The 55,129-nt window shown below is 36.9% G+C and overlaps 1 protein-coding gene across 10 annotated transcripts; it reads right to left on the bottom strand.

Moving 5' to 3' along the window:
- Positions 1–4,881: 4,881 nt before the first annotated feature.
- LARP4 (La ribonucleoprotein 4) lies at positions 4,882–49,995 on the bottom strand (the record flags this gene model as incomplete). 10 transcript variants are annotated; one of them, XM_079715673.1, is made up of 15 exons in its annotated part: positions 4,882–5,220; positions 6,369–6,537; positions 6,653–6,777; positions 9,839–10,000; positions 12,559–12,604; positions 13,256–13,468; positions 17,325–17,446; positions 17,951–18,163; positions 39,468–39,521; positions 40,295–40,405; positions 41,286–41,389; positions 42,839–42,975; positions 46,237–46,312; positions 49,081–49,226; positions 49,847–49,995. In XM_079715673.1, the coding sequence occupies 14 exons, from the start codon at positions 49,208–49,210 to the stop codon at positions 4,882–4,884; spliced, it is 2,001 nt and encodes a 666-aa protein (XP_079571799.1). The 10 variants fall into 10 exon arrangements, with proteins under 10 accessions (XP_079571799.1, XP_079571798.1, XP_079571800.1 ...); XM_079715672.1 differs by having other exon boundaries at positions 49,081–49,252; positions 49,854–49,995; XM_079715674.1 differs by having other exon boundaries at positions 49,081–49,233; positions 49,854–49,995.
- Positions 49,996–55,129: the final 5,134 nt, after the last annotated feature.

The following is a 55,129-nucleotide window of genomic DNA, read 5'->3' as shown; positions in this document are numbered from 1 at the left end:
GTTAAGAAAAGCCAGAGCTTGCTCAGCTTTTCCATTTTTGCTATTACCATAGTTTTAAAAAAGATTAAAAGACTCATTTAAATTTCCCAGTGAACCTTCCCTTAAAAAGCTCCCCCAAACCCTTTAGCTCTAGGGTTTGCAATCAAAGAGGTGGTTGAAAAGGTAAAGGTAACCAAAGGGCTTTCTCTTTCTCTTGGAAACAGAAGTTTAAAGACCCAGAATTTACACTCAAATCAGGCCATAATCTGACCCACGAAGGCAAACCCTTAAGCTGCACATTGCCCTGTGATTTTTCTCCCCTTCAATAACTGCTTCTGACACTAAAAAGAATTTAAGAAAACCCCAGAATCACAGAGCTGAATCTTCTAGCTCTCTACCCTCACTCTGCAGATGAAATATCACACAATCCATAACCCTCTCCCAAAAACAAAATAGCTGAAACCAGAATATAACTAGAGTGGGCAACATAAAAACTAATCAGAAAGTAAATACAAGTAGCCCTTAGACATAAGCCACCTGGAGAAAAGGAAACCAGTCCTGCTTTTTAATAATTTTATTTTTTCTAATTTTGTGTTAATTTCCCATAGCACCTTGGCAATGTTGAAAACAAAAATACAAATACAACGATGTACTCATTATAACATAATATGCATGAGCATGTGTCACACCATTTGCGGGGGTGTGGGGGGGAGGGGGGAGTGCAGTTTTGACAACAAGAACAAACCTAAGCAATGGACAAGAGAAGCCAGATAACTGGTTCTGACTCCCAACCCCGAACATTTAAGAGATATCACTCACACCTGAATCAGGCAAAAAAAACAAAAAACAAAACCCAATAATGATGTGGATTGTTTCTTACACTAATCAGTGTTTTGTGCTTCAAAACTGAAAATAAAACCATTTTATTGTATACACAGCCTGCTCATATCTCACTTGTACTTTCAGGAACCGTCTACTCAACAATTCACAGCTTTTAAAAATAAAATTGAAACTATTTAATAATTAGGTGGAATTTAAAAAAGAATACACTCTCAACTTGAAAACAAATTCTTTCAACTTCTTAAAATGTCCTCAATTAATGAGGACTGAAATGTCTATGTATCTTCTTGAAATCTCAGACTAAATTAGCATACACCAAAAAGCTCAAAGTTAAATTAATGGCCACCAAACTGTAAGGAAATATAAAAACTTAGGAAAGAACACCATACATTGTAGTTAAGAATTTACAAAAACTCCTTTCGCATTTTACCTTTTCTGTAAAAACAAAACAGTACTTTTAAAATATGGTTAATATACATGGCCAACATAAATAACAGACTTAACCCCAGTGCTGTTCAACTGTATCAAAGTAAAACCAATGGACATTTAAGCCAAAAGACTAAATATTTAAGGCCATAACTAATAAAACTATAGAAAGTGTTCAGTAACTTTTAAATACTCGTCTCTGCTCCAGCAAATGCTAATACTCCCCCATTATGCCTTCTCCAAAGCCAACCTGGTATTTAAAAAGAAAAAGGAATGTACAATATTCAAGCTACCTTAATTTTAGAAACCAAAAATAAATAAATCTGCATGTCATTTGATCACATGCAAATTGAGCACATAAGATGATAAGAACAATAAAACCATATCACTGAAAGATCTTATCTTCTTCCAAAATCCAGTTTAAAAAAATTTAGATGGGGCTTCCCTGGTGGCGCAGTGGTTGAGAGTCTGCCTGCCGATGCAGGGGACACGGGTTCGTGCCCCAGTCCGGGAGGATCCCACATGCCGTGGAGCGGCTGGGCCCGTGAGCCATGGCCGCTGAGCCTGCACGTCCGGAGCCTGTGCTCCGCGACGGGAGAGGCCACAGCGGTGAGAGGCCCGCGTACCGCAAAAAAAAAAAAAAAAAAAATTTAGATGGATCATTCCTTTGAATGCCAGTGTCTATATTTGCAAAAATGAAATTACTCAGATTAAAGACAGGCCTAGATATCATTAAAACCTTAATTATCTGGACAGAAAACGGAGGCAGGTTTTGCCATATCTCTATCTATATACCTTCTCTGTGAAGTGCAAGGTGATGAACTTGTGTGACTCTTGTTCTCATGCATTTAAGAAGTATGGCAGATGATCACTGAACCATACACTCAAGATCATTTGTATCTACTTTTACCCTCCAACAACCCAAGGACACGTTAAGTCATAAGGATGAAGAGAAAAACTTGACATTTAAATTCCTCCTTCTAAAGAACCAAATAAATAGTTAAACTACAATGAATGCCCAACCCTCATCAGTTACAGAGTAATGCTGGACAAAAAAGCCATCAGTTTCACACAACTCACAGGCATCATTTAGATACAAACCTTAAATCTGATATAATAAAATAAATGCTAAATACATATTGTGAATATATATATTATATATATATATATATACACACACACACACACACATACACCCACACATTATTCTTCCCTATACATCCCATCAAAATGGGAACTATTAGCTGTAATGAGGCAAATTAACTGAAAAACATTACATTTAATATGAAATTTTTAAATGGTCATGTCTTTAAATTTCTACTTTCAATAACACCTTCTGGGAAAAAGCAAGAACACATCTTAAAAAAGAACTCTTTTCTTGTGTATCAATTAGAACATTTAGTTTTTAGAAGTTGGGTAGACTAACAGCAAGTCATACAAGGATACAAGTAATAGAGGCCTATTTCTGAGACACATTGTAAAAAAAAAAAAGTATTGTTTCATCTAAGTGCAATAATTAAGTTTATAATCCTTACCAAGCGATTTTTGTAAAATGTTTATTCTCTTAAATCCAATACATTCACAGAGTGTTAACACTTTAAATGTTTATCATTTCCACCAGCTGCAGCATTATCTAAGTAAACCAAAATAAGCACTTTTATCATAAATGTAGTCAGTGATTATTAATACTTTTTTTTTTAAAGGACCTAAACTTCCCCCAAATTTCAGCACAGGTAGTTTTATGGTATGTTTCATTTAGTAGAAAATAGTGTGTAGAAATGAATAGTTTCAAACTGCTTAAATATATTATATCATGTTATCAATCCACCAAATCAAAAGCGATTGCCAAGCTGAATAATAAGTTACAAAGAAACGATAATTCTGGCTTGTACAGAAATGTGTGGTGTTTTCAAAGCTCTGAACAGTTACCTACTAATACAAATCTCCAAAGCTTAACTTAGAGTTGGAAGATGAGTTTCACAGTAATGTAATTTTAACCCTCATTTACATTCATTTTAATATATTACTAAGATGTTTACTCTATGTCACAATGGTGCTTTCCAGTGTTCACAATTTACAGTTTCAATTTGTACATATGTAATTCACTAACATAAGGGACAGTTATTACTATCACAAACTATCCCTAAAAAGAAAACAAAACCCCACCTTACATAGAACTCTGAAAATAGTATGACTTAAAACAGATTAATGCAACATGGTTTTTAATTTTTTAGCCATTTTCTAAACACCAGCATGTAAACTTGCCTATTTAATGTGAGAGCTACAACTTTATTCACTGAGAAATTGTATGTTAATTTTAACTATCTTTCTAACCTCAACTCAAAAATTTTGTGACTTGCTGGTTCTGTTTCTGTGAATTCCAAACTTTTTTTTTTTTTTTGAGAAAGGGAAAGAAGGAAGGTGATAAATACACTGTAAACAGAAAAAGTTGTCCCCAAATTAAACCTTTAAAAAGAAATTTCTTTTTACATCTATTCTATTTAACACTTTAAGAGTCAGCTACAACGTTTCACCTTTAACACTTACACAAATAAATTACTGTAGGGTCAGTCTGCCCTATCATTCTGGGATCTAAAGTTCTAAATACATGACCAGAAGAGTAAAATACTTTAATGTTCAAGTCAGAAATTTAGAACAGTTATATGATTTGACTAGACTGAGCGAGGCAGCTAGAAACATACAATTCTGTAGGTGATTGGTTATTTTGCTTTTGGGGGTGGGTAGTCAAAGAACAGAGTAACGAAGAAAGTAACAACAAAAAAAGAAATCGTTTCCTATTTTAGGGGGGTAAGAAATATCACAGGGCAGCTTAAACCTCTGAGCTCCATTTGACCCACCCACTCAGATATACACAAAATTTTAATTTTTCAAATAACCCCCATTCTTTCCTTGAGTATCAAACTGATTGGTAGTCACATCCCCAAGTACAATCAGAGTCTAACAGCTTGTTGAATGAAATATTAGTAAGGTCAAAAGGACAGACTAAATTTCAAACTGGAAAAAAAAAATCTACTCAAGTATTACATTCAGTTTTCAAATCATTTACTAACATGACAACAGATTTGGCTTCAATCATACTTGCACACACTCACACCACAAGTCACCCCAGCCACTGATCTGTTTTGCAACACAAGGCCATATAGGCAGAAATGGCATTCTCCAAGCCAAACTTTAAATAGATTAAAAAAAGTAATTTCTAATTTTACAGAAATGTTTCTTCAAAAAATATTTTCTCTCACTCCCTCATCTGCTATACTGAAGGATGTATAATGTGTTTTTCTCCCAAGCTAAATCTGAACCCTCAAAATTGATTCCAGGCAGAAGATCTCTGCAAATTAAAATCAAAAACAAAAATAGAAAAATTATATTTTTATATATGTATACATATATATATATATATTTATACTGATTGGAATCCTCCAGCATTTTAAAATCGCTTTAGAGATGAATTTTGGGATTCTATAGCTCACAGCTCCAAAATCCATAATGATTTAAGGATGTACTTTCTCTGTTTCCTTCCTGGCCATGCCCTCCCCTTCAAAACAGTTCAATATAGCCAGGCTCAAGTTTAATGGGAAGAAAGAGAAGTTTTTGAGCAGTTTTTTGTTTGTTTGTTTACTTTGGTGATCTGGGTGGCATGTATTGCTCTTTGCCATTACGTCGAGTCACTCCCTGAGGTATAGCCCTATGGCCAAACTGGCGTCTCTGTTCCCTGATTTTTCCAGCTGCTCCCCTGGGAATGGCATTGCCTCGGAAGCCAGAGTAATCCTTACTAGCCCTTGCTTCTGGCTTCTCATGTTGTTTCTCGAAGGACTTCTCAGGAGCTCCATTCTCTTCATTTTTGGTGGGAGATACTGCATTGGAGCGAAGTTCTCGCAGTGGTTGCACAAGAACTGGAGATGGCTCTTTAGGGGGCTTCTGGCACACTTCAGCATAACTTAGCTTCCGAGGTTCCTTTGAAGTAAAGATAAGAAACAAAAACATTTATGGTACATATTCTCTAAATAATAAAGTACAGAAAGAATCGTGTTAACCACAAGAAATCAGTAAGTTATCTTGTAGGAAAGGGCACTAGACAGTCTCTTATACACTGCTATTAAAGTGTACAGGTACAATCTTTAAAAATGAAATTTGTTGAATATAATTAAAAAGTCTTAGCAATTTATGTATGATACAATAATTTCAATTGAGATATTTATTTGAAGGATATACAAGTCAGCAATGTTTATAATGATGCAAAAAAACCCTGGAAACCTAAATGGCTAACAAGGAAGAACAGATTAAATTAATAATGGTACATCCACATGACAAAATAAAATGGTTCCATTCTCTCTTCCCTGACTACAAAGAACCCTAAGAGAGATACCACAAGAATCTCAGCAGAGCAGTTGGAAACCAATAATATAAACTCTTAATTACCTCATCTGAAAAGGAGAATAGGGATGCTGTGAGAATGGGCTAAAGCATAAAAAAAGTCTTTAGTACTGGTCCTAGCATATAGTAGGCATTTCATAGTGGTAGGTGCTATTCTATTATTATTATCGTTATTATTAAAAGACAAGATAAAATGTTCTTAACCTAGAAAAAAGAAAGAGCTGTACCAAAAATGCACTAGTTATATCAATGAATGAAAGAATTATAGGTAAATTCTGTGGCTTTTTTCCCCCCTGCTTTTCTATATTTTTCAAATTATAAAAATGATTCTGGAAATTGAATAAAAATGGCAGTGGCCCCTCATGGGTTTCATAGGTTTGTTAAGCATTATACAAAAAAGAATTTCAAGAGGCTCAAAGCCTCTATACCCTAGCCCAAAAAAAGGTACAGTCATCATAATGAGAAGGAAGCTTCACTTAACCACAATCTGATTGGAAATAAAGCAATCAAAAAAACAGAATAAAAAGTAATTTCTTCATTCCCTCAACAAGGCTAAAATTTCCAATTTCTTCAGAGTGACTTTAAATGCCTTTTTCGATGTGGGCAACCAGCCCCAATTTGGGCTATTTCCAAATGACTCTGCTCTAGCAAAGAGTTACGTGAAAAATAAAATTTCTCATTATTTAACCTATTGTTTTATTCTCACTAAACTAAATTCATCAAGTTACCTGTAGGGCCACAGCTACAGCTGCACTTATGTTACTATTACACGGTGAAGCAGTATTTGTTCTCGATGGCTTTGCAGTACTCGGGGAAGAAACTGGTATAGTTGTCTGGTTGGGAACATCTTTCTGAACAGTAGAATCCTCTATTAGATCCTTTTCGTGCTGAGTTGTGCTAAGGAAAAAAGAACTTGACATTAGGCTTAGTATAGAGCACAAAGAAACACCTGAGAAATGATCAGAAGAAAAAGTAATCTTAATGTGAAAGATCATCTACTTTGAAATTGTACCTTAATGCAGAAAGCTCAGCTGTACATGGAGGACTGGTGCTCATATTGAGTTGCTGGGCAGAGGTGCAGTCTGTCTCTTCATCCTCTGCAGTCACTGGGCAACTAACTCTCAGCTCTTCCTTATCCTTAAAGTGGAAACATATTTCAAAATTGAACTTATATAGATACTTCTCCAAAGAAGATAAACAAATGGCCAATAAGCACATGCATGAAAAGCTCAACATAACTGTCCATTAGGGAAATGCAAATCAAACCCACAATGAGAAACCATTTCACACTCACTAGGATAGCTATAATCAGTAAGACAGACAATAATGAATGTTAGTGATGGTATGTAGATATTGGGACTCTCATACATTGAGGGTGGAAATGTAAAATGATGCAGCCACTTTGTAAAAACAGTCTGGCAGCTCCTCAAAAAGTTAAATATAGAGTTACTATATGACCCAGCAATTCTGCTCAGTTATAAACCCAAGAGGAAACAAGTCTATACAAAAACTTATACACAAATGTTCACAGTAGCATTATTCATAATAGCCAAAAAGTGAGAACAAGCTAAATATTCAGCTGGTGAGTGGATAAACAAAATGTGGTATAACTATCCAATGGAATATTATTGCACAATGAAAGGAATGAAGTACTGATACACACTATGACGAAGAATGACCCTTGAGGACATTATGCTAAGTGAAATAAGCCAGTCACAAAAAGACAAATACTGTTTGATTCCACTTATATGAGATACCTAGAGTAGTCAAATTCAGAGACAAAGCAGAATGGTGGTTGCCAGGGGCTGAGAGAAGTGGGGGAATGTGAGCTGCTATTTAATGGGTAAACCATTTTAGTTTTGCAAGATAAAAACAGTTCTGGAGACTGGTTGCACAACAATGTGAATGCATTTAACACTACTGAACTGTACATGCTTAACATGGTTAAGATGATAAATTTTATGTTAAGTGCATTTTACCACAAGTAAAGAACAAATATCAAGAAAGAGCCCTAGGGCTTCCCTGGTGGCGCAGTGGTTGAGAGTCCGTTTGCCGATGTAGGGGACGCGGGTTCGTGCCCCGGTCCGGGAAGATCCCACATGCCGCGGAGCGGCTGGACCCGTGAGCCATGGCCGCTGAGCTTGCGCGCCCGGAGCCTGTGCTCCACAACGGGAGAGGCCACAACAGTGAGAGGCCCACGTACCGCAAAAAAAAAAGTATCTGTGGGGACTTCCCTGGTGGCGCAGTGGTTAAGAATCCACCTGCCAATGCAGGGCACACGGGTTCGAGCCCTGGTCCGGGAAGATCCCACATACTGTGGAGCAACTAAGCCCGTGCACCACAACTACTGAGCCTGTGCTCTAGAGCACGTGAGCCACAACTACTGAGCCTGCGTGCCTAGAGCCCGTGCTCCGCAACAAGAGAAGCCACTACGATAAGAAGGCTGCGCACCGCAATGAATAGCCCCTGCTCGCCACAACTAGTGGAAGCCTGTGCGCAGCAACAAAGACCCAATGCAGCCATAAACAAACAAACAAACAAGCAAATAAATAAATGTGTCTGTGTATCGTACCTCACCAAATCTGAGAAGCCATCAACTTTAAAACACACTATTATTTTATATACTAAGAAAAAACACTGCCACTAAAACTACAATAGTTTTTGTTTGTTTGTTTTTTTGCTGTATGCAGGCCTCTCACTGTTGTGGCCCCTCCCGTTGCGGAGCACAGGCTCCAGACACGCAGGCCCAGCGGCCATGGCTCACGGGCCCAGCCGCTCTGCGGCATGTGGGATCTTCCCGGACCGGGGCACAAACCCGTGTCCCCTGCATCGGCAGGCGGACTCTCAACCACTGTGCCAGCAAGGAAGCCCTACAATAGTTTTTAAATTATAAGACAGTCTGACTTTCATGGGGAAAATGTAATAATAATATCTTTTTTTTTAATAAAGGTCTATCTTAGAAGTGGTGAAACAATTACAACATTGCATAATTTTTTTTAACAAGGGAAGACAGTGAAATACCTTCAAAATTCTGAGGGAAAATGATTTCTAATAGAGAATTCTACAGAGATAAGCTACTGATCAAGTGTGAGAACAGAAGAACATTTCAGAATGCAAGATCTCAAGAAATTTATACTAAAAACCTTTTACAGGAAGCCTGGGAAGATGTGACCCACCATAATTTGGGAAAGTCAAACAAGAGTAAGAAAAAGAAGGGATACACCAAAAAGAGTAAAGAAAATTCCCAGGATGACCGTGAAGTTCCAGGAACACAGCTGTGCAGAGTATAAGAAAGGAGACATAATAACAATATACCATAAGCCTCAATTATGGAAAAAATGATGCAATATTGAGATGTGACATACAAATGATGGCATGACCTAGTCTAACTGGCAGTGTCTTTTACTTTCTTAGTGATACCAAAATAATGGGGCATCTTATAATTGATGGCAGCATAGATATGATGAAGTACAATATACTGAGAGGATGAGAAAAGTATATTGGTTTAAGAGAGCTAAACCCTTAGCTTCTAGAATGTAAAGTTAATAGACAACGTCTAAAACTGAAAAATCTAAGAAGGAGCAGTATAAACATGTTAATTAGATATACAGGGATAAATGTCAGGAGAAAAAGCTAGAGTTGAAAGTGGTAGCAGGGGACTACTATTTTTCATTATAAGCCTAGATATACTATGTACATGTACTCTTAAAAATGAAGCTGAATTAGAAACAAAAGGTAGAAAATGAGAAAAATTTGTGGGGCATAAGGATTTAGCATATAAAGAGGTCTACACTCAAAAAGACATTGTAGGATAGGTTATCCCCAACCTTTTGACATCAACTCTCCATTTATTTGGAAGACTGAGCTTACCAGAGTAGCTTAGAATTCATTCGCGTTATCACTTAATTATCGATATATGCACTTAAGTGGAAATGACACTTTCCATTCAGCTTTCATAAATTAGTTCTACCAAGCTGGGTTGACTGATACAAAGACAGGCAAAGGTGAAGAAACGTTTTATTGACCTTGTGTAGCTTTATCACAAATCTTTGCATAATACTCAGAGTATGCTAAAAACCCCATGAATAAACACTATGATAGAAATAAGCATTGAGTGCAAATAAAACTTTAAATAACCCTGAAAACAAAGGCAAAATATTGGTCCCATAAAATAAAGATTGGATGCTTCAGTGTTTACCTTTTCTTTGCAGACACCTTTAACAACATCAGACATCCTACTCTCCAAAACAAGTTCACCTGGTGTTCTTGATGAACTTCCAGGTAAAGGAGGAAAATTTGAGGCTAATAAGTCAAACTTTGGTGTTGGAGCCTTTGCTTCAGCTGTTGAAGGATGAGGTCTCTAAAAGACACAAATCAAAAAACAGGTTACATGCTCATCTCATTCTCTAATCCTGTACCACAGAAGCTGAAAGCTCTAAGAAACAAACAAACCAAACTCCACCTAATGAAGAGAGCTGTTCCCCTATAAATTCTTGGATTCTCATTTTAGTTGAGTTCTCATTAGTATTGATCAATCCGACCTATCTTTAGTCAGCTCCTTCTCTTGGCTCTTTTGCAAACTCTGCCACACTCTTTAAACCTTCTAATCAATCTCCACTATTCTTTGCTTTCTAAATTTGCTATACCCTCTTCCGTAACAAAAATAAACACAAAAACCCCTACACTATCTAAATTTGCCATCATCTTTTCTTCTTCTATAGTCTCAAGGGAAAACAATATCCTTCCTTGAAATTCTTTTCATCTTTCTCCTCCACCTACCACTCTCTGTACCCTCTGACAGGCCTCTCACTTGTATCTTCTTCTCTACTCCCTCACCGCACCACTAAAATTGCTTTGACAAGTCACCAATGCCTTCTTCCACAATGCAAAATCTGAGACTTTTTTTTTCTGACCTCACTCTAGCATTTGGCATGGTAAACATTCTTTCCTGTGGGAGCTCATTCTTCCATTAGCTTCTGATACCTCTTTTCCTTCATTCTCAGATCTGACAAGCATGTGCTCTTCTCCCCCTGACCACCTCTTTGGATGGTTTTGGTTTCTATATGATTGCCACTCTTTCTCCCTTTCCATACTCTCCCTGTGTGATATCCGTTATCCACAGCTTCAACTACTACCTACATGCAAACAACTCTTAAAACAATCTTTTTCACTTTTTGGTGAATTTTTGGCTGCACAGCTCTGAAAATTTACCAAAAATCACTAGGTTGTACGCTTTAAATATTTTCAGACCAGATCTTTGCCTGAAACCCAGATATCAATTTGCCTATTAGCTATCTCCACTTGGATTTCTCTTGGATACTTCAAACAACAAAATGAATAATCACATTTTTCAGCCCCACAGCTACTATGTTCCTCAAGTTCCATTCTCGGCCCTTTTTAAAATCACTTACTCTACTGAGAGTCCCCTGCATGATCTCATCTACTCTTGTAACTTTAATTACTACATGTAAGCTTACAAATCCTAAACTGTACCTCTAGCTAAGATCTCCTTACTGCACAAGGGTACCCCCACCCTGCCCTTTGTACTAAGAAGCATGCTGGTCTCCTGTTTCTTCAGTCCTAATCTTCAGTCCTCAATCCAGGTATTTTCAACATATTAAACAGACCTCTAACCTAATCTCTCCTCTCCTCAATTGTTCAGGGCCACTTGAGGATTCACATAGACTGCTACAATGGTATCCTAAAAAAGGTGTTGCCTAAAGTCTCAAGGCTGCCATGGTATAGAAAGCTATAAATGAAAAACTAACACTTTTAAAAGGTTCACAGTTTGCCCCAAGGACTATTCTTTGTGTTATAATGCAATATTTTTCTTCTTTGAAAATTTGTACCTTTTCACCGCTTAAACATGTGATATCTGTATACTTATATGTATATTATATGTACACTATATAGTATACTGTTATATATGTACATAATTCACTACTTACACATGTAAAGTAAGTATTATATTTCACATTTATGATATATGTAAATTACAGGCAGGGTTTTCTTCAGACCTCCATGTCTTCCTATACTATTTTTATTCCTCAACTCCTTTTGACCACAGTTAAGAAATGGCAAACATTCACCATGAACAAACCACACACACACAAAAAATATGAATAATTTGAAGCTAGGTAAGTGAGGATTCAAATAAGAACCTGCCTAGAACTATAAAAATTTTTTTTTAAATCTCAAAGTGGTTTTACAGGATTGGCAAATATAAGAATCAGCACTAGGTAGAAAACTGCCCCCAAGTAACAATTAATAAATAGTATAACAGTTTCCAACACCATCCAACAGAGCTGTAAAAGTGAATCACATATGCTACCAGACTGGCAAAAAATCATATACTTTGTAAGGCTTATGGATAAACAGAAACTCTTTTTCACAGGGTGAAAATCAGCACAACCCCTATAGAAAGCCATCAGGCAGCAACTTACTGAATTGTGACTCAGAAATCCCACTTCTAGGGATTCCCCTTCAGATACTACTGCACACATAGGAAGTGATGGTTATATGAGGTTATCATTGCACTGTTTGTGACAGCATTGTAAAATCAAAAGATTGAAACTCTTTAAATTTCCATTAATAAAGCAATAATTAAACTTTCCATGGAATATTTTCATATATTTTATTTTAAACCATGTGAACAGATTAGGTAATCAAGTAATTTTTTTTAAAAGTGAGCAACACAGGTCAAAGCTCTAACTATATGTGTGCTTTAAGGGTGAGGGGTAGTGGTGATGGTGGATATTTCAGGGTCAAGAATGGGCTCTAATTATAATCAATATTATAATCAATAAAACAAAAACCCGGAAAGATACACCAGAAGTCAATGCCATAGTAAATCACAGAAGAAGAAAAAAAAAATCGAACATATGTAATTAAAGGTTAAAAAAAAAAAACAAAACTTACTGGGATCCTTTCATCTTCCCGACGTCTTCGACCTCTGAAGAGAGTTCTCCTTTTAACAATGACAAAAGGGAGTGGGGGTGGGGAAGCAGGTGGGAGGGACAACTCATAAGTTTCTTCAAATGTATACATTCCATCAAAGATGGGTGAACTTCTATTTTAAGTATCTATACTTCATAAATCTCCTTTATTATTAAAAGATATATTTTCTTCTGAAGAGATCCTGAGCTAATCTACCCAAAACTTCACCTACTACCACCACCACCACTAAGTAAGCTGGGCCCATTTTTATTAGCAGTGCTCCCTCCAAATCAGAAGCATATTAGGGTTCATTTTTTTTTGTTTTGTTTAGGAAGGGTAGATAACATATAACCCCATTCCCACAGTTTAGATGTTGCTAGAAATTAAAACTATGATGCAGATGGAATCTTATCTTTCTAAGCTAATCTTTCCTTAGTGAACTGTAAAGAACTTCGGAATAACTTTTATAAACCTCTGACTCAGAGCTATATGGGCATTCTGAATTTCTTAATTATGAAAAACTAGTAACACATATTACATGAATAAAGTATTTATTTAGCATAACTATATACCAATAATTAAATTTAAAAATCACTAGATCATGGTCTTCAAACATTCATATTATGATTAAAGAATTTTCATATACCTTATTTCCATATTTATTACCATATTTCCTTACCTGCCGCCCCTACCATAGTCCCCATTCTGTTCCATCTGCAAAGTGGGAGTCTCTTTTGGAAGGTAGCTTTGCTCCTGGTGCCCTGTTACTGTAGGGTTATGTCGTTCAGTTGGAAAGTTCCTTGAACCAGATCTGTTCAATGGTCCATCGCCCAATGACACAGAGCCCTCTGTTGAGTGTTCTGAACCACTTGACCTAAAATGAGGCTTCACACTATAAGAAATATAAGACCATATACGTGAAAGGATAAATTAAAACAGAAAATATTTTCTCTTAATGGTAGAAACTCTTAACAGGCTAAGTTAAAAATTGTCTTCTGCTGTATTCTGATTTTCCATAAACTGGGTTGGACACAGAAGCATTGTGTTGTAAAAATGTAAACCCTTTAATGTCTCAGACGTATTATTTTTAAAAGGCAAAAATTTTTTACATTAAAAGAAAGCTGTTTGGAGAGATTTGGGAGGTGATATCCAAAGTTCTTCAAGATAAGCCTACTTCTACCCCCAAATTTAGGATATAACTAGGATTTTAGCTAATTTCTTTAACACGAACTGCAGTTCTGACACATCTAAATCAGCCAGGCTGGAAGCTTATTGAGACTATGCCATACATTCTCAATGGGGCAACAATACCCCCAAAGGGAGTAAGAATTGGCATACATTACATAAATAAATATACAATGATCTTTAGTATTAAATTTTCATATGGGGGAATTGGGGGAAAAGTCTAAAAAAACTTTTTAGGGGACGGATAATTTTTTTAAAAAGTAAGGAACAGTGGAATATATTAAAATCCCAGCTTCCTACTAAGCATCCCTCTCCAAATGAAATCAGTTGTTCAAAGATCCAACAAAGATGTGAGACCAAAAAACTAGGAAAATATAACACAACTAATAGCCTGGCATGACTTCATGAATTAAGGTATGGAATCTGGTAAAAAACAAAAAACCAAACCAAACCAAAGACAAACAAAGCAAAACAAAACAAAAACAAAAAACACCTACATCTAACAAAAGTAGCTTTTATCTTGGATGATGGGTATAAGTACCCAACTCTCTTAACAATTTGTAAGCAGATGAAGCTAGGGTAGGGTAAAGGAGAGAGGATGCAGTTTAATCAATAGTGAAAACATCTAAAGTAAGCCCAAGCAACTGAGGACCCTGCTCTACAGGAGATTTAAAAAGGAAGTATTAGATTTCTATTTAGCCCCTTGCTTGCAGTTTATATACTCCATTTTTTTTTTACAGTCTATTTTCATAGTCACAAATTTATAATATTAATAACACACTGTAAATTCCCGGTTCTTTGAATAGGGATTTAAAACCTCATAATTATGAACAATTAAACATTAATTCCAATAGCATCTCCAGCTATCCTACTAACTCTTTAGAGAGTATAACAAATTAGATTACTACTACTACTAAAACTTAAACATAAAAATTAAGCTATAATGTTGCGCTAAGTCTCATATACAATACTTTTCCAGATAATTACTTATACGTTACAAAAGTTTCTGAATAGCAGTGAAATTTACAGTATGTCAACTAACACAAACTAATTTACATTATCCATCATATCTGAAAATGACCTCATGAGGTAGATATTGCTGTTTATGTACCTGTTCAGAAACTATTACTCACTGAAATTTTCTCATTGCATTTCAATACACCCAGTAGACAAGTTATTAGGTTTAACAGCCCTCAGATCTCATAATCTTACCCTTCACAGAGAGGGACTTACAATCGCAGTCTTGGCAAAAGAAAAAAGGATGATGAAAGAAAGAAGTGATAAAAGATGTAAAGGAAGAAGGAAAGTGACAGAAAGATAAAGTATGAAAGGTAGAAAATTGCCCAGACTTCTGAAAGTTAGTCCTATTCTCTCTAAGTAGGTCTAGTGATCATCACTGGGCTGTTACAAGGTTAATGTAATAAACTGCTCCTTGACTGATAACTTAAATAAATAAAAATAAAGGCCTGGCAGTGGTCACTTCTTAGAAGTAAGAAGGAAGCAAGGATTTGGGTTGGTGGTCAAAAGGCTCTAGTTCATCTGCAATATCTGCATTTTTATAAGGAAGTATTCGTGTATTATTTCTGTGACTAAAAATTAGCAACAACCTGTATTGGTCAAACAAATGCAAAAAATTGTACACAAGTAGTTTTGAATAACAAGCAAAATTATACTAAACCTATCCTGTATCTTCAAAACCACAGATATATCTCCTTATAAGCAAGAATGACTTGGGACTTCCCTGGTGGCGCAGTGGTTAAGACCCCGTGCTCCCAATGCAGGGGGTTTAGGATCGATGCCTCCTCAGGGAACTGGATCCCACATGCACGCCGCAACTAAGGCGCCCACCTCCTGCAACCAAGGAGCCCACCTCCCAAAACTAAGACCGGGTCCGTCTGTCCATCCATCCATCCATCCATCCAACCAACCAAATAAATAAATCAATATATTTTTTAAAAAAAGCAAGAATGACTTGACTGTCATTCTTGGCTTTCTTATTGTATTTTCACCTCTTTTTTTACCTCTTGAAAGCACAGCAGTGCTTTCAAGTGACAATAAAGGAATACCATAAGCCCACTTAATGTATTTTTAAGTCAAGCATCTGCAAACCCCAATACTTTTTGTTATTAAAAATTCTTTTTAGTCTCTTATAACCAAGATGTCTACTTCACATAACTGTTTAAAGCAAAATTCACCTCTTCAAAGAAATGTGAAATAAACAGATACATATTTTTACAAAGCTACTATTTCTAATCATAAGAAATCTGTTATCTCCTCACAAGGGAAGTTATAAACTGTCATTTGTATTAACTCAATTATTATTATTATTTTTTTTTGGGTTCGCAGGCCTCTCACTGTTGTGGCCTCTCCCGTTGCGGAGCACAGACTCAGGCCGTGCAGGCTCAGCGGCCATGGCTCACGGGCCCAGCCGCTCCGCGTCAGGTAGGATCTTCCCAGACTGGGGCACGAACCCGTGTCCCCTGCATCAACAGGCGGACTCTCAACCACTGCGCCACCAGGGAAGCCCATTAACTCAATTATTTTTAAGAAAAAAACTTTACTATAGTAGAAGAAAAGAAAATGTGCTAATCTCAGGTCTGCTGATGATAAAAAGCCATGTAACCCTAGCAAGATATTCATCCTCTTCAACTTTCACTTTCTTCAATTCATCTGTAAAATAAATTAAAACTACATCACAACAAAGGTCTTTCCAGATTTAAATATCACTGTCTCTGTGTGCACATGGAAATTAAATAATCTTTTTGGAACAACAGGATGGAGGTTAGAGGACAGTGTGTGTTTTTAAAGCTCACTGTACTTCTACTCATATGTCCTAGCAATACTTGAATTTTGCTGTTATTACTGTATCACCAAACTAAGGGTCATCTACAAGAGCACAAGTAATCTTTTGTTTATAAAGAATCCTTCATTCTTACAATATGAAGAGTTCTCATTAGAAACTTCATAAAGCAATTAAGAATGTGTATATGTAGTAAAATTTTCTGAACACTTAAAAATGATCTTCAGGGAATCCCTTTGCAGTCGAGTGGTTAGGACTTGGTGCTTTCACTGCCGTGGGCCTGGGGTTTGATCTGGGGAACTTAGTCAGGGAACTAAGATCCTACAGGCCAGAAGGCAGGGACAAAAAAAAAAAAAAAAAAAAAAAGATATTCAAATGCTTTAACCAATTGTGTCAGTTAAAGTGAGTACATGGCTTCCCTGGTGGCGCAGTGGTTAAGAATCCACCTGCCAATGCAGGAGACACAGGTTCGTGCCCTGGTCCAGGAAGATCCCACATGCCGCGGAGCAGCTAAGCCTGTGCTCCACAAGTACTGAGCCCGAGTGCCACAACTACTGAAGCCCGCGCGCCTAGAGCCCGTGCTCTGCAACAAGAGAAGCCAACCAATGAGAAGCCTGTGCACCACAACAAAGAGTAGTCCCCATTCACCGCAACTAGAGAAAGCCTGCGCACAGCAACTGAAGACCCAACACAGCCAAAAATAAAATAAATAAATTTAAAAATAAATAAATAAATAAATTCCAGCTATCGTTTTTTATCTTACCGATTTTTTTGGAATGGTCGACCCATATTCACAGCAGCAGCAGCAGCAGCAGCAGCAGCATTTGTTTTATAAGATCCTGGTGAATTAAAGCCATTCACAAAACTACCATTGGGAAAAGGAGCCTAAAAGAAAATTTTAATGTTTAAAAGTTATTCATAGTAAAGACAAAAATCTGGTGTGAAGGTCATAAGAAACTTCTAATGAACTAACCTAGCATCAATTTCTTTGATAAGCCAAAAAGAATTTTAAACATTTGCAATACTCACTCCAAGTTATCACTTGAATTACAGAACAAGGAACAACTGGTTCAACACTTAATAAAGAATATTTCTCTCTGAAAGTTTCACAAAACTAAAATCATTTAAAATCATTCAGGATTTTTCCAGTCTATTAATTTACCCAGCAACATTTAAAGAATAAAATGATAGGAACCAATAGCTCAACTCTTATTAGTCATATGCATATATTTGATATGGGGGATTAAATATCCTTATCACCATTTCAAAGCCAGAAAGTAATCAATATCAACACAAAACAAAATAAAACATGAACTCTAATTCTAGCTGATTTCTTCAAATTTCAGCTTCAGTGAAAAAATTGTATTATTCTGTAAGAATCTCACTTACCAGTGGTGTTTCAAAGTAAGGTGTGGGATTTGGAGACCAAGACTGAGGCACAATACTATAAACAGAGTACTGTTGGTGAGGATTATATACAGGCTGCATAAAGACCGGTGAGGCATACTGTGCTTGAGTTTGAATGGGCGGACTATACATACTAGAATCCATTAATCGATAACCATTCTTAGCAAAAAACGTATTGATGGCTTTTATCCTTGCCTAGAAGCAAGAACACAAAGGATATAATCACAAGGGATAAAGTATATATTTTCACAAATATATTTAATTTGCATTTGGAACATATTTTCCATGACATTATTTCCATGTACTATAGAGTTAGTAGAGCAAAAGAAAAGGAAATGATTGATAGCTGTACTTTTAAAAACTTTTACACGGCAAATACAATTAATACAATAAACAAAGTAAAACTGCGAAAGTCAAAATATTAAAACTAACTGCAACTTATCACAAGCAAGGGGGAAAAAGAAAGGCAAATGGCTCTTATATGAAAAGATGCTAGATCTTGCTCATAAGAGAAATGCAATTAAAATGGAATTAACATTTCTCACCTATCAAATTGGAAAAAGTCTAAAAATTTGACAACATACTCTATTGATAAGGCTGTGGCAAAACAGGTACTCTGATACATTGATGATGGGCATTCAAAACAACACAACCCTTAAAAAGGAAAATTCAGCAATGTCTTCTAAAATATTACATATGCATATTATATTCTTATCAACCCCACTTCTAGGAAACTTTACCGCATATACACAGACCAAAAAGAGGTTTTTAAAAAAATGATGCATAGGGCTATTCACTGAGACTTACTATGATAGGAAGTGGGGGGGGGCGTGGGGGGTGAGGGGCTCAGACCCACATCTCTCCCCAAACACACGCTCACACACACGAAACAACCCAACAGTCCATCAATGATTGAAAACAACATGGTATATCCACACAATTATCAGATGTGAGAAAAGAAAAAAAAAGAAAGAAACCCAAGGAACTTCTCTAAATATTATAATGGAGTGATTTCCAGAAAATACTATTAAAAAAAAAAAAGAGGCAAGGCAAGGAGAAAGGTATGTACAGTAAGGTGTTGTTTAGATAAGTTAGATGTGGATATGAAGATATACTTGCATTCACACACACAGATACGTGAATATGAATTTAATATACTGTTTTAGATATTTTACTTTTAAGCCATGACATATTGAATAAAATTTTAAAAAATCAGTTTGTAAAAGTTCAATGTAAAATGAACCAATGTGTATCCAACTGGAGGAATAACACCAAGAAACTCTAAATGACTTTGAACCATAATAAAAATCAACTGTTATGAACGTTCCTTAGAAACAAACCACAAGGCAAAGTACAGCAAAAAAAAGTCTTAATTTGTTTTCAGAATTATATTACTATTGGTATTGTTATTCTGAGACTTCTGTCTGTGATTCTGGATATAGCAAATCATAAATTATATTGGGGTCACTGACATCTGAGATTTTCACATGGGAGAAAAGAGATGCAGACGGCAACTGAAGAAGTAAAAACCATGTAGCCTGAATTTAAATCAAAAGCATAGATATAAACTCATGATATATACTGTCATTTAAAAAAAAGTATTTAATAGCTCTGTTCAAAGAAAAGGCTTAGAAATAACAACCGAACAATCAGCCAGAAGCACTCCTTGTGCCTAACCAGTGGATTGCAAAACATTACTTTCCCATAAAAGTAACATGGCAACTCCAGAGCCTTTTGACACAAAATGTACAAGAGCCTGGAACATCTTGTCACACTAGAGAGCAAGGAACATTGAAAATTACCATTACAAAAGGACTCAAAGAGGCCATACTTCATCAGTAAGGACAATGAACACACCAAATATGTTTAAATATTCAAAACCAAAAAATATCTGAATGGTTGTTTTTGAAGGTTGCCAGGGAACCAACACATTATTTTGAAAACTGGTAGTAAAAGCTAGAACCAAGCATTTATCATACATTGCATATATGAGCTGTACCTCAGGGTAATGAAGATGAAGGAAAGCTTTTCTTTATGGAAGTGTTTCAAATAATAAATGGAAAAAAGATAGCACAGAAATAGTACCACTTTGTAACCCTTAACAAATCAATATATCTAGTCAATGATCAGCAGCAGCTAGTATAAGAGAGACACACAAAGACATATACTACATGTTTTTGTTCTCTTTGATGCTCCAAAATAAAATCTAATTCTGATTAAGCCTCTAGATCTAGCTACCAATTTGCATGAAATACAGAGGTCAGAGGATCGCGTTAAACTACACTCAAGAATATAGCTTGGGACTTCCCTGGTGGCACAGTGGTTAAGAATCTGCCTGCCAATGCAGGGGACACGGGTTCGTGCCCTAGTCCTGGAAGATCCCACACGCTGTGGAACAACTAAGCCCGTGCACCACAGCTACTGAGCCTGTGCTCTAGAGCCCGCGAGCCACAACTACTGAAGCCCATGCACCACAACAAGAGAAACCACGGTAATGAGAAGCCTGCACACTGCAACGAAGAGTAGCCCCCACTCACTGCAACTAGAGAAACTCCACACACAGCAATGAAGACCCAACACAGCCAAAAATAAATAAATTTATATTAAAAAAATCTTATTAAAAAAAGAGCTCGTTTTTAAAACAAAAGAATAATATAACTAGCCAATTCAAAAGTGGGCAGAGAACTTGAATAGGTATTTCTCTAAAGAAGATATATAAATGGCCAATAAGCAGGCGAAGAGATGCTCAACATCACTAATCATTGAAGAAACGCAATTAAAACCACAAAGAGATATCACATCACATTCATTAAAATAGCTACTATCAAGAAACAGAAAACAGCCAAATGTTGGAGAGGATGTGGAGAAACTGGAACCCTTGTGCACTGTTGATGGGAATATAAAATGGTATAGCCATTGTGGAAAACAGTACGGAGGTCCCTCGAAAAATTAAAAATAGAATTACCATATGACCCAGCAATTCCACTTCTGGGTATATATGCAAAAGAATTGAAAGCAGAATCTTGAAGAGAAATCTGTATACCGATGTTCATAGCAGCCTTATTCACAAAAGCTAAAATGTGGAAGCAAACCCAAGTGTCCATCAACAGATGAATGGATAAACAAATTGTATATACATACAATGGATTATTCAGCCTTAGAAAGGAGGGAAATTCTTCAATATGCTACATAGATGAACCTTGAAGACACCATATTAAAGTGAAACAAGCAAGTCACAAGGAGACAAATACTATATGATTCCATTTATATGAGGTAAATGGTCAAAAATCAAAGAAAGTATGGGCTGAAGGAGGGAAAAGTAGAGAGTTACTGTTTAATAGGCAGAGTTTCAATTTTACAAGAAGAAAAGTTATGAGAATGGATGGTGGTGATGGCTGCACAACAATGTGAATGTGTTTAATATTACGGCACTGATAAATGAAATTAAAATTTAAAATGGTTAAGATGGTAAATTTTATGTCTGTATATTTTAACACAATAAAAAAACACATAGCTAATGAAATGTATAATGTGAGAAACTTTGTAAGACAAATAACAGTGATTTCAAAAACATACTTCCAAAAGTAAAACTAAAGAGGTAGAGGACAAAATCATAAATTGTATTTTATATTTTTTATTATTATTATTTTGCTGCTGCCCGCAGCTTGTGGGATCTTAGTTCCCTGACCAGGGATCGAACCTGGGGCCCCAGCAGTGAGAATGCCGAGTCTGAACCACTGGACCACCAGGCAATTCCCCAAATCATAAATTTTAAAAAAGAAAAAAAGAGAAAGAAAAAATGTGAATCGGGAAAATGTGAACAGTGCCTGTTTAAGAAATTATTGTTTATTTTTCAAAAAGTGTGAGAGTAGTGTCGCTATTTTTTTAATCCCTTTCTTTTAGAGATACCAATATTAGTTTATTTACATACAGATGAATTGTTTCAAATTTGCTTCAAAATACCTGGGGACATTGGGAAGTAGGTAGGATTAAGATGAAACAAGAACAGCCATCCTCTACTAATTAATCTATTAAAACCAAATAAATATGCTATGGATAAAAGGGAAATAATGTTCTTAAAGACTGAATAAAAGGGGAAATCTCAGCAGAGAAGGAATATATTGTTTAAAATGGAAATGCTAGAACACAACTTGAAGATGAATTCAAGTCCACAGAAAGTATCCAATCTGAAGAAGAAAGAGATGGAAGAAAAACAGAATCGCAGTGAATCAAGCAGTCCTACATATGTGTAACTGAAGTCTCAAAAGGAGAGGAGAAAGTGAGGCAGAAAATTTTTTGAAAAACTAGAGGTTGAAATTCCCCCAATTTGGTGAAAAACATCAATTTACAAACAATAAGTTCAGAACACCTCAAGCAGTATAAATAGAAAACCATAGCTAGACACACTAGAGTCAACCTACTGAAAACCAAAGAGAAAACAAAACAAAAAATATCTTGGCGGCAAGCAGACAAAAACAACACATATTACAAGAATGACTCACTAGAAGGAAGAGAAGTCAGAAAACAATGCAATCTTAAAAGAAGGAAAAAAATTAAAACTATCAACCCACAATTCTGTATCCATGTACATGTATCAATGTACAGAATTCTGTACCCATTAAAAATGAGTGTGAAATACAAGACAGCTTTAGATGAGGAAAAACTAAGAAAATTCATCCCTGGTGGGCACTGTTAAATAACATCAAAGGAAGTTCTTTAGCCTGAAAGGAACTAATACCAGGTAGAATTGATCTACGGAGGAAGAGCAATAAAAAATGCGTTCTTGGGCTTCCCTGGTGGCGCAGTGGTTGAGAGTCCGCCTGCCGATGCAGGGGACACGGGTTCATGCCCCGGTCCGGGAGGACTCCACATGCCGTGGAGCGGCTGGGCCCATGAGCCATGGCCGCTGAGCCTGCGCATCCGTAGCCTGTGCTCCACAACAGGAAAGGCCACAGCAGTGAGAAGCCTGCGTACCGCCAAAAAAAAAAAAGCGTTCTTGCTTATTTACAAGAGAAACAAGATAAAATGTGAAGCGACTTATTGGCACACACAATAAATGTTCCATTGGACTCCTTCACAAGCATATCTCTAGGCCAAAGTCTGCAAGGACCCTTGACCTTGGATGTCCACTGCACAAGAGTGAGAGTTCTCCCAAATTATCATGGGTGATTTTTATTAATTTTTGAATCATGAACACTATAATTTTCCAATTAATTGGGCACAAAGATATTACAATAAAATATAGCACTGTGGTATCATAATAGCTTTTATAACTATTTTAAATTTTTGTGAAAAACGTAAATAACTATGATTCAGAGGAAAACACTAATGCAAAAGCATCCTTACATAAAATAGATAAAATCTAAGAAAAATGATAGGTCTAAATTGGAGTTTAAGCATTTAAAGCCATTTTATTAAAAAAATTGTCAGAATCTAATTTCACATCAGATTTTAAACTATTTTAAAATAAATAACTCTCCATTAAAAAAAATCTTTCGTAGGTTAAGAACAGAATTACTAATATTTATATTTTGTATTTGTATATGCTGTACTATAAAGCAGAAATCAATATGTATTAAACTAATTTACTTCATCAAAGAGCAAGTAGTAAAGAAATCATGTTAATATGCTGCAAGGAGTGTTTACATTCAATACAATATGCTTTATGGGTTCAGGAAAGAGATTCTGTATTAGGTAGGGTAGATACATTACTGTAATGAATATACAAATGATTTAAAAGGACCAAACACAAAAAAATTACATTTCCCTTGTTAATACATTTAACAAAATACGTTTAAGACACGTACGCTGAAAACTACAAAGCAATGAGGAGAGAAACGAAAAGCCTAGATAAATGGAAATACCATGTTAGAGGACTCGGTATTAATAAGGTGGCAATCCTCTCAAATTAATCTATAGAGTCAATGCAATCCCAATCAAAACACCAGCAAGTATTTTTGTAAAACAGACACACTGACTTGAAAATTTATATGAAAATGTTAATGACTTGGAATACCGAAAATAATTTTGGAAAATCAAAACAACTTTGAGAACTTACATATTATCTGATTTTGTAACTTATTATAAAGCTACAGTAATCAAAACAGCAGGGAACTGATTTAAGGATAAACACAGATCAACAGAAAAGAACAGAGTCTAGAAATAGACCCAAGCATATATATGCTTTAATAGTCAACAAAGGAATAGTCTTCAACAAATGGTGCTGGAACAAGTATTATACTTCTTTTATTATTATTATTATTATTTTTTTTGCAGTACACGGGCCTCTCACTGTTGTGGCCTCTCCCGTTGTGGAGCACAGGCTCTGGACACGCAGGCTCAGCGGCCATGGCTCACGGGCCCTCAGCGGCATGTGGGATCTTCCCGGACCGGAGCACGAACCCGTGTCCCCTGCATTGGCAGGCGGACTCTCAACCACTGTGCCACCAGGGAAGCCCTATACTTCTTTTAAAAAAAGAATCTTGACTCTTCCTTCCAAAAAAACACAAAGTAATTTGATATAGATCATAAGACGTAAATATAAGTACTAAAACTATAATACTTCTAGAAGAAATCATGAAAGAAAATACTCATGACATTAGGAGGGGTTGATTTTAGAGAAGACAAAAATAATGAACCCTAAAAGAAAAAGGAAATGAAATAGACTTCATCAAAATTAAAAGTCTACTCTTTAATATACACTGTTAAGAAAGCAAAAGACAATTCAGAAACTAGGGCAAATATATTTGTAATACAAATCTGACAAAAAACTTGTAACCAGAATACATAAAGAACGCTTACAAATCAATAATCAGACTAACAACCAAATTTTTAAATATAGAAAAAAGATTTAAAAAGACAGTTAACTAAAACAGATGTATGGAAAGAACGAAGATGTCTAAGAACAAGCGACTAGATAATCAGATCGCACTACAGGCGTACTGTATTTTATTGCATTTCCCAAATACTGCAGTTTTTAAAAAAAAAATTTATGTGTTTATTTATTATTATTATTACTTTTTTTTGGCTGCGTCAAGTCTTTGTTCCTGCATGCAGGCTTTCTCTAGTTGCAGCGAGCGGGAGCTACTCTTCATTGCAGTGCGTGGGCTTGTCATTGTGGTGGCTTCTCTTGTTGCAGGGCACAGGCTCTAGGCACGCGGACGTCATTAGTTGCAGCACGCAGGCTCAGAAGTTATGCCTCGCGGGCTCTAGAGCACAGGCTCAGCAGTTGTGGCACATGGGCTTAGTTGCTCCACGGCATGTGGGATCTTCCCAGACCAGGGCTCGAACCCATGTCCCCTGCACTGGCAGGCGGATTCTTAACCACTGTGCCACCAGGGAAGTCCCCACACTGTATTTTATTAGTTTCAAGTGTACAAAATACTGTCCAATATTTTTATATCAACAGCGTTTAATAACTTTGTGTCTCTGTATGACATTTTGGTAATTCTCACAATATTTCTCACTTTGTCAAAATTATTTTCTTTGTTATGGTCATCTGTGATCTTTGATGTTACTAATGTAATTGTTTTGGGACACCACAAACCATGCCCATATAAGGCAATGAACTTAATCAACAGATGTGTGTTTCTGACTCCTCCACCAATGGGCAGTTCTCCTGTTCTCTATCTCTCCTCAGGCCACCCTATTCCCTGAGACACAACAATACTGAAACTGGGCCAATTTGGCCCTAAAATGGCCTCTAAGTATTCAAGTGAAAGAAAGAGTCGCTTTAAATTAAAAACTAGAAATGATTAAGCTTAGTGAGGAAGGCATGTCAAAAGTCAAGACAGGCTGAAAGCTAGGCCTCTTGTGCCAAACAGTTAAGCCAAGTTGTGCATGCAAAGAAAAAGTTCTTGAAAGAAATGAGAAGGACTACTGCAGTGAACACACGAATGATAAGAAAGCCAAACAGGGATTCCCTGGTGGTGCAGTGCTTGAGAGTCTGCCTGCCGATGCAGGGGACGTGGGTTCATGCCCCGGTCCAGGAAGATCCCACATGCCGCAGAGCGGCTGGGCCCGTGAGCCATGGCCGCTGAGCCTGCGTGTCCAGAGCCTGTGCTCCACAACGGGAGAGGCCACAGCAGTGAGAGGCCCGCATACCGCAAAAAAAAAAAAAAAAAAAAAAGAAAGCCAAACAGTCTTATTGCTGATGTGGGAAAGTTTTAGTGATCTGGATAGACGATCAAACCAGTCACAACATTCCCTTAAGCATAAGCCTAATCCAGAGCAAGACTCTCACTCTCTTCAATTCTATGAACACTGAGAGAGGTGAGGAAGCTGCAGAAGAAAAGTCTGAAGCTAGCAGAGGTTGGTTCATGGGGTTTAAGGAAAGAAGACGTCTCCACAACATCAAAGTACAAGATGAAGCAGCAAGTGCTGATGTAGAAGCTGCAACAAATTATTCAGCAGATCTAGCTAAAGTAAGTAATGAAGATTTTCAATGTAGACAAAAGTTTTATATTGGAAGATGATGCCATCTAGGACTTTTATAGCTAGAGAGGATAAGCCAATGCCTGGCCTCAAGGCTTCAAAGCTTCAAAGGACAGGCTGACTCTCTTGTTATGGGCTAATGCAGCTGGTGACTTTAAGCTGAAACCAATGCTCATTAGCCATTCCAAAAATCCTTTGGCCCTTCAGAATTATGCTAAATCTAACCTACCTGTGTTCTGTGAATGAAACAACAAAGCTCAGATGATAGCACAACTGCTGACAACATGGTTTACTAAATATTTTAGGCCTACTATTGAGGACTACTGCTCAGAAAAAAAGATTCCTTTCAAAATATTACTGCTCACTGACAATGCACCTGGTCACCCAAGAGCTCTAATGGAGATGCACGTTAAGATTCATGTTGTTTTCATGCCTGCTAACACAGCTTCCATTCTGCAGCCCATGGATTAAGGAGTAATTTCGACTTTCAAGTCTTATTATTTAAGAAATAGATTTCGTAAGGCTATATAGTAGCTGCCACAGATGATGGATCTGGGCAAAGTCAATCAAAAACCTCTGGAATGGATTCACCCATTCTAGACACCATCAAGTTCATTCATGATTCATGGGAAGAAGACAAAATACCAACATGAATAGGAGTTTAGAAGAAATTGATTCCAACCTTCATGGATAACTGAGCAGTTCAAGACTTCAGTGTAAGAAGTAACGGAAGATGCGGTGGAAACAGCAAGAGAACTAGAATTAGAAGTAGATAGAGCCTGAAGATGGGACTGAATTGCTACCATCTCATGATGAAACTTGAACAGATGAGGAGTTGTTTCTTATAGATGAGGAAAGAAAGTGGTTTCTTGAGATAGAATTTCCTTCTAATGAAGATGCTGGGAAGACTGTTGAAATGACAACAAAGGATTTAGAATATTACATAAACTTAGTTGTTAAGGCAGTGGCAGGGCTTGAGAGGACAGACTCCAATTTTAAAAGAGGTTCTACTGTGGATAAAATGCTATCAAACAGTACTGTGTGCTACAGAGAAATGGTTTGTGAAAGGACAAAATTGATATGGCAAACTTCACTGTTGTCCTATTTTAAGAAACTGCCATGGCCACCCCCACCTTCAGCCACCACCATCCTGATCCATCAGCAGCCATCAACATCAAGGCAAGATCCCCCACCAGCAAAAAGATTACGACTGGTTGAAGACACGGATGATGATTACCACTGTTTTTTTTTTTTTAGCAATAAAGTATTTTTAAATTAAGGTATGTACATTTTTTGACATAATGCTATTGCACACTTAACAGATTCCAGTAGAGTGTAAATGTAACTTTTATATGCATTGGGAAACCAAAAAATTCGTGTGACTTGCCTTACTGCAGTGGTCTCAAACTGAACCCTCCATACCTCCAAGGTATGCCTGGTATATTCCTACACTGGAATACTACTTGGCAATAAAAAAGAGTGTACTACCCATACATGCTACAATACGGTTTACTAAAAATAATTATGGCAAGTGAAAGAAGTCAGGTACAAAAGAGAATATACTGTGTGGTTTCATTCATATGAAACTACAGAAAAAAAACAAACCTATAGCAGCAGAAAGCAGAACAATAATTGCCAACACTGGATGTTGATGAGGGGAGACTGACTGAGAAAACAACAGTGCATAAATTTGCAAATACTAATAAAAATGTATGCTTCAAATAAGTACATTTTCTTGTATGTAAACTATACTTTAAGAATGTTGATTAAAAAAGAAAATTTTTCTTAGAGAGGGCCTAGCAAAACTAGATTCAAACCCAAAGGCATAAAGAAAAATATTTATCAATCTTGTAATCTTGCTACAACAAAATGGATTTCCACACAAATACCACAAACATAATAACAATACAAATAGTTAATTTGACAAGAAGATTAAGCTCCTCTAAGAACTCATACAAATCAATAAGAAAATCTTTACAGAAAAATAGTCAAGGGGACTTCCCTGGCAGTCCATTGGTTAAGACTCCATGTTTCCACTGCAGGGGACACAGGTTCAATCCCTGGTCAGGGAACTAAGATCCCACATGCGTGGTGTGGCCAAAAAAAAAAAAAGTTGGAAAATCAGAGAATCAACCACAGGAAATTTTAAAGAAATAAAAAATACTGTAGGGACTTCCCTGGTGGCGCCGTGGTTAAGAATCCGCCTGCCAATGCAGGGGACATGGGTTCAAGCCCTGGTCCGGGAATATCCCACATGCCGTGGAGCAACTAAGCCCATGTGCCACAACTACTGAGTCTGTGCTCTAGAGCCCACGAGCCACGACTACTGAAGCCCGTGCGCCTAGAGCCTGTGCTCCGCGACAAGAGAAGCCACCACAATGAGAAGCCTGTGCACCACAACCAAGAGCAGCCCCTGCTCACTGCAACTGGAGAAAGCCCCCACGCAGCAATGAAGACTCAATGCAGCCAAAAGTAAATAAATAAAATAACTAAATTAAAAAAAAAATACTGTAAGAGTGTAAATTGGTTCTACCTAATAAGTAAATGGATATACTCTTCAATACAGATAATTTAGTCCTAGGGTATTATCCTATAGTTATAATTGCATATATAAACAGAAAAACAGTGGTAAAACAGCAGAATAGGCTCTATGCATAGGTACCTCCACTGCATCAATAATTAAACAAGAAAGAGTGCTTGTACACTTATAACAACTAGGTGAGTGCTTGACAAAAGGAGAGGCTGCTGATCTTTTCTAAGTGAGCAGTATATAAAAGTAGCTACCATCCCTGTCCCTCAATGGCTTGTGTTCCTGGAGTGGCTGGCTGGTGCCAAGGCATGTAGTGGGGACTTTGTTCTCCAAAAATTGAGGGTGCATTGTGGTTGGTCTGGTGGATTCCTGAGAAATCAGTGCCCATGCTTGCTTTAGTATTGGCCCTCTTTATAGCAGCAGATTCCCCTGGTGACTGACTTAAAAGGACAAAATCCTCTGCCACCAGCACTACCCTATTCAGAGCCAGACATTTATGGAAATCTTTTCCAGGTCACATGCCAAATGCAGAGATGATGGAACAGAAATTTCAGTGACCACAAACAACAAGGAATATATATTTTGCGAAAATAATTTGCAAAAGTCACAAATGAACAGCTATAGCCCTCAACAAGCAAAAAATCAGTAATATATGAGGAGCAGGAGAATCAGATTTCCAGAGTTAACACTTTACACTACTTGGCATGTCTAATTCTCAAAAAAAAATTACAAAACACACAAAGAAACAAAAAACTATGGTCCATTCACAGGAAAAAAAAATTTGATAGAAACCATCCTGAGGAAGCTCAGACATTAGGATTACTGGCCAAAGATGTTAAATCAAGTATCTTAAGTGTACTCAATAAGCTAATGAAAACCATGGACAAATCTAATAGCGATCAGGAAAAAGATGTATTAACAAAATGATAAAAGGTAATCAGTACACCTACCCTTCAAGAAATGCTAACGGGAGTTGTTCAAGGTGAAATGAAAAGACGCCAAACAACCAAAGCCATAAGAAGAAACAAAGAACACTGGTAATTACATAGGTAAATTTTAAAAATATTATTGTACAGTTGTCCCTTGGTATCACAGGGGACTGGTTGCAGAACCTAGAAATACAAAGGGCTGACTGCACCTTTGGTATGTGACTCCTCTTTTTTCCTTATATGATTCAAAAGAGAAATGAACAAAACAATATAAAGTGATACCAATGGGCACACATATAAAGATGTAACCTGTGACAATAAGAATATAAAAGGGGATGGACAGATAAGTATAGAAGCAGAGTATCTGTACACTACTGAAACTAAACTGGTATTATTCAAATGACGTTGTTATATATTTAAGATGTTAATTGTGACCGCCAAGAGAACCACTAAAAAAACAAAACAAAACAAAACTTAAAAGTATATAGAATAGGAAAGGATATCAAAATAGTTACATTACAAAACTTCAGAAAAGGCAATAGTGGAGGAATTGAGGGGGAAAAGACATTTAGGACACACAGAAAAAAAATACCTAAATGGCAGAAGTATCCCTACTTATCAGTAAGAACTTTAAATGTAAATGGCTTAAACTCTCCTCTTAAAAGGCAGACACTGGTGGGCTGAATAAAAAAACAAGATTCATTCATATGCTGTCTATAAGAGATTCCTTTTAGATTCAAAGACATTGAAATTAACAGAACTGAAAAGGGTATTCTAAGCAAGTAGTAATCAAAATACAGCTAAGATTACTATATTATTATTATGCAAAACAAAGTCAAAAAGGGTTATTAGAGACAAAGGAGATTATATATTGATAAAAGGTTCAATCCAGCAAAAAGATAAAACAATTATAAACATACATCCATCTACCAACAGAGCCCCAAAATATGTAAAGCAAAAACTGACAGAATTGAAAGGATAGACAGTTCTGCAATAATAGAGACTTCAATAACCCACTTTCAATAATGAATAATAACAAAACAGAAAAACAATAAACAGGGACTTCCCTGGTGGCACAGTGGTTAAGACTCCATGCTCCCAATGCAGGGGGCCCAGATTCGATCCCTGGTCAGGGAACTAGATCCCACATGCATGCTACAACTTAAGAGTTTGCATGCCACAACTAAGGAGCCCTCCTGCCAAAACTAAGACCCAATGCAACCAAATAAATAAATAAATAAAATAAAAGCAATAAACAAATAGGGAACTTGAATAACACTACAAACAGTGACAGACAGTACTCTAAACACCAGAGCATATATTTTTATCAAGTGTACATGGAACATTCTCTATGAGAGACCAAAACTGGTTTTAATAAATTTCGAAAGACTGATATCTTACAAAGTATCTCCTCTGTCCACAATGGAATGAAACTAGAAATCAGTGACAGAAGGAAAACTAGAAAATTCACAAATTAAACAACACACATTCTTAACCAATGGGTCAAAGATGAAATCGCAAGAGAAATTAGAAAATAATTTGAGATGAATGAACACAAAAACACAACATATCAGAACTTACTGGATGTATCAGCCATAAAAAGGAACAAAACTGGGTCATCTGTAGAGACGTGGATGGACCCAGAGACCGTCATACAGAGTGAAGTAAGTCAGAAAGAGAAAAACAAATATCGTGTGCTTCCCTGGTGGCGAGTGGTTGAGAATATGCCTGCCAATGCAGGGGACACGGGTTCGAGCCCTGGTCCAGGAAGATCCCACATGCCGCAGAGCAACTGGGCCCGTGAGCCACAACTACTAAGCCTGCGCATCTGGAGCCTGTGCTCCGCAACAAGAGAGGCCGCGACAGTGAGAGGCCCGCGCACTGCGATGAAGAGTGGCCCCCGCTCGCCGCAACTAGAGAAAGCCCTTGCACAGAAACGAAGACCCAACACAGCCAAAAATAAATAAATTAATTTTTAAAAATCGTATATTAATGCATATATGTGGAATCTAGAAAAATGGTACAGATGAACCGGTTTGCAAGGCAGCAATAGAGACACAGACGCAGAGAACATACGTATGGACACCAAGGGGGGAAGGGGGGTGGGTTGAACTGGGAGATTGGAATTGACATATGTACACTAATATGTATAAAATAGATAACTAATGAGAACCTGCTGTATAGCACAGGGAACTCCACTGTACAGTAGAAATGAAGACAACATTGTAAAACAACTATACCCCAATAAAAAAGAACTTACTGGATGTTATAAAAACAGTGTGAAGAGGGAAACTTATAGCTATAAGCACCTATGTTAAAAAAGAATGATCTCAAAGCAATAACCTAAGCTACCACCTAAAAACTAGAAAGAAGCAAACTAAAACCGAAGATAGCAGGAGGAAATAATAAAGATTAGAATGGAGATAAAAAGAACAGAGAAATGACAGAAAAATCAATGAAACTGAAAGCTGGTTCTTTGAAAAGATCAAGAAAATGAACAAACCTTTAGCTAGATTGACTAAGAAAGGTAAAAGATTCCAATTTCTAAATCAGAAATGAAAACTAAAATCAGACCCAAATACTGATTTTACAGAAATAAAAAGAATACAAGAGAACAGTGTAAACAAAGGCAGATCAACATGTGGATAACCTAGACGAAACGGAAAGATTCCTAGAAACACACAAACTACAAAAACTGATCCGAGGAGGTGGAAATTTGAATAAACCTTTAAGAAGGAGGTTGAATCAGTGATTTTAAAATTTCAAAGAGGCCATATGATCCAGCAATCCCACTCCTGGACATATATCCAGACAAAACTATAATCTGAAAAGATACGTGCACCCCTATGTTCATAACAGCACTATTTACGACAGCCAAGACATGGAATCAACCTAAATGCCCATTGACAGATGAATGGATAAAGAAGATGTGAGATACACACACACACACACACACACACACACACACACACACACACGGAACATTACTCAGCCATAAAGAAAGAATGAAATAATGCCATTTGCAGCTACATGGATGGACCTAGAGATTATCACACTAAGTGAAGTCAGTCAGAAAGAGAAAGACAAATACCGTATGATATCACTTATATGTGGAATCTAAAATGTGACACAAATGAACTTATCTATGAAACAGAAACAGACTCATATATGTAGAGAGCAGACTTGTGGTTGCCAAGGGGGAGGAGGGGTGAGGGAGGGCTGGATTGGGAGTTTGGGACTAGCAGATGGAAACTATTATATACAGAATGGATAGACAACAAGATTCTATTGTACAGCACAGGGAACTATATTCAATATCCTGTAATTAACCATAACGGAAAAGAAAAGAAAAATTTTACCAATCCTTCTCAATTAACACCAATCCTTCTCAAACTCTTCCAAAAAAACTGAAGAAGAAACACTTCCTAACTCATTCTATGAGGCCAGTATTACTCTGATAAAACAGACAAAGACACTACAAGGGGGGGAAAAAACCTACAGGCCAATATCCCTTATGAATATAGATTTTAAAAATCCACAAAAAAATACTAGCAAATTCAACTTGTCAGGAGTTAAAAGAGTATACATCTTGACCAAGTGGGATTTATTCCAGAAGTGGGAGCAGGAGGGTGGGGAGGGAGGATGGGAGGTGGGGTGGTTCAACATAAGAAAATCAATGTAATATGGCACATTAACAGAACAAAGGAAAAACACACACGATCATCTCAGTTGATACAGAAAAAGCATTTCAAAGAATTCCACACTTTCAAGGTAAGAATACTCAAACTGGGAACAGAAGGGAACTTCATCAACATGACAAAGGCCATATGTGAAAAGCACATAGTTGATATCACACTCAGCGGTAAAAGACTGATGGTTTTTCCCCTAAGATCAAGAACAAGACAAGGATGCCCACTTTTGCCATTTCGCTCAACACAGTATTGGAAGTTCTAGCCAGAGCAATTAGGCAAGAAAAAGTAATAAAAGACATCCAAACTAGAAAGGAGAGATAAAATCATCTGTTTGTAAATGACATGATCTTACATGTAGAAAATTCTTAAAGAATCAGACCCCCACCCCCACCCCCCAAAAAAGTTAGATCTAATCAACTAGTACAGCAAAGATGCAGGATATAAAATCAACACTCAAAAATGGTTGCATTTCTATACACTAGGAATGAACAATCTGAAAAGGAAATTAAGAAAATTCCATTGACAACAGTATCAAAAAGAACAAAATACTTAGGAATACATCACCTATACAACGAAAACTACAACAAATTGCTGAAAGAAATGAAAAACCTAAATAAATAGAATGAAATCCCATGTTCATGGATTGGAGGACTCAATATTGTTAAGATGACAATAATATTCAAATGATATACAGACACAGTGTACTATCAAAGTCCCAATGGCATTTGCTTGGAGAAACAGAAAACTCCAACCTAAAATTCATATGAAATTTCAAGTGGTCCTGAATACCCTCAACAGTATTAATAAAGAACAGTAAAACTGAACAGCTCATACTTCTCATTTTCAAATCTTACTACAAAGCTACAGTAATTGAAATAGTGTGGTACTGGCATAAAGACAGACATACAGACCAATTAAATGGAAATAGAGAGCCCAGAAATAAACTCAGCTCCTCCCATGGACACACCAAATTTAAAAGTACTTACAGAGCAAGTATCTATGACAACAACCTGGAGACTAGCAGAAAAGATTTTCCACAACTAAAGTCATGAAGAAGGAAGCATGAGATGGGTAGAAGGGGTGGAAATGAGACATAGTCAGGACCCAAACCCCCTGGTTGGTGACCCACAAACAGGAAGAATATCACAATTGTAGAGTTCCTCCCCCAAGGAGCAAGGGGTCCAAATGCCACATCGGGCTCCCCAACCTGAGGGTCCTAAAACAAGAAGACAATGCCCCAGAAGGTCTGGCTTTGAAAGTCAGTGGAGCTTGCATACTGCACACTGAGAAGATTGTAGGAAACAGAGAATCTGCTCCTAAAGGGTGGGCGCAAAAATCTCACCCACCCAGGACCAGACAGACGGCTACACAGGGGAATTCTACAAAACATTTAACGATGCATTAACACCTATTCTTCTTAAACCATTTCAAAAAATTGAAGGAGGAATGCTTCTGAGCTTATTCTATGAGGCCAGCATCACCTAGATACCAAAACTAGATACAAAAAAAGAAAACTACAGGCCAATGTCACTGATGAATATGGATGCTAACATCCTCAACAAAATATTAGCAAACAGGATTCAACAATACATTAAACAGATCACACATCATGATCAAGTAAGATTTATCTCAGGGATCAAGGATGGTTTAATATCTGCAAATAAATCAATATATCACTTTAACAAACTGAACATAAAAATCATATGATCATCTCAACAGATGTAGAAAAAGCTTTTGAAAATTAAACATTTAACATTTATGATAAAAACTCCCAATAAGTGGGTATATAAGGAACATACCTCAACATAATAAAGGCTATATATGACAAACCCACAGCCAACATCACACTCAATGGTGAAAAGCTGAAGCATTTCCAGTAAGTTAAGGAACATGACAAGGATGCCCACTCTCATCATTTTTATCCAATATAGTACTGGAAGTCCTAGCCATAGCAATAACGAGGAAGAGAAATAAAAGGAATTCAAATTGGAAAGGAAGAAGTAAAACTGTCACTGTTTGTAAATGACATGATACTATATATAGAAAAGCCTAAGGATGCTATCAAAAATCTATTAATATAAATGAATTCAGTACAGTTGTAGGATACAAAACTAATACACAGAAATCTGTTGCACTTCTATACATTAATAATGAACTATCAGAAAGAGATTTTAAGAAAACAATCCCATTTACAACTGCATCAAAAAATAAAATATCTAACCAAAGAGGTAAATGACTTATACTCTGAAAACTATAAGGCATTGGTGAAAGAAACTGAAGATGACACAAACAAAAAGGCACACCATGCTCATGGACTGAAGAATTAATATTGTTAAAATGACCAAACTAAGCAAGGCAATCTACAGATTCAAAGCAATCTCTACCAAAATATCAAGGGCATTTTTCACAGAACTAGAACAGTAATTCTAAACTCTGTATGGATACCAAAAGACCTCAAATACCAAAGCAATCTTGAGGAAGAAAAATAGAGCTGGAGGTATTCCACTCCCAGATTTCAAACTATATTACAAAGCTTCAGTAATCAAATAATACGGTGCTAGCTCAAAAAGACACACAGATCAATGAAACCAAAGAGAGAGCCCAGAAATAAATCCACACATATTTGGTCTATTAATCTATGGCAAAGGAGGCAAGAATAAACAATGGGGAAGGCAGCCTCTTAAAGAGAGCTGGGAAAACTGGATAGCTACATGCAAAAGAATCAAATTGGACTATGTTCTCACACCATATACAAATGGGCAGAGGACCGGAATACAGACTTTTTATCCCCCCAAAGAAGACACACAGATGGCCACAGACAGAAAAGATGCTCCACATCACTAATAATCAGAGAAATGGAAATCAAAACCACAGTGAGATACCACCTCAAAACTGTCAGATGGCTATCATCAAAGACAACAAATAACAAGTGTCGGCGAAGATGTGGAGAAAAGTGAACCCTTGTGCACTTGTAGGATTGTAAATTGGTGCAGCCACTATGGAAAAACAGTATGGAGCTTCCTCAAGAAATTAAAAATGGAACTCCTATAGGATCCAGCAATTTCACTTCTGGGTATTTACCCAAGGAAATCAAAACTACTAATTCCAAAAGATACATGCACCCTTATATTCACTGCAGCATTATTTACAACAGCCAAGATATGGAAGCAACCTAAGTCCCCATCAGTAGATGAATGGATAAAGAAGATGTGATATATATACACAGTGGAGTATTATTCAGCCATAAAAAAAGAAATCTTGCCATTTGCGACAACATGGATGGATCTAGAGGGTAATTATGCTAAGTGAGGAAAGACAGAGAAAAGCAAATACCACATGATCTCACTTATATGTGGAAACTAAAAAATAAAACAGACAAAACAAAATGAAAACAGACTCATAGATACAGAGAACATATGGCTAGTTGCCCGAGGGGAGGGGGTTGTGGGGCAGGTAAATAGGTGAATGGAATTAAGAGGTACAAGGCTCCAGTTATACAATAAATAAGCCATGGGGATGTAATATACAGCATAAAGAATATGGTCAGGGACTTCCCTGCTGGCCCAGTGGTTAAGACTCCACGCTCCCAATGCAGGGGGCCTGGGTCTGATCCCTGGTCGGGGAACTAGATCCCGCACGCGTGCCGCCAACTAAGAGTCCGCATGTCACAATGAAGATCCCGCGTGCCCCAACTAAGAGCCAGCACAGCCAAAATAAATGAATGAATGAATGAATAAATATTTTTTAAAAAGAATATGGTCAAATAATATTGTATTAACTTTGCATGGGGACAGATGGTTACTAGACTTAACACGGTGATCATTTCATAATGCATGCAAATGTCAAATCACTATGTAGTATACCTGAAATGAACATAATATTGTACATCGACATTATTTCAATTAAAAGGAAAGGCTAATATTATAAAACCCTTAGAAGAACACATAGGGGAAACATTTCATGATCTTGGATTTGGCAACGATTTATGAAGTATGGCAACGAAAGCACAGATAACAACAAAAAAATTAACTGGACTTCATAAAAATTAAAAGCTTTTGTGCCTCAAAGACACTTCAAGAGAGTAAAAAAGATAACCCACAAAATGGGAGAAAATATTTGCAGATCATATATCTGACAAGAGTTTAATATCCAGAATATATAAAGATCTGGTACAGCTCAACAACAAAACAAATAACCCAATTAAAAAAATGGTCAAAGGACTTGAACAGACATTTCTCCAAAAAAGGCATACAAATGGCAAAGAAGCACATGAAAAGATGCCCGATATCATGTGTCACTAGGAAAATGAAACACAAAACCATAATGAGATACCACTTTCTACCCATTAGGATGAGGGCTTTATCCAAAAAGCAAAAATAACAAGTGTTGTTAGGATGTAGAAAAATTTGAATCCTCCTCCATTGCTGGTGGGAATGTAAAAGGATACAACTGCTTTGGAAAACAGTTATGCACTCCTCAATATGTTAAACATAGAATTATCATATTACCCAGTAATTCCTAGTATATACCCAAAAGAGTTGAAAGCAAGGACTCAGATAGTTGTGCAGCATTATTCACAATAATCCAAAGATGGAAGCAACCCAAGCATCCTTCAATAGATAATGAATAAACAAAATGTGGTATATACATACAATGGAATATTATTCAGCCAATAAAAAGTCATTAAGTTCTGACACATGCTCCACATAGATGAAGCTGGAAAACATTATGCTAAGTGAAATAAGCCAGATACAAAAGGACAAATATTGCATGATTCCATTTATATGTGGTATCTAAAATGGGTAAATTCAGAAAGACAGAGACTAGAAGGGAAGTTACCAGCAGCTGGGAAGAATGGGAAGTTATGGTTTCATGGGTATAGAGTTTCTGGGGATGCTGCAAAGTTCTGGAAATAAATACCGGTGATGGTTGTACAGTAATGTGAATGTACTAAACGCCACTGGGTTAGTTGTACACTTAAAAATGGTAAATTGTATGTATGCATATTTTACCACAATAAAAAAAGCTTTTAGAGAAAGCATATGTTACAAATTATTTGTAAACAAGAGCAACAACTTAATAATTAAATCATGGAACAATATTAAATGTATACCTGAAACAATGGTGAATGAAAAGATCTATTATGAGAAAAGAATAGGCGTGTATATACTATACATTTCCATTTACGTAAAGACAGAAAGAAAATTCCTAGATGGGTGCAAAAAAAACTGCTCTTTCTCATCACCTCTAGGGAAAATGACTGGAGGAATCTGGGACAGGGAGATTTAATTAACTTATTTACTATAAATCATTTGACTTTCTTACCACATACAGGTATTACTTTCACACTTAAAATAATGTGGAGAATGGACTGTAAGGAGGGGAAAGCTGAAGGCCTAACAGCTAAAAGGCTATTCCAATTGCTCAAGCCTAAACAATGGTAGTAATGATTGAAAGAAGTTTTGAAGGCAGATTTCATGGGATGTGAGAACAGATTAGACATGTAAACTGTGAGCAAGTGTCATCAACGACAATTTCCAGGTTCCCAAATGGCTGAGTATTAATGCAGTGATGCAGTTAATTGAAATGAAAGTACTGAGAATGTTTTCCACCTTTGTTACTAAAAAATTATTCCTGCTCCTAAGAGCAGGATTGAGATCTATGATTATCTTACATGTTGTCAATCAGCATCTAACTTAAACTTCATGCTGTCTGAAGTTATACTTCTAGAAGAAACTGCTGTTTAGAAAGTATTCTGACATTCTATCACTAATTTCCTGAAATAGCATTTCATATGAGCCAGAAATTTCTTTAAAATCATTATGGGTTTTATAAAATGTTATTCATCTTTGTTTGTTAATAGACAGACAACAAAAACCTTCTTGTCTCATGATGGACTAACAAATGTTTCTTACCATGATTGGCTTGCCCTGAAATGTCTTAACTTCTTCTCTTAAGTATTTAAAAGCCTGTTAACAAAGCAGGAAGGAACTTTCATTAGCATTCAAACATTTCATTAAAGCCATCATTATTCTATCAAGAGAGTTTTGGTAATTGCAACTATCTCTAAACTAAACAATAAAAAATTCTGAAGGTGATCCCATTATGCAGGTGACAGGGAATGAAAAAGCAAAAATTTAAGACCTCAGCTACAGTTCACATTTATTGTATATTAAACTACTATGGATTACTACTTGACACACACTCACAAAATTCAAAACAGACCCAAAATATCACTACATATCAATTTTTAAATGGGTTCAGAGGGCCTTCTAAGATGAATTAAAAAAAAAATCAGTAAGAGGTTTTAAAATGCTATTATATAAATTTTTGTTTCAAAGAAATATTACTTTTCTTATCTTTAAATAGGCCATGATAACAATTAAGAGTAAAATCATTATGTCAAAATACCAAGAATCAGAACAGAAGTTATATATATTGCGGGCCTACTATGTAACAGAAATACTAACTACTGAGTACATGGTCTCTGATCCCCATGTTAATTTAAAAATTGTGTTAATTTTTTTACTGATAGGAAACAAACTGTTCTTAAATTGAAACAGAAAAAGCTTTAAGAAGATCATCAAAAAGGAAACCAATTAATAAGCAAAACCAAAAAGGTGAGTAAGGTTCTCCAAAGTCTTTACAAACATTACTGTAAGCACACATTTTTCTCAGTTAAAATATACACTACTTCTTTTATCACCAGGACTTGAAATCAGAAGAAAAGTTTTCTTCTCACCTGCTGTGCATCTGTGTCTGACTGGAAAGTGATATACCAGTTGCTATTGTGTGCAAATTCACAGCTTATCACCTTGGGGCAGTTTTCATTTTTAAACAAAGCTTTTACTTCCTAAAAAAGAAAATCTTCAGTTAACTCTAAAAATATATCAAAAATGGGCATTTTTTTTCCTCTTCATGTCTTTTGGTCTTTTCTATTTCTTTACTTAGTAACTGTTTATGCCTTCTGCCCATTTTTCTGTTCAGTAGAATTATACTCTGAAACAAGAACATGCATAGTTATAGTGCAAATTTTGTGCATGATTTAGGGATGGAAGCTTATTTTATAATCAGCAAAACTGAAGTATTATTTCAATCCTAGTGGCAAGCTAAATTCTGCTTAAGAGTAAAATCTTTCCAGTCCTGTCATTGTCCAAAAAAAAAGGTGGGGGTGGGTGGGGGGACTGTCCTACATTAACATTTTCTAGGTGCTAAGTATTTTTACGCATTTTCATTTAATCCAAATGCTCTGTCTACAACAGTCACAGACATGAACTGTGCACAGATATCGTGTTTTTCGTAACTGATTTAATTAAAAACTAAAATTCAAAAAAATACATGGATTTAGAAAAAGATGATTATCAAAACTCAGAGGGACTTCCCTGGTGGCACAGTGGTTAAGAATCTGCCTGCCATTGCAGGGGACATGGGTTCGAGCCCTGGTCCGGGAAGATCCCACATGCTGCAGAGCAACTAAGCCCGTGTGCCACAACTACTGAAGCCTGCACGTCTAGAGCCTGTGCTCCACAATAAGAGAAGCCACCACAATGAGAAGCACATGCACCAAAACGAAAAGTAGCCCCCGCTCGCCGCAACCAGAGAAAGCCCGCACGCAGCAACAAAGACCCAATGCAGCCAAAAAAATAAACAAAAATAAATAAATCTATTAAAAATTACTGAAAAATAAAATAAACAGTTAAGAATATTTAGCTTTAACAATGCTAATGATTTACCTCTACTGGTGTTGTTTCAGGAATCTCTCTAAGAATTACAATACAACGCTTATGACTTGGTCTCACTTTCTCGCCCTTCTCATCAACTTGCACCATGGGAGAGGCTGAAATTTTAAAGAAGTTTCATTCAAAAGTGTAAAAATAGTGATATTAATAATTCCACTAAAAAACTATTCATTTCAATTTCCAACTGAATAAATTAGCAGAGGCTAACATTTAAAAAAAATTAAGTTGTAGAATCAAAGATTACAGTTACAATAAAATATCTTGAGATTGATATGCAAAGAACATTGTCCAATGTTACTCATTGCACAAATACTCAGAGTACTTATTTTGTGACGTGGCAGTGTTGGAGTTGAAAAGAAGCCTTTAAGGAGTATACAATATTTATATCTCATAGGGCACTTCCCTGTATACAATTACCAAATTCTTTATTTCAAGTAAAATCAATGTACTGCATTAGCCAAACACTACTCTGGGGAATGTAATGAGCTTTGATATGTGAAAAAATTCTCCTTAAAATTAAAGTCTGAGAATTATATATAAATGATTACAATCTTTCTTTCAGATGCTGGTTTTGAGTTAATATAGAATGAAGGTAGTACCACAAGCCAAAACTTTTATTTCTAGTCCCTTCAAAGGATAATATGTCACATCTTCCTGTGCAGGTAAGTAGAGAGAATAAAAGTAGTTGTTAAGGAAGAAGGCCTGTGTATAAGTGCTAGGTTTCAGCCCTTGGAGGTAGGAGATTCTGTCTCTTGGCAAATTCTTTAAATGTTGACAAGACTGGGTCATTTTAAGATCTGGTCAAACCAGATCAAGACTGGTTTGACCTGTACAAACTGATCAAAGATTTCATAAATGTTTTTATGCCTCTGACAATGGAAATCCCTACTCCACTGGACTTGCTTTATTTAACTTTCAAACATTTCAACAAATTTCAAAAAAAAAGTGAAGATCCACCTTTACTCAAGGAGTTAACAAAACCTGTATAAGAGAGGTTACCAAGAAATGCTGATATAAGACACAAACACCACTAAAAATTCTTAAGCCTCAATCTAAAATATAAATTCTTTACCAAACTTTAGAGCAGTGTTTGTCAAACTGCAGGTCGCAACTCTTTTAATAGGTTGTGAAAACAATTTTATAATAAAAGAAATGAACTCATTTCAAGCATTTAGTATTAATCTACTATTAACATTTCAGTTGTGTGTATGTAGTGTATGTGTGTATTGGGTTGTGATATAAAGTTTACTTATGTCCAAAAGTTTGAAATAGATTGCTTTACAGGGTGTGATAATGACACATATAGCTTTCTAATAGCCCAGAAAACAGAGGTTTAATTGCTTATACTTGAGTAAATGAGTATCAAGATGAACAACCAAGGTACAGAACTGATATACAAGCTATATATGTAACAGTCAGTAAAAATAGATAATTAGCACAGAATAGCAAAAAATATGGAGTTAAAAACAATTTCCTGCATGATCAGAAGTCAAAAGAATATTTAATCTTTGATTTTAAAAGTAAGCTAAAAGGTACGATTTACATACATCTCAACACTTCAAGAATTAGGTCAGGGTCTGTGGTCAGCTTTTTTATTTCTTCCATGTTGGCAACTGTCCAAATTGGGATGAACTGATCACTGTCCATTTGAGATATCAGGTAAAGATCCTTTGACAAATTTTCTCTGAAAGGAATAAGAGAAGCAACAGTCCTATAAAACAAACAAGCCTTAAAAAGCACCTAAAGAAAAGAGATGCCTTATTCACTTTTGTCACTAAACCTAGGAAAACAAAATTATGCTATCAGAAATAACACAGTGAACTATGAAAATACGTAATATACAACAGATATATTCTAACAACTTCTGGAAAGTTTCTGAATCCCCAAATACATTGGGCCCAACAGTTTTGAACAAGGAATTTTATGAAATTATACTGATGTGGAAAGAGGCTTAATATTAAAGTATATTACAAAATATTACATACAGTTTTGTTCCGTCTTATAAATACCTTATCACTGACGTTAGAATATGCATATGGAGAAAATTGTAATGTAAACCATGAGCTGGATCATGGAGGATTTTTAGTTTCTTAATGTTTGCATTTTTTAATAGGTATGTTTGACTTTTTATTTAAATTTAAATAATAAAGTTAAAATAATAAATATAAAACATTTTAAATTAAGGCAAAAGATTAAGATACATTTTTTAAAAAAGAAGATACAAATGCTCTATCTTACACATAAAATCTTGTTCAACAAACTGAAGGAGAATCAAATTCATATCTTGTTATTTACATCAAACCTTTGAAGCAGTCTGGTTATAAACAGCTAGAAATCTTTGCTTAAAAGCCACCTTCTCAGGGCTTCCTTGGTGGCGCAGTGGTTAAGAATCCCCCTGCTAATGCAGGGATCACGGTTCGAGCCCTGATTCGGGAAGATCCTACATGCCGCGGAGCAACTAAGCCCATGTGCCACAACTACTGAGCCTGCACTCTGGAACCCACAAACCACAACTACTGAGTCCGCGTGCCACAACTACTGAAGCCTGGGTGCCTAGAGCCCGTGCTCCGCAATAAGAGAAGCCACCGCAATGAGAAGCCTGCACACTGCAACAAAGAGTAGCCCCCGCTCGCCGCAACTAGAGAAAGCCTGCGCACAGCAAGGAAGACCCCAAAATAAAATAATTTATTTATTAAAAAAAAAAGGAACATACTAATCAACCAGATATTCTTTAAGAACTTGAAAATAAGACAACTATAAACATAATATTTGCACAACTAAAAGGCTGTAGCCTAAATCAACTCAGACTTTCAGCCAGTCTCTCCTTACAAAACAGTATGACACACCCTTAAAGAAACTACCTTGTCAGAAGTAAGTCAAATTAATAGATATATAACATTGAGGATTATGACTAATACCTAATATGTTCATGACTAATACCTAATATGTCTTAGTGGCAATTTTACTGAGCTACAAATGGCAACCGCCCGGCTGGTTTGAACTGTATCGTAGTTCTGAGTAGGATGTGATAGATCATGATAAGCCAGAGCTCATGCTGCAACAACTAAAAAAGCTTGGACAGATTACAGAAATATCATGTTTTTGGAGATAAAAACTGTAGAAGCTACAAGGACAAAATGAAATTCCAGAAAGATAATCTTTCTTTTCCAAGGATATCTGCAAATCCTGGACCACAAAGAAACTAGTAGAGCTTTATTTTAGGCAGTTGCACAAGACTGGTATTATGAATTGGAAACTAAAGGAGCCCCCAATACACAGCTGATTTTCCTCCATATGACATTTACTGCATTCTAAGGAGGAAGATGGAAGGCTGGGACCCTGAAAGATGGAAGGCTGAAAAAGCAGAGTAAAATCTTCGTGGTCTTGTGGAAGTCCCAGTAGAAGAAGGAACCTTGCATCAAACCTAAGACAGGTCTCCCTGACAAGACATTTGCCAGATTTTGAAGCTGTACAGGGTAAAAGGCTAAAGAGCTCATCTCAAACCTCTGAAGAACAGAACAAAATTTCCCTTGGTGTTTCACGACTGAGGTAACAGAAAACTGCCAACTTCTAAATCAAAAGCCTAAGAAGGTCCTGCCTAAGGAACAGAGATAAGTCAGAGGTCGATTGAGTCTAATTAAAGTGGCTGCTCAGCCCTGACTCAGCTCAATCCTTAACTGGATTGAAGAAATCAATCTGCTTCTGCTTACCAGAAGAAAGCTCAAACCTTGTCTAGAGAGAAAAATTATGGCACTGCAGCTTTCTAGTTTCTTTTATATGTAGTGCCCAGCATATGTAGTGTCCAAATTATAATCAAAATTTATAAGACATGCAAAAAGCCAGGAAATTGTGACAATCCAGAGGAAAAAAACCTCAGAAATATAACCAGACATACAAATGATCCAGTTAGTAGGCAAAGATTTTAAAATAACTATGACAAGTATGGGAGACAAAATGAATTGCATCATAGGCACAACTGACTAGAAGGGTCTTGTTTTCATAAAACTAGGGCCTGTACTAAACTATAAAGGCAAAGAAGAAAAAGGTGGAGAAGAAAAGGGAGATATTCAGGATGAAAAATCAATTAAAACTGAGCCAAGACTGGATTATATGTAAGGAAATAAAGAAGTCTATGATAAAATCCAGGTTTCTACCTTAAAAAACTGGTTTACTGGTCCTCCTCCGAAAAACAGAAGGCATTACATTTGCACGCATATCCAAACTTCTGTTTATTTTGGAAGGGGTAGTTCTATATACTGAAGGTTTATACATCTAAGCTATAAATATACCTAAATAATTCTTAACTCTTATCTGTAAATAAGATACCTTGAAATGTTTACCTGAAGGAACTCTTTATTTAATAGAAGAAACAGGTAATATAAATTCTATACCCATCCACATATCTTATTAAAAATAACTCTATGCTCAAAAATTACAAGAGCAGGGCTTCCCTGGTGGCGCAGTGGTTGAGAGTCCGCCTGCCAATGCAGGGAATACGGGTTTATGCCCCGGTCCGGGAAGATCCCACATGCCGCGGAGCGGCTGGGCCCGTGAGCCATGGCCACTGAGCCTGCGCGTCCGGAGCCTGTGCTCCGCAACGGGAGAGGCCACAACAGTGAGAGGCCCGCGTACCAAAAAAAAAAAAAAAAAAAAAAGATTACAAGAGCAAACTACTAAAAACATAAAGAGAACCCTAAAAATGAAAATGATTATAGGAAAAATATCCAAGAGAAATTTCATTATCTTTATACTGGGACTAGACCCTTTACATAACCAACTGGAGACCACATCTTTAAATCTAGTTAAGAAATATACTGAAGAATGATACCAAAATACATCACCAAGGGAAATTAAAATCACTTTTCCATTCTATTCATAGGTATTTCACATCTACTAATCAAACAATTCAAAAAGGAAAAAGGTCAATTAAAAAATGATAGTGTACCGTGAGAAACAGAATTCTAATTGTTTCTTCAAACACTCTTTTAGTTCTTCTGTAGAAATTGCTGAGTTGCTTTCTCCTGATGGTAGAAAACAAGAGGGGAAAAGTTAATACCTAATTACCATAGGTAGTAAACTTTACATATTGTTTTCAGAGTAAGCCACAAAGTATGCAAATTAAAATCAAATTAAAATCACCAGAAACTGTATTTTTATTCTTTTGAGAATTCAGATACACAAGGTCTACCTTTTAACCTATATATTCTTCTTTCTTTAGACAGATTTCATATCAGTTTTTGTTTTTTTGCGGTACGCGGGCCTCTCACTGTTGTAGCCTCTCCCGTTGCGGAGCACAGGCTCCGGACGCACAGGCTCAGCGGCCATGGCTCACGGGCCCAGCTGCTCCGCAGCATGTGGGATCTTCCCGGACCGAGGCACGAACCCGTGTCCCCTGCATCGGCAGGCGGATCTCAACCACTGCGCCACCAGGGAAGCCCTCATATCAGTTTTTAAATTACATATTTTATCAAGTAATTAACAAATCATCGGTAATACTAAAAGCACTTGGATACCATACTGTAAAACATTACCCTAAATACTTAAAAAAAATGTGATAACTACTTATTCCTTTAATGAAAACTCAAAGAACAAAAGTAATAGTGGGGCTTCCCTGGTGGCACAGTGGTTGGGAGTCTGCCTGCCGATGCAGGGACACAGGTTCGTGCCTCGGTCCGGGAAGATCCCACATGCCGCGGAGCGGCTGGGCCCGTGAGCCATGGCCGCTGAGCCTGTGCGTCTGGAGCCTGTGCTCCGCAACGGGAGAGGCCACAACAGTGAGAGGCCCGCGTACCGCAAAAAAAAAAAAAAAAAAAAAAAAAGTAATAGTAATCTAGGGGCTTCCCTGGTGGCGCAGTGGTTAAGAATCCGCCTGCCAATGCAGGGAACACGGGTTTGAGCCCTGGTCCGGGAAGATCCCACATGCCGTGGGGCAACTAAGCCTGTGCACCACAACTGAGCCTGTGCTTTAGAGCCCGTGAGCCACAACTACTGAGCCCACAAGCCACAACTACTGAGCCCTCAAGCCACAACTACTGAGCCCGTGAGACACAACTACTGAAGCCTGTGCGCCTAGAACCTGTGCTCTGCAACGAGAGAAGCCACTGCAGTGAGAAGCCCACGTGCTGCAACTAGAGAAAGCTCACACACAGCAACGAAGACCCAACGCAGCCAAAAAAACAAATAAAAATAAATAAATTTATATACATAAACCAAAGTAACAGTAATCTAAATTTGAAGACAGGAACTACACAAAGTGGGATATATATATGGCTCCACATGTGTACTATCGGTAGTAAATCTGATGTTAGTCACACTCCTTAAACTTCTATCTCTTAACAGACTTGTTGCCAAGGGGGAGGTGGGGTAGGGGAGGGATGGATTGAGAGTTTGGGGTTAGTAGATGCAAACTATTATACAAAGAATGGACAAATAAGGTCCTACTGTATAGCACAGGGAACTATATTCAATATTCTGTGATAAAACATAATGGAAAAGAATATAAAAAAGAACGTGTGTGTGTGTGTGTGTGTGTGTGTTTATTACTGAATCCCTTTGCTGTACAGCAGAAATTAACACATTGTAAATCAACTATATTTCAATTTAAAAAAACCCACTTCTATCTCTTAATACTCTTTTCATTGCTTAATTTTAGAGCACTATATTTTCCTGTAAAGATAAATTTTGTGCATGATTTTACCACTACTTTGTCTTACTACTCAAGATTCAAAATGATATTAGATATTAAATTAATTTCATTAAAAATGAAGAAAGAAGCATTCTATTCCTATGTAGTATATGCAACCCTTCTAATACAAAATTCATCCACCCAAATGCTGGCTAAATGAATAACTTCATTTAAGCTTTCAGTGTTATTACAGCAAACTTTTTAAAATACCAACTGGTTGCCAATTCACTAAAACCAACTATAAGTTCAAAGTAGCCAGTGGATAGGTATATTATAACAAGGAGGGAGCAAAACCTAACCACCTTAAATTATTATATGGAAATACCACCCCATTCTACTTCAGAAATCAACTTACAGGCTGACTGACCTTAGAAATCGAATCCAGATATGTATAATAAATAAACTGAGAACAAAGGTTTATAAACCTTGACTAATGCCAGGGAACTAAGCAGTGACAGAAATGCCTACTCCCTATTATACTTATTTTCCAAAGAGACCCTTTAGAACTTAGAAAAATAAAGTTAGGTAATCAGGTTCTATAGTCTATCTTTAGTTTCTTTTAAATTTCATCCATTTTAAGTCCAAGCAATTAGTAATCCATGCTAATTAAATGAATGTGAAAAAAAACATATCTCACAAGTTGAACTGTAGTAGAACTATGATATAACACAACCTTTTTCTCAAAATTAATCCCTGCAATCTCACATTTATAAATGCATTTCACACTGACAAAAGTGATGGGAAAATTGACAGAACTTGCGTTGATCCCAACTAATAGATCAAGAAACTTGAACTCTGAAAGATTGTAATTTAGGTCTCTTTTTTAACTATATTGACTATTTTTTCCTTTCATCTTTAATTTCACACTTTCCTTTAATAAGACCTTTAAAATAAACATTCTTTTTAAATTACAATGTTCATGTTTGGCCATTTGAAAACAGTATTTATAAAAGTCACCTAATATTTCATTAACATAAACCTCTTTTCAAATAATAAAATAGACCAATTAATGCCATGTTTACTAGAATAATGATAAACAGACTGGAGGGGGAAAAAGACTAGCATACTGCATTCTCATTTTACCAATAAAACCATAAAGTTTACCAGAAACATCATATATTTGGTAACTCAGATCTTCTGGTCCCAAAATCATTCCATCAGTTGATTCCTCAATGCCTGTAGTAGTTCTTGTGGTTTCACAAGATGAATACATTATTTCATACTCCTTACACATATCATCTGCAGGTTCTCTATTACCTGTATTAAAGAAAACATACTAGAAGTGAATAGTAATTCTCTAAAATCCTATCTTTAGGCACTCTGGGCACAAAAAGATATTAAAGAATTCTAGCAATTGGGAAAATATCCACGAGATTTTAAGTAAGAGTCCAAAGGAGGTAAGTTTGACCATTATGGATAAGCTAAAATGATTAACAATAGCTTAAACTTACATAGTACTATCTATGTATAAGACAGCTTCATGTATTTTATTCACTTAATTCTCAGAAAAACCAATGCCAAAATTAATTGCTATTGTTAATGTTTTACAGATGAAGGCAGCAAGCATGGAGAGGTTAAGTCATTTGCCTAAGATCAAACAGTAAGTAGCATTGGCAATGATGGTAGATCAAAACTAATTTAAAAATACCATATTGTACATGGGTTAAATGCTGAACCCAAAGATACAGCTACTGTCTGAAATTAGTGACAATCCATTCGTACTGGAAATAAACGAGAATGGTATACAAACTACATGTTAAACATTTACAAATATATTTTACCAAATAATCAAAGAATGTATTAAAAGTTCTATAAACTGGTTTGGACGTATGTTTAACCAAAATGTGATTCAATCTGATGAAATATTTACGACTTACCCTCAGGATGAGACCCTGATGTGGCTGCTGTTTCATGCCAAGAGCTTTCAGTTCCATGAGTTACTGGAGTGGCATCAGTATTTCCTGGAGGTATTTCTTGCCATACTTTGGCATTAGGATTTAAGCCAGTTCCTTTAGATGTTACCTGCTAAATATTAAAAGGATCCATTTGTTAATTTTAAAAGTCAGTGCCGGGCTTCCCTGGTGGCACAGTGGTTGAGAGTCCGCCTGCCGATGCAGGGGACACGGGTTTGTGCCCCGGTCCAGGAAGATCCCACATGCCACAGAGCGGCTAGGCCCGTAAGCCATGGCCGCTGAGCCTGCGCGTCCGGAGCCTGTGCTCCGCAGCAGGAGAGGCCACAACAGTGAGAGGCCCGCGTACCGCAAAAAGAAAAAAAAAAAAAAAAAACAAAATTCAGTGCATTAAAATTATAAATTTAGACAAAACTTTTCCATTACTTAAATGTGAAGAAAATCCCCAAAAATATTATGTAATTAATAATAAATATTAAATAAACAATATTTTAAAGTTTTTGGCTCAACTTGAAAATATAAACCTTTTTAAGCAGATGAACTTGAAATGTTTATATGTAAAATTTAGCTACCTATACAATAAAAACATATTTTTATAAAATACTATTAATATAGAAATACTGCTTTACCCCAACCTACTTGCAAGTATTGTAAAATTTATTAAAACTATTCACATACCTTTGATGTTAGTTTGTGTTTGAGTACCTAGAACAAATTTTTGAGTTATCTACAGCAATTTTCCACAGTACATAATTTTTATTGCCATCTAAGCTGTGATAGAGAGTCTGAATGATTCTATAAGTGGAAATTTTTTCCCAAGTCAAAAACCACATTCTGCCTTATGTTACAATGCATTATTTCATTTGTCCTGAAAGTGTATTTTCTTTTTTTTAATTAATTAATTAATTAATTAATTTTTGGCTGCGTTGGGTCTTTGTTGCTGCCTTCAGGCTTTCTCTAGTTGCGGCGCGCGGGCTTCTCATTGAGGTGGCTTCTCATTGAGGTGTCTTCTCTTGTTGTGGAGCACAGGCTCTAGGCACACAGGCTCAGTAGTTGTGGCACACAGGCTTAGTCGCTCCGCGGTATGTGGGATCTTACCAGACCAGGGCTCGAACCCGTGTTCCCTGCATTGGCAGGCGGATTCCTAAACACTGCGCCACCAGGGAAGCCCAGAGGATTTGTCTTCTTTCTGCTGGATGACGGCACAGTAAGACTACCAATCTGGTATCACTTAAAATTTTCAACGTGGGTTTCTGGAGAACAAGCAGGGAATTTTAGCCCTACTTTGCATCAAAGAGGATTTGTGGTTAGAATAAGACCCCTCCTTCCACCAACCCAGAGCCAAGGTTAAAGCTGACAAGTTTTCCTTTTCTCTGAGAAAGCTGTTTTTTCCCCTAGTTTATCTTTTGTCCTGTCTCTAAGCACTGCAATTAAAATCTAAGCTCTGGGCCACTAAGGACCAACAGATGCATTAGGGGCAGGCCCTAGGTTTAACACCTGCTTCTCTCTCTGGATTAGTATTTACTGATTTTTTTGGTCTTAAGATTTCACTTGCTTTCTTACCAGCTTAAAGCTCTGCTTAAAACAGAATTTTTTAAAATTAACCAACTTCCCAGTTGTTTTCCAAAATCTCAAATTCATATTTCTTTAAAAGTACCAATACTGTCTTAAGAAAGCTAAATTGGGGACTTCCCTGGTGGCGCAGTGGTTGGGAATCCGCCTGCCAATGCAGGGGACACAGGTTCAAGCCCTGGTCCAGGAGGATCCCACATGCCGCAGAGCAACTAAGCCTGTGCACCACAGCTGCTAAGCCTGTGCTCTAGAGCCTGCGAGCCACAACTGCTGAGGCCCACGAACCACAACTGCTGACACACGGGCGCCTGGGGCCATGCTCCGCAGCGGGAGAGGTTACCGCAGTGAGAGGGCTGCGCACCGCAACGAAGAGTGGCTCCTGCTCACTGCAACTAGAGAAAGCCCGCGTGCAGCAACAAAGGCCCAATGCAGCCCAAAATAAATAAATAATAAATTAATGTTTTTTAAAAAGCAAAATTGAAGAGATATTCCAACAATTGAGAGGCAACTATGGTATAACAGACAAAGATCAAGTTTACTCTTCCACTCAGTAACTGTGCAATCACTGACCCCAGTTTCCTTATTTTAAAAAATATAATGGGACTTCCCTGGTGGCGCAGTGGTTAAGAATCCACCTGCCAATGCAGAGGACGTGGGTTCAAGCTCTGGTCTGGGAAGATCCCACATGCCTCGGAGTAACTAAGCCCGTGAGTCACAACTACTGAGCCTGAGCTCTGGAGCTCGCAAGCCACCACTACTGAAGCTGGCGCGCCTAGAGCCTGTGCTCCGCAACAAGAGAAGCCCCAGCAATGAGAAGCCCGCACACCACAGTGAAGAGTAGCCCCTGTTCACCACAACTAGAGAAAGCCCGCGTGCAGCAACAAAGACCCAACACCGCCAAACAAAATAATAAATAAATAAATAAAACCTTCATTAGGAAAAAAAGTAAACAAGCAAGTTTTAAAAAAATATACGTGTGTGTGTGTATATATATATATATATATAATGCCTATTCTACCAAAACTCCTTATAGTTTCTGCACACTTTGGACACCTAACTTCATGTGTGTTGGTCACTACTTCCTCCTTCCCTCTTGTTATTTGTACATACTTCTATTTTGTTATCACTATAATAGTTTATTTAAGTAAGTGTTCTTTGCAACAAGGCAGTGGGCTCAATGAAGAAAAGGTAGAAACTGGGTCTTCCTCTTCTATTTCAGCTATTAATATAAACCAGGCCAAGAGTAGACCTTCAACTGTCTATTTGAATGGAACAGTAGAGGCATAGGTGCAAAAGAAAACAAACAAAAGAACCCAACTAATGTTTAGCTACTGTATTTACCCTTCTGATGTGCTAGAAAATCAGAGTTGATACAATCTTCCTTGTTTTCATGTGCCTGTTTAAAATGGAAGCCTTACATTGGAGTGGTTCTTGGCTTTTTGATTTCAGGGCTGCTAAAAGCTTTTACAATAAACATCAAAACCAATAACAAAATGTCAAACGTAGCAAGGGAGCAAAAGCATCTTTGAAGTAGCACCAAAGATGAATAACCAAAGCAACATCTTTGCTTAGAGATGTTAATTCACAACTACTTCATATCATTAATTAGCTCAGGGAATAAACAACCAATTTTCTTATAGCACCACCAGGTAGTCCCACCAGGACAGGTACCCAGGTATTATTTAAAAACCTCTAGGTATGTAATTCCTTGGCGGTCCAGTGATTGGGTCTCCACGCTTCCACTGCAGGGGGTAGGGGTTCAATCCCTGGTCGGGAAACTGGGATCCTGAAAGCCTCATGATGTGGCAAAACAAACAAACAATCAAAAACACCTCTAGGTACCAGTTTTTTCTTTCTTTTCTTTCTTCTTCTTTTTTTTTTTTAATATTTATTTATTTATTTGGCTGCACCGGGTCTTAGTTGTGGCACCCGGGATCTTCTTCGCGGCATGCAGGAACATTAGTTGCGGCATGCAAACTCTTAGTTGCAGCATGCATGTGGCATCTAGTTCCCTGATCAGGGATCAAACCTGGGCCCTCTGCATTGGAGAGCGGAGCCTTAGCCACTGGACCACCAGGGAAGTCCCTAGGTAGCAATTTAGAATGCAAGTAAACTTTACATTTGCCCCTATGTAGACATGTGAACAGTGCATGCTTATCAGTTAGAATTCAGAATCCACTCTGGCTAAATTAAACAGAAAGGTAATTTATTAAAAGATAGTGTCGGGCTTCCCTGGTGGCGCAGTGGCTGAGAATCTGCCTGCTAATGCAGGGGACATGGGTTCGAGCCCTGGTCTGGGAGGATCCCACATGCCACGGAGCAACTAGGCCCGTGAGCCACAACTACTGAGCCTGCGCGTCTGGAGCCTGTGCTCCGCAACAAGAGAGGCCGCGATAGTGAGAGGCCCGCACACCGCGATGAAGAGTGGCCCCCGCTTGCCACAACTAGAGAAAGCCCTCGCACAGAAACGAAGACCCAACACAGCAAAAATAAATAAATAAATAAACTCCTACCCCCAACATCTTCTTTAAACAAAAAAAACAAAACAAAAAAAAAAGATAGTGTCACTGTCACTGGAAGGGCTGAAAAAAAAAAACAGATGCAAAGGTAACATCACTCAAAATAATGTTCCGGAAGTGCCCTGATGAGGAAATCACTAACCCTGCCACCACCAAGCAGTAAATGCCAAAATTCAAATCCATTACAACTTTTATTATTACCAGCACCAATGCCACTTCTCCATTAGGAATTCAACCTTGTATTAACTCCACTTTAAGCTGACCACCTCTACTGCCACTTCTGTCTATAAAATGGAAGTTATGAATAGAACCCTCATTTCCCTACATTGTATATTTTCAAATAGAAGACATCTGTAGGTGTGGTCTGACTAGTGGCTCTTAGGTAACATGCCTGCATCCACCCAGATACAAAAGAATCTGGGAATTTGAGTTTTGACTAGTATGTTCACTGGAGAGGCCTAACTCATAATATGGGCATTTCTGCAAATGTAGAAAGCTACTGAAGAATTGGGAGGTCCCAAATATGACAAAGAGATTAAGGCTAATATTTAACATACAAGATATATTATGCCACATATACTTAATTTATAAATAAATACCCAATATTGGGGAATTATGATTTAAAAAAACTTACCTTTTACTTACTGATGGGATGTACTATTTCACTGAGCATTTAATAATGACTCAAAATAATTAACTAGATGCCTTTCAGCAGCATACTACCCATAAATCTGATGTCTCCCTTGCTAATGGTGCCAAGAATAATCAAAGTGTGAGGTCTATGGCATATAGACGAGCAGTACTCCTGGGCATATTTATATTTTTCTCCAGACTAGTTAAGAGTATACACTCTAAAAGCCATTAATGTACAGAAGAAGACATATATAAGAATGTATATTGCAGCCCTGACCCCATTAGTGAAAGATTGAAAAAAACCTAAATATCCATCTATAGACAAATGGTTAAATAAAATGTAGTATATTTCATAACATAGAATACTATAAAAGTTTAAAAAAAAAGGCCTACATACACTAATGTGGAAAGTGCTCCAAGGTATATTATTCAATGAAAAAATTCAAGTTGCAAAACAATAAGCATTTTGGTTTTTATTCATATTAACAAACAAAATCATTGTACAGATAAACATATTGG

Source organism: Hyperoodon ampullatus, assembly GCF_949752795.1.
Source record: "Hyperoodon ampullatus genome assembly, chromosome: 11".
In the NCBI taxonomy this organism is placed as follows: Eukaryota; Metazoa; Chordata; class Mammalia; order Artiodactyla; family Ziphiidae; genus Hyperoodon; species Hyperoodon ampullatus.
This window is presented reverse-complemented; position numbering and strand designations above follow the sequence as displayed.